The sequence below is a fragment of the Cupressus sempervirens genome, chromosome 7 (genome assembly GCF_028749045.1).
Source record: "Cupressus sempervirens isolate cs-2001-9-10 chromosome 7, ASM2874904v1, whole genome shotgun sequence".
Taxonomy (NCBI): domain Eukaryota; kingdom Viridiplantae; phylum Streptophyta; class Pinopsida; order Cupressales; family Cupressaceae; genus Cupressus; species Cupressus sempervirens.
The window spans coordinates 307,826,541-307,898,629 of NC_143124.1; positions in this window are offsets into that span (position 1 = coordinate 307,826,541).

Below are 72,089 nucleotides of genomic sequence, written 5' to 3' on the forward strand. Positions count from 1 at the left end.
TCCAAACTATTGACCCCATCAATCTTGGGTATGAGAGCCGAGAAGGTAGCATTGGAAGACTTGAGCATTTGTTTGTTCTTATGGGATTCCTAGACCACTTTAAAAAGTTCAAATTTAATAATCTCATAGAATTCTTGGAAAAATTCAATGGGAAAACCATCTGAGCACAGGGCTTTTCCTTTCTTCATACCGAATACCTTTCTCCAATTCACCTAATGAAATATTTTAGAAGAAATTCCTATTCATTTCATTGGAAACAAGCTGGCGAGTGTAGTCTAAGATGGTCCTTTCCTCAAATATTGGAATTGGTTTCTCCCTAGAGAAAAGTTGGGAAAAGTATCTGATGGCCTCTAGAGAAATATTCTCTTTGGAAGAGAGTTCTACTCCATTAACAGAGACAAGAGAAGATATAGAATTACTAGACCTATGGGCTTTAACTATATTATGGAAGAAAGCATTGTTCCTATCTCCCTCTTGAATCCAATCCATCCAAGACTTTTTCCTCCAAATAATTTCCTCCCGAAGCTCCCATTCCTCTAACACCTTCAATGTTGATGACTTAATGGTAATGAAATCCATAGTCATTCCTTGGCCCCTAATCTAGCAACTAGCAATGTAGATCCTAGAGTGAGTTGCTAGCTTTTGGTCTTGTAGATTCCTAAAACATTGTTTGTTCCACCTTTTTAGCCTAAATTTGTTATGTTGAAGCCTCCTCTCAAAAGAGAGCATGGTTGTACATGGGAAGAGCTATCGTCATGCCATCTTACTATCATAAGATCTTGTAAAAAATAAAATTTAACTGCATTAGCTGAAATTTGAAATAAGGATTTTTAGTAGGCTTGAAGAGAGTGACAAAAAGCTTCATAGGCCAATGATTAGAGCTTTTCCAATAAAGAACTTATGATCTAGTAGACCATCTAACATCCATCCAATAGCAAGAAACTAAGAACTTATCCATCCTTTTAGAAATAGCCTCAGTCCCACTCTTATTATTCTAGGTGAAAGTACCACTGCCAGGTTTAATATCAATGAGATTCAAGAAACTGATATTATCTCTAAGCATATTTGAAGAAGGACCCAATCAAGCTACCCCACTTCTCTTCTCATATAAACTAGTAACAAAATTTAAATCCTTAGCCATAATCCAAGGATGGAAAGGATATAAGGAATGAACAAAGGTGATGTGTGACCACATAAGAGATTTAGCCACCAAATAATTGGGAGCATAAATATTAGAAAATGTGCATCTTTCTCCAGTCTCAAAGTGAGAAGCAACCAAAGAGATAGAGTAGCTACTCAAAATCTACCATAAAGGTGTCACATTCCTTGCATTCTAGAGATAGCCAATTCCACCAGAGCTACCTTGGGGCCACAACTTTGGTCTATAGCTCTATCCAAACCATCAACTGTAAGCTTAGCTTCCTCAATTAAAAAAAATATGGAGAATGAGACTCTATCAATCTATCAACATCATTTTTTCTAGGGATTTATTTCAAATCCTTCACATTACAAGATAAAATAATCATTTAGAAGGTTGAGAGAAGTGGGAATTAATGTGCTTCACAAATCCTTACTCAACTAATGTCTCCTACATCATCTTAACCTTCTCTTGGTTAGTCTTACATCTTCGATGACTTCTCTGAGGACCTTTTTTTAAAAGGCTTCTATTATAACCTTGAAGTGGCTTTAGGTTTGGTACCTTTTATATAATTTGGCATCCCCTTCTAGGAAAGGTGAGTAGAAGAAGTGTTATTTGAATTTCCCCTAGGTTGTGTCCCCCCCCCACCCACCCCTGAGGACACAATAATCCTTGTCCTAAGATGGCTTATCCAAAAGAACTTGAACTAACCTTGTTTCTCTTCTAGTAACTGGGCTAGATTCCTTACCTCCTCCTCCTCTTTGGTCCTGTATTGAGATCCACCTCCCCTAGATAAGATCAAATGGTATGCCTTTCTCCTAAACCAAATTATCTAGAACATTAACCTTGTTAAAAGTACCATCATTCTTTCTGTCCATCCAAGTTCTCTTCTTCCCTTTTCCTTTATGACGAGGCTTAACTAGGAAAAATCCTCCTTGTATATAGATCTATTAGGTATTGGGGCCTTACCATATCATCCTTAGGGGCTGATGCAATAGAAACCAATGGTTGAGAGAACTTATTTCAAGGGAACTTACACTGTAATCACCCATACTCATGACACATCCTTAATCTAAAAGGTAGGGTTTCATAGTATAATTGGTGAACCCATGAGATAGGGCCCAGGAAAATTTCCATAGATTCTAGAAGTTGATTAGTAAGATCAACCTCAACAAAAATTCATGCATAATAGATTACCTTACAATCTTGATTTTGTGTAGCTGAACCTACAAGTTTCCCAAGAAATAAAGAATTAGAGTGGAGAATATCCTCTCTCCAAACTTTTAGAGGTAGAGGGGATCTCCTTTGTAGAATTAAATCCTATGTGGCAGGGTTTAATGAAGAGACCCACCTAATTAAAGAAATATGGACCACCTTCAAACACATTATTCATGTCTATCATATTCAAAAAAATTACTAAAGAATAGTTATTGACAGTAAAGAGAATCTCCATGTCCCCCTTAGGATTCCAAATCCAATGCACCCATGATTCCAAGATAGGAAGAGAGAGACATAGACCCAAAAACATACAAATGAGTACATGCTTGCTGAAACATTCCACATCATCCAAAATTTACTCAGGTTGAATAACTGATACTAGTCTATCACCTAATCTCTCTAGAAACTTATTTACCTTTTTTATTCAAATAATACCCTTTGAAGAAGAAGCATAAACTCTAGTTTAGAGATAATTAGCCTAGCCCTTCACACAAATTTGAATCAACATAGAGTAATCAACCATCTCCATATTAGTCGATAAAGTATGAGAAGAGGGGATCTCTAGTTGTGCCATGGAAAAAGCCCAAAGATTTCTTATAACACAAATATGAGAGCTCCTTAACTTTGGCCAACAACTATTCACACACCCCAAGCCCAACCCTATGGACCCCAAACCCTAAGCTTCCACCAATAACCCCTAACTAGCCCTCGTAGTAACACCTCACCCTCTCTCCACACATTGGCAGCAGGGATGTTGCACAACCTCACAAAAACATGTAAAGAACACCAAGGAAGTGTGGGCTAAGACATGCTCACTCTAGGTGTCATAGTTGAAGCACTCAATACCTTCATACTATATTCATAGATCTCTTCTTTGAAATTGACTTTAATCATCATATCAATTTTAATTATCTATAATTGGGTATGTGCAGGATCATGGTGTACCAAACTATGGCCTTAAGTGGCAGTGAAAAACCAGTAAATCAGGGTTATGTCAACTTGACACATAATTTTAAAGTGGTTCTAGAATTTATATAAAAAAGTTGTAAGAAAATAATCTGTAGAAAATTGAATTTATCTTCTAAAATACAATGCCTTATCTGGAGAAAAATATATTTGATTGGTCAAAAGTTTGAATTTTAATGCAGTACTACAAAAATTTCAGGGTGAAAATAAAAAGTAGGTGTATGTCTGACCACCTTACTCATAATGAAATGATAATAATTTTAAATATAATTTTAGATATAAAAAGTAGACTCATGCCTAGATGTGATGCATATTTTTTGGAATTTTTATTCCAAATAAATAATTAATTATGAATTTTCTACTATACTATTTTCAGAATTAAAAAACTCCCGTGTCTGACCACCTTAAGTAGTTCAAAAAAAATCAAAATTAAGTTTTTTTTTTTTTTCTTATACTAGTTAAAGCATAGAATGTGATGCATCTTTTGGATTTCACAAATCTTATATGGTTTGAAAGTTATAGCTATTTTTCAACCAGTATGTCAATCAACACTTTGCAACTAACTCCATTAGAAAATAAGTAATAATTACTTACTGAACTCGTAATTTGACAAACCTTACATTTATGAAAAGCTAAGAACATTCTTTATAAACCCTTTTCATTACATCAAATTTTGGTTTAAAAAAAGTCGTCAGCTACATGCTTGAAGTAAAAAACACATAAGAACATGCAAAAAAACACATTTTCCGCATGTTTTAAAGATGAACATATAAGGTTGGTATCGATAGATAAAGTAGGAGTTATAAAGGTATTAATTGTTTTCATTTAGTATCAGGATGGGTGGGAAAAAAGTTGGAATAGATTTTGAAATTCTTTGAGGCATTTCAGAACTACATATTTTTCAGATCGCCACTTTTTGGCACACCATGATCCTGCACATACCCAATTGTTTTTTTATTTTCTACAAAATATTTTTCTCTCATCTTTATTTCTACTTGTTAATGTCTCCTATTTAATAGAGTGATAATTATTTTGAAATTATTGTAACATATATTACTTTTAGGTAGCTTGGATAGTTGTTTGTCCATATGTGATTAATTAGAAAATAATTGTTAGAGTTATAACAAATATTTGTTAATTAATTGACTCCTAGAAGCCACTAGTAACCTATTGGCTAGGTTTTTTTAATTAAGAAGCAACTAGAAACTTCTTGGTTAGGAAGCATATAGAAACTCCTTGGTTAGGTTGTCTTGATCAAGGAGTAACTAGAAACCTCTCGGTTAAGTAGTATAAAAGGGGGCCAAGAGAGGCATTTGGAGAATAGAATGGAGGAACAAAACAATAAGTTGTAGAATCATTTGCTATGTTAGCAAATGAGTTCGTAGTGATAGAAAACAATCTTGTAGTATTAGCAAGGACACAATGATAGTGTTGGGGATAGTAGTTGGAATATTAGTAGGAGAAATTAGGAGATTGTTTGAATTCTACTAATGAGAGGGATGGAATTTTGTATCTCTTTGTTTGTTGAAGTTAATATATTTTCCATTTACAGAACTGGTTTACACTTAGGGGTTTTTCCAGTGACAATTTGTCCAAAAATATTGTGTTCTTTGTGTTCTGAATTTCTTTCTGTATTTTATTGGTGAAGTTGTAGTTGTGTTATTTTTTGATATTAGATATGAATTTATAAATAAACATTTATAATAGTAGATTAATAATCACTTGGAATAGATTTTCACTTGGCTCCAGTAGTGTTAATTTTCACTTGGTATCACAAAACTGTTGAGGGTAGAAGAGTTTTTCCCTAGGAAAGAAATATTGATCTCTTCAAAATTGTTATTGCTTCAATCCCTTGAGATGGCTATAGCTAGTTTGAGAGAATAGGATAGATTGGATGGTGCCTTGAATTTTTGTGTCTAGAAGGCCAAAATTTCTTTATTGTTGGAAGACCATGGCATCAAGGATTATGTTACTACTGTTGTACCTATACCACTAAATGTAACATATCTTGCAACATTTAAGAAGCATGATGCCAAGGCAAGGAGGATTATCCTTGATGTTGTTAAGGATCATATTGTTCCACATATCTCATAGCTACACATGACGAATAAGATGTGGGATGCCATTTTGAATCCATACCAAATGCTACCACTAATAAGAAGATGATTCTCAGAGAGAAGGTAAAAAATACCCAGATGAACCAGGGAGTGGACATTAGAAGTTACCTCACTAGGCTTAGATTTTTCAAGGATGAGTTAGAAGCTTTTGGAGATAGTCCTAGTGATTACAAGCTAGTGAGAGTAGCCATAAATGGGATTTCTAAATAGTGGAGTGTCTTTGTTCGATCAAGTTGTTAGTGGAAGAGATACCTTATCTACTTAGGATCAACTATGGACTGATTTTACTTAGGAGGTGTTTAGACTAAGTCCTGTCAATGGAGCCAACAAGAGTAAAAAAAGTGAGGTGAAATAGGAAAATGTTGGCCTAGGAGGGGAAGGGAAAGAAAAAAAGGGATCTAGCAAAGGATCAAACTCACAAAGTGACAAGAAGAAGAAGGACCTTTCTAAGTTCAAGTGCTTTGGTTCTCACAAGTATGGTCACTATGTTAGTGTTTTCCCAAAAAGGAAGAAAGCAAAGAAGTAGGTGGAAGCTTTAGCAAGTGTAGAAGAAATCTCCAATAGACTGGAAGACAAGTTTGCACTTATAGCTGGTATGGTGAGCTCAACTTCACAAACTATCTAGTATATAGATAGTGAGGAATTATTTCATATGATAGGAGTTAGAGAGTACTTCTTCATTTATAAGGAGTAGAACACCAATATCTAGATTTATATGGGAAACTTGCCCAAACTCAACCTAGTTGGGAAAGGGACTATTCAGGTTCAGAGGGAGAATGAAAAGATAATTCTAGTTTATCATGTGTTGTATGTTCCAAGGTTAGGTATGAATCTGATTTCCATATCTATTCTTCAAGATAGAGGGTATAATGTACTCTTTAGATAGACACATGTGTTGATTAAGGACAAGGATTGGAAATCACCCATAACTATTGGAGTTAGGAGTGGTCACATTTACAAGTTGCAGTTTGATACTTCTAAGGCCATCATGAAAATCACTAATCCTAGAGATCTTGGAGAGATATGGCATAGGAGGATGGGCCATATTCATCATGGAACACTCAAATTTCTTCATTAGATAGTGATAGGTGCTCTAGAGGTGAGCATAGAGCATGATGATGTATGTAAGGGATGCATGTTGGGGAAGTTTGTGAAAGCATCTTTTCCAAGGAGTGACATCAAATCTGAAGGTGTTGTTTATCTAGTACATTCAAATGTTTGTGGACCAATGTCAACAATGTCTATCAAAGGATATGATTACTATGTTACTTTTATTGATGATTTCTCTAGGAAGACCCGTATATACTTTTTGAAGACCAAGGATGAGGTTTTCAGTCAATTTTAAGAGTTCAAGGCTATAAGAATTTACCTTAGGGAAAAATAACACCAACTTCAAGAAGCTCAAACACTAGTATAATATGGGCCAATAATGGATGATTATAATAACATTAATGAGAATATCATATGTATACATACACACTAGAAGTGCCTATATATAAAGGCATCTAGAATGACTAGGAGTCAGCAAGGTGATAAGACTCACAACTAAACACATGTCCACCAAGAGTGGATTAACCTTCGTTGAGCATAGAAGTTAGTGCAATGATGAGAGGATAAGCTTACATAGTTGTATCTCATAAAGAGATGTTGTAGACACCGTGCGCTTAATTAGAGTGTGAACAACTATGTTGTCTAGATTACAACTCATATGAATATGCAAACTCCTATGTTGTCAACAAGACAACTCATATAACTATGCATACTCCTAGGTTTCTATATTACAAACAATAAAATAATGCATTTAACCTATGTAAACTTAAGTAAAGTGTAATAATAATTAATTTTTTACAATAACACCACTGCTTAAGTGAAACTTAGGGAAATGCACTTAAGCTCACAAAATCTATGATAAAAATGCATGATGGGTCTTGGCTATTGGGCCATGTTAGGTACCCATGTAAAAATGCAATTCTCTACAAAAAATGCTTATTCAGTACAATGTAATCTCTCTAAAAACTGAGAAAGAGGGAAAACCTCATGGGAAAAAACCTCTCCCAAAAAGAGGGATAAGTACAATAAAGAAGTATGAGAAAGACAAAACCTCATAAGAGGAAAAGGTTACCCCCCTTAAGAGAGAAGCAATAGAAGAAGAAAGGAGAAGGTATTCCCCCTGCAATACAGAATGCTCATTAGTTATAGCTACTCCAAGATGAATGTATAAGTTGATCCATGACTCCTAAATAATATTCCTCCTCTTAGGAAGAAACAATTTCATAGGTAAATATGAGATGCTTCCCCAATGTGTGGAAAGAATTCTAAAGATGAATGGTGTCTCTAAAGAATGCTCAACTGTCCTTGTGTCAATACTGATGGTCACCCATTCTAACATTGTTGAAAAAAACAATTTTTGATATAGCAAGGATGGATATAGAACATATCCCAAAGAACCAACTACCTCCTCGAATGATAAAGAGACCTCCTACAACTATTGTACATAAGGATCCACAATCATATCAACCTTGAAAGACTGATCATGTAGAGAATGGACAAGAGCTTCAGAGTGTTCCCTCACAACAACTGAAGAAGGATCATCTTCATCATATCATCAATACTATCTACAAGATCTGCAATGTAGGAATCTACAAACAAACTTGAAATATCTATCAAGTAGTCATCCCATGATGCTAGAACTAGAAGACAAGGTGTACCCAAATGTACTAAATTACATGGATCTATCACTATAGCAATGTATGCATGTGGAATTTTCTAATGTCTTGACTATGTCCTCCTAGTAGCTCAAGGATACCCCACCAATGAACCTATTGAATCAAGTGGCTTTTGTGCCCAACAAGGTCTAGTGGAAGAATAATAAGGAATATCCTCAACTATTTGTGGACCCTGTGAAGGTGGATTCCTACGAGGTAAAGTTGAAGGAATATCATCTTCCATGTCACTGTCATCAGTTTCCATGAAGCAGGAAGGAGGATTTGAAGGAGCCAAACTTAAACAAGTCTCTTCAAAGTGAACACTCCTCTTAAAGAATATTTTATGTGTCTCTAGATCCATGAGTTTGTATGCCTTAATGTGGTTAGGATATCCAAAAAATATAAATAGTTTTTTTTGAGGTTCCAATGCCTTTTGTCTTTGAGGAGGTATCCTTGCCCATGCTAGAAAACTAAAAATTTAAAGTGTTTTACACTTGGTTTTCTACCACACCAAGCCTCAAAAGGTTTAATTCCATCTAAGGCTTTATGGGGACTTCTATTTTGGATGTAATTGGCACAACACATGGCTTCTACCCAAGAAACTTTATCTAGAGACTTATGTTGTAGCATACAAGTGGTCATCTCCTTAAGGGTTCTATTCTTCTATTCAAAAACACCATTTTGTTGTGGAGTGTATGCAACGAAATGTTGAAGATCAATATCCTCATGAGTTCAAAAGTCGATAAGCCTTGAGTCCACATATTCCCTTGCATTATATGTTTGAAGAATCTTGATGAATTTCCCTGATTGCTTCTCAAATTGAGCTTTGAAGGTGATAAGCCTATCAAAAACTTCACTCTTATGAGCTAGAAAGAAGACCCAAGTGTGGTGTGAAAAGTGATCAATGAAGGTGAGAACCTAGTGAGCCTTTCCAAATGATGGCACTAGAAATAGGCTAGCCATATCACTATAAATTAATTCAAGAACAAAAATAGCTCTCCAAGACTTCCCCTTGTCAAACTTCTCTTTGGGATGCTTTCCTACTTCACAACTTGTACATACACACTCTAAATACTTGACTTGAGGTAGATCAATGACCATATCATTGTTTCCAAGTTGTTGAAGGTAGCGGTAATTGAGATGTCCAAACCTCTCATGCCATAGTTTACTTTGTGAATTTGAGTGGGTCAACAATTCAGGGAAGTCAACTTAGGCACAAAATGACAAAAAGAATAAAGTCTTGTCTCATGATTACCATTTCCAATTGCCGCCATAGAATCATCCTTTAGATTTTTCACCCAAAAAAAATTAGGAAGGAACTCCATTTTTTTGCCACATCCATAGTCAGTTTTTAGGTAGATTGAAAGAAGGTTGGTGCTAAGGTTGGGAATAAGAAGAACATCCTCCAGAACTCCATTGTCCAACTCAACATTCCCTTTTCCTTTGAATTCAACTTGTGTTTCATTTCCCACATAGATTTAAGGTGCAGGTGATGTTTTCAAAGAGGAAAAATGCACCCTTGAGGCACCCATATAATGTGTAACTCCTAAATCAAGAACACATTCCTAAGAATTGATTGTTCTTCCTACCAAAGCTTGTCTAGTACCTTTTGAAGTGGATGAAGAACCCTTATCCTTACAGAAATTTGGTACATCACTTTTATGTTTCCTCATTATGTTTAGCAACTCATCAATCTTCTTATTGTAATACTCATGTTCATCATGACCATTCTTCTTGCAATAGGTACTAGTTTTCTCCCTTTTGTTGAAGTTTTTTCCCTTCTTCTATTTTTTGGAAAAAGACTTTCCTTGGTGTGAGAAATATTTTTGTGTGGAGGAAGATTGATGCATAGAGGAAGATTGTTCTATGTCATCTTGTGGCTTAGCCTTCCACTACTTTTACTTCTTGTTGGAATTTTTACCACCTAGATTCTCTTGATTAAATACCAAGGCTTTGGTCTTGGAAGACTAGAGAATTCCCATAGTCACTAACTTTTCATGTTCTAAGACCAAGATTCCTAAATATGACTCAAATGAAGGCTTAGTGAAGGTACTACCCATTGTTAATTTGTGAGTATTTTAACTGGAAACAAAAGCTAAATATTCAAGAGGAAGATGAGTCATCACATGTTTGACCAAATTTACATCCTTAATGGGTTTACAGCAATCCTTAAATTGTGCCCTATACATGTCTACTTGGGTAAGATAATCTTTAATGGTGTCAAAATTCCTAGGATCCAATTTGAGAAGATTGTCCATAATGGTGTAGGTCATATCTTCATCTACAATTTCATATAATGCTTCAAGTTTATCCCACACTTGTATTAGATTTTTAAGGTTCCTAATGTGATATTTGACAAGATCTGAGATATTCTTTAACAAGGTTCCTAGGCCCATTTCTTTTTTTAATGCCAATTCTTCTTTATGAGACTCATTGGAATCATCATTAGGTTTCTTTACTACACCAATTACATAACGTAGTAAAATATTTTCAACTAATGGTTCCTTTATCTTTTTATTCCAAGTAGCATAATTATGTGGAGTTAACTTAGAAAAAGAACTCATAATGCAAAAGAAAGAGAAAACTATCAAAGAGATACAAGAACATAAGGCACAATGTTTCTCTTAGATTAGTTTTGACATTTGAGTGTCAACACACTTAAGAAAATTCTAAGGTTGATGGCAATTTATTCAAGTGTCGAGCAAGTTTCAAGTGCTAAGTAAAAATTGATGTTGAGTGATAATAGATGCCAAGCCAGTATAGGTGCCAAGTAAGACAAAGTTACTATAGGAGATGATTAAGATAAAAATCCTATATGTGTCGAGCATCAGTAATTAGTAAGTGTTGAGTAACATAGAATTAGCATATGAGTTTGTGCCTTAACAAACATAGATGTAAACTATTTTTGAGCTGACTCAAGATGAATCTTGAAGGATCTAAAAGATAAGATCGAATCTATTACATTCCTTATGTAATCAACATTCAACCAATCAAAAAAATGGAGAAAGCATGCAACTAATAGGAAAACTGTAAAGAATTGAGTGAGAAAGATGGATGAATATTGATAGTAGATTTATACCTAGACATAAGGTTCAAAGCCTTTATAAGGAGGTCAAAACTCCATAATTTAGTATTGAGTGGAAGTGAGTAAGAGGTCGTGTGGGAATGCATGAAAGAATGCTAGCAAAGTTTTGAAGGAATAAAAAGGGGTGTAAGGACTTAGAGGAAGAGAAACACTAGAAAATCAAGTTGGTTAGAATAGAGTAATACACTACAATAGAGTTATATTAGATCAAGAAGGATTAGATCAGATTGAGGAAAACAAGGATCTAGAATCAACAATTGAAGATTGTTAGTCATCAAGTCAAGACATTCTACTATACTTTCTAACCATTGTATTAGGAGAATGAAAATCCTATGATGATAGGTTGGATAAGTAGTCATATTGTAAATTATTAACAGGGTTGTAAAAATTTAACATGGTAACATTCCAAGTGAGTGTTTATAAATCCTTTAACCAAGTAATTGTTAACAAGGTGTAAAGCCTTTAACAGGGTAGGCCTTTGATTATAGGGCAGACCATTGATGGTGGTCAAACTTTGTAATCTTAACTAATTGCATATTGTTGTAGTGATATGTTTTGGGTTTCATCCCCACCCTAGTTTTACCTTCTCATTTTAGAGGGTTTCTAGGTGAGCAAATATTGTGTTATCTATTTCCATGCATATCTTTACTTTCATGTTAATTAGATATGTTAGATGCATGTGATTGATCTTAGTAAAAAGTTTTAGAGGTCAAAGTTGATACTTCTGATTCAACCCCCCTCTTAGAAGTAAATCTTCCCACTTATAAATTCCAACAATTAGTATCAGAGCTAAGTTCTCACAAGGAGAATCCTTACAAATTGGAAAAAAAATCTAGAAATGGAAGTCTAAAAACTTGGAAAAATCATAGAGAACCAGGAAATTGAGATACACTGCATTCTACATTCTTTGGAAGAAGCCATGGAAGAATTGAGGAAATCCTTAAAGAGAAGAAGTGAGATTGCCATAACTGAGAATGATACACAATACAAGGAGATTGACACCTCAAAAGTATTTGCAAATGGAGATTCTAAAGAGTTTGATGCAGAAATAGTAGACCTGATGGAAAACAATAGAGCTCAAGCAGAAGAGATCAGAACTTTTAAGATTGAATAAGAATCTCAAGCCATGATGTTTTGTGAAGTGACTAAAAAGAAGAAAAGAGCCATTGAAGATAAGGCTATGAGAGAAGATGACAAGAGAAAGCTTTCCAATAGATTGGAGGAAAAGTCAATTGAGCTTGCAAGAATTTTCAACATGTAGCTAGACACCCTAAGCTAGATGATGAATGCACATCATGAACTAAATGTCAAGGACATTGAGATCACCACACTGAAGATGAAAAATGGACACCTACAAAATCACCTAAAAATAGAGAAGGAGATTGTAGAGAGCTTAAAAAAACTCAATGAAGCTATTAATTACTTTGAAAAACTACTAAAATCACCAATAGCCAGCAATGATACTTCAGGACTACAATACACCATCACTAAAAAAGGAAAGTCATTCAAGATTGCAGAAGAAAGAAGTGATAAATGTAAGAACACTAAACCTACTTGTCATTTTTTGGTAAAAAAGGAAATACCTCTAATGTGTGTAGGAGCAAGAATGCTAATCAACATGACAAACCTAAAAACATGGGTCAATGTCACAAGTGCAACAAGCAAAGACATCATGCACATGATTGTAGGACTATAACCATTAGATAACCAAGATTTGAAGGTCACTACTACAATTGCAAGAAGTATGGATATAGAGCTTTTGAGTGTAAATCAAAGCTTATGTGGACACCAAACCAATCAATAAAGATAACAAATCATGGATATCACTATAATTGGGACAGTAACACTAGGCATAGATGTCACTACTATCAAGAATATGGACACATCCCTGAAAATTTCATAAGAACACATTTTAATGGAAACTACATTAGATGTTTGAGTCAAACTACATGCTTCAATTGTTTGAAGACTGGTCATATTAGAAAGAACTGCCCAACAAGGTCAAAGGCATCCAACTTAGAGTTCAACAAAGGAAAAGGAAAGGTAGATGTTGAACACATCAAAGAAGAGATGAATAAAACATGGAAGAAGAAAGATGGAAGTAGCACATCCAATAGAGGAATCACTTCACCTACATGGTCAAGTGGTCACACTTCATCCAACTAAGCAAAAGAAGGTATGTGGGATAGATATTTAAATTTTTATCATACATCAGTTTCTAGACAAGTAAGTACTCAAAAGGAAAGATCAACATGAATAGAGATGCAAAAGTTTAAATTCCAAGTGTTGTTGAGTTGCTTTCAGATGCTGAGTAAAATCCTAGTGCATGCCAAGTTATTTGCCAAAGTTAGTAGAAGCTGAGTGATTAGTTGTAGCTAAGTTAGTAGAGGATGTTGAGAAAAGGGAAACTCTAATTGAAGCTTAGTAAAGGAAACTCCAATATATGTTGAGTTTTTGAAAACCAATGGAAGCTGAGTAAAGCATAATTGCTTAAAGAGCCGAGTGGATAGTTATAAATGCACTAAGCATTCAGTGATATGAAACAAGGGTATATGTTTGTATTTTGAATCATTTTTCACCATCACAAGCAAAGAGAAAAAGATGAGAAGAGAGCTGAACAATTTCCAAGTAGTGTTCAAAGCATTTGAGCATATTTCTACATAGATTCAACACAATTTTATCAATTTCAAGGTATTTATACTTGTGTCGAGCTACGAAGTTTCAAAATTTCTTCATGTTTAAACCCTAGATTGTATAAATGGCATCTAGTTCTAGAAAACCCTAGGAGAAAGAACCATTTAAAGTTTAGTTAGTGTCAAATAAAGTTAGGCAACTTGATTTTTTACCTATCCTTGAAGTTTCCTATAATAACAACCCAGCCAAAGCCCTATTCATAATTAATCCTAAGCTAGTAATGGTGCAAGATGTTAGGAGATGCTGTAACTACAAAATAGGTGCCATTGGAGACATGGAAATTAGGGAGGCATATGATATATTGTGTGAGAATGGAGTCTTGAAGGAAAAATTTCAAATCATTGAGAAGAAGGGCTTAACCCGTGCCCTAGAGTTCCCTACTATTTTTAAAATTGGATGGATTGAAATTGTGTTGAGTAGGATTCATGATGGTAGTTTGTGGTTAGAAGATGGACCACTTAAGATTTTAAAAAGGATTGTTCATAGGGTAATAGGGTATCCAACCCTAGATCGACCTAAAACCTTAAGGAGTGATGCCAATGAAGCTATTGAGAATACTACTAGAGCCAAATCGAACAAGAGAGGTATTATCATAGATACCATTAATGATCCTCTTGTTGATTTTTTTGTTTCCCACAAGTTTTACCAATATAGCATACTCAATAGTGTTCCATGCATTGCAGTAGATGTTGGCTACAAACTTGTTAAAAAGGATTGTACTTATGATCTAGCAAAACTATAGCTACAACAGATCAATGAAAATCTAGGAGCTACAAGAAGAAAAAAGGGAGCCCAATGTAAATTTGGAGCAATTTTGATATCTATATTCTTCTATGTATAGAATGAATTCCAATCTTTTGGAAAGGCTAGTTGGAAAATAAACAGGTCCATAATAGCCCAGGTGAATGAATACATTGAATAAATGGGGGAAAATTTTGAGACATTAATGACTAGCTATTTTGAAGATTTCAAGCATTCAATGAAACAGAGACTTAGGATTCCAGTCTCACTAGTGAAGCAGTACATAAATGATTTATGTTTTGCTTTTTATATTGACTACACTTACATTCAAGAAGCCATAACAAGGGTAAGATGGCTTAGACCACTTGGGTATGAGATAAATATTGATGAGGCATCTACAACAATAATAGCACTGCTTGCAAAGGAAGTAGATAAAGATGCCCAACATTTTGCCACATATAATGCAGTGGATCCAAGGTGGATATGGAGCTAAATACTACTTTTACACTAAAGAAAAAGGATAAACTAGTACAGAATCTCAAAGTAAAATTTGGAGAAGGCACAGTAAAGGTAAAAGAAGAAGAAGATGAAGAAGAACAAGAAGAGGAACAGGGGCAAGGACCACTAGCACTAACCCAAGGCATGGGTGAAGATGTTGAAGTAGAAGAAGGTGTTGAGAAAGAAGAAGAACCACCTAAGGTAGAAGAAAAAAAGAAGAAAGCACAAAATTAGTTTGTTGCATAGCCTAAAGGCAAGAAGAAAACAACCAATCCAAGCCTAGCAAAACCCATCATAAGGGTAGATACAAGGGATACAAAAAAGGTAGCTAAGGAACAAGAAATGAAGAGAGCTACAGAGTAGGGAGGGCCAATAGAGAAAAAGAGGATAAAATATGTGGCACCTCTAGAATTAGATGAGGAGAGGATAGCATCTAATGATAATGAACAATTTAGAGTGGTAAGTCACACCACTAAATCAGATTTGGAAAATAGTTGTGACAATATTAGGGATAATGCAAACTTGTATGGGCTTAAAGGCATTGATTTTATTAAGCTAACAAGAGAAGAGAAAAACATAGTGGAAGAGTCAATTTACACTATGATGGCCAAGTTCAAAAACACTCCACTTGAACTGGATAATACTATGCCTAAGGAGCTATACTCCATTGTTGAGAATAAATGGTATTACTGCCTAAATGTGGAGAAAGAAATAAGAGAGCCAACATTGGCTTGTGTAATGCCTAACCTCACAAAAGATCAAATAAGAAAACCAAGTAAGAAATATGGGAGCAAATTCACTCTCAAATACAAAGCATTCAACATATTGCAAAGTAAAATAGAGGATGTTATGAAAATGTCCACACAAATGTGGAAATTGATTTATGGGCTAACTATAGTGAAAGAAGGACAAGAAGATCCCTTTGAGGGAAGGAATAATGATGAGGAAGAAGAGGAAAATGAAAAGGAGGAAGAAGGAGAGAAAGAAAAGGAAGAAGTTGGAGTGGAGAAGGAAACACAAAAAGGTGATATGGCAACAACTGAAGAGCAACAATAGAAATAGAGTGTGCAAGACACACAACTACCACCACCTAGTCCTCTGCATACAAAACCTACACCTATAGAGACAATAATTGTGAAGGATGTTCTTGACACCTCTGGTTAGAACATCAACCCATTGAATACAAATGATCTCAAAAAGATCCTTCACCAGACTACTTTGCAAGCACAATTATGTATCAATCCAGTCTTGGTGAGTGTAGTGGAATTATAGGAGGCAGTACCTTAGATAATAAAGAAGAAGGTGAATCCACAAGAACCACCTTCACAAACTCCAATAGCTATACATGGACAACAACAAGAGCAACTAGCACAATATGCATTTGCTAAGGTTGATTCCACAATCACAGTAACTTGAACTTTCGAGGAGCAAGAAAAGGAGAAAGCAGGATAGAAGGATACCTCTACTCCTACAGCACAAAGTCAAGGTGCACCTCCTCTGATCACTATAATCGATCAAGGAAAAATCAAAGAAGAAAAGGAAGAGGAGAAGACCTCTAGGGAGAAAGAACAAGAGGCAATACAAAAATTGCTTAATTTTCCTACTATAGGGATTCCCACTAGAACAACATAGTAGCTGAGCACTAATGTAGTACCATTGAAAATATCAACACTAGGCTCGAGCTCTATCAAGGTAGCAAGGGTACTTCACTATGGAGACCTTGCACTTGATGAGGAGATAGTCATACCAAGCTATGACTATAAAACAATGAACATAGAATAGATCAATAAAGTGCAAGAGGCACCAGAGAAGAAGAAAAAGTAACAAATACTCAGGAATGAGTATAGGAAAAGGCAAGAATTCATTGAAATCAAAGACATCTTTCTTTATGCATTCAGCTTTCAAGTAGCTAATGAGACAAAGCCCATCATGGAGCAATTATCCAACATAGTGGAGTAGGTATAGAATGAGACCTAGATACCAATGCTAAATAGCTTGAATGGTCTCCAAATTGTGTGATTCCTCATGCTTCACACAAGAAGTAAGCCAGAGAATATTGAGCTTGGAAATAAACTACAAGGTATCTAGCACATAGCTAGCAAAGGATCTAGCTCAAAGTGAGAAGCATTTTGCTATAACACTTCACACACAAAAGGAATTAGCTATACTCATAGTAGATAAGGCTAAAACCAAGGTCAAGTTGATATAGATACAGTCTACCATAACCCATCACATGGAAGTTTTGCACAAAGAGATGGCCTATGCAGAGAATGTCTTGAAGAAAGTTTTCAATCTTTCTACATTAGAAGGTTTGTACACCTTGCATTGGAGACAACCATCTAGCTTAAAGTAGTAGAAATTGCATTAGACAATTGGGATGCTGCTCTAAAGATCATTATGGAGGTAAATAAATATTTTTTGGCTAAATATTCAATTCATTCATAGAATCCTTTGACATAAGTGTAAAAAGAGGGGAGATTTAATAAATTGGGGTAGAAAATAATAATAAATGAGACCCAAAGGGGGAGATACCCAAAAAAGGGGGAGATACCAAAAGGGGGAGATAATAAAATTTCAAGTTTTGAGGAGAGATAAGGAGATAAAGCCAAAAGTATACAAAAAATGCAAGGGAATATGCATAAAAAGGGGAGTAAAAATAGAGTAGACATAAACATAATAGAGCAGAACACTTAGGCAAAGCATGGAAATAACATGAGACAAATCTTGCATAAGGGATTTTGGATATAGAAAAGGCACATCAACTCAACAACAGTTACAAGTTTTTGAGGTATATAGTCTTCTACAAATTTTTTCGACAAGTTTTTGAAGTTTTATACATATGTTGAACAAGGTGTATATTGTAGTCATAGAGATCAAATTCATAATGCTTCGTTAAGTGTTTTTAACACTCATGTCAAAGGGGGAGATTGTTGGTCTTAGATTGGTTTTGACATTTGAGTATCAACACACTTCAAAAAATTCTAAGGTTGATGCCAAGTATAATATAGATGTTGAGCTATAGTATGTGTCAAGGTAGAAGTTCAATAGGTGCCGAGTTATTCAAGTGTCGAGCAAGTTTCAAGTGCCGAGTAACAATTGATCCCAAGTGATAATAGATGTTGAGCCAATATAGGTGCTAAGGAAGAAAAAGTTACTATAGGAGCTAAGTAAGAAAAAAATCCTATATGTGCTAAGCATTAGTAATTAGTAAGTGTTGAGTAACACAAAATCAACATATGAGTTTGTGCCTTCAAAACTTAGATGTAAACCATTTTTGAGCCAACTCAAGATGAATCTCAAAGGATCTAAAAGATAAGATCGAATCTATTACATTCCCTATGTAATTAGCATGTGGCCAATCAAAAAAATGAAGAAATCATGCAACCAATAAGAAAAGTGTAAAGAATTGAGTGAGAAAGATGGATGAATCTCGATCATAGATTCATACCTAACCCTAAGTCTTGAAGCCTTTATAAGGAGGTCAAAACCCCATAATTTAGTATTTAGTGGAAGTGAGTAAGAGGTCATGTGGGAATGCATGAAAGAATGCTAAAAAAGTTTTGAAGGAAGCAAAAGGATGTAAGGACTTAGAGGAAGAACAATACTACAGAATCAGGTTGACTAGAATACAATATCAACACTACAAAAAAAGTTATATCAGATCAAGAAGGATCAAATCAGATTGAGAAAAACAAGGATTTGGAATCAATAGTTGAAGATTGTAAGTCATCACGTCAAGACATTCTACTATACCTTATAACCATTGTATTAGGAGAATGAAAATGCTATGATGATAGGGTGGTTTAGCAGCCATATTGTAAATTCTTAATAGGGTTGTAAATCCTTTAACCAGGTCACTTTTAATAGGGTGTCAAGCCTTTAATAGGGCATGCCTTTCATAGGGAAAACCATTGATGGTGGTCAAACTTTTTAACTGTAACTAGTTGCATATTGCTACAGTGATAAGTTGTGGGTGTCATCCCCACCCCAGTTTTACCTTCTCATTTTGGAGGGTTTTTGGGTGACCAAATCTTGTGTTGTCTATTTTGATGCATGTCTTTACTTTCATGTTAATTACATATGTTAGATGCATGTGATTGATCTCAGTTAGAAGTTTTAAAGGTCAAAGTTATTACTTCTAATTCAACCCCCCCCCCCCCCCCCCAACCCCTTCAAAAGTAAATATTACCACTTGTAAATTCCAACAGCACACCCTCCTTTTCACTCAATAAAAGAACACCCCTACCTCCCCAAATGAATTCTTTAGGCACTCTATATGTAGTGCATTTACAATAGGCCAGTTATCAAAATGGACAAAAGTGGAATTCCAACTTTTTTGTTTACAACCTCCTCTTGGAGTTCAAATATGGTACTTAGCAATGTAGCTCAAATATACAATAATTTTAAAGTTTTATCAAAGCAAGATAATACAAAAAAAGACCTATTTTTGAAAGTGGTATTTTCTGTCCACACAAGCCTATAATCTGATTGTAGATCTAGAAAGTAGACAATAAATTATGCACTTTGAACAAAAATGGCACCTAAAAATGTGTTCAAATGATCTTGTACAGAGTATTTGAATTTGGAAAATGTAGGATTGGATAGGTACATTCATCAAAAAATGTTTTTTTTTGACAAATCTATGCAACAAAACTATAAATTAATAGCACTAGTGAAAAGTTCAAGAAATTGTAGTCTAAATTAAAAAAATAGACTTGATTTGGAGTTTGGATGATTGAAATATGGCCTCTCAAAATTGGACTTTCAAATCAAAAGTTCATATGGAGAGGGGTCTACTTAGGAAATTGTGAGGTTAAATTTGACATGCAAATGGCCATGATAGTAGTGTAATTTAGCCTACTGGTCATGGTCAAATAATGATAAAATTTATGATAGTGAAATGGTGATGTCAACAAAAAAGGCTAGCTAGGTTGACTATGTAGTGCATACTGTATAGACTGCTACTGTGGCAATCAATGTTGCAAAGTAGATGTGGCGATTACATAACCACCAACATGGCAAGGGGCATTGACGTGTTGGCTAACAATGATCCATGTTGGTGTTGCCGATGTGGCAGATGACATGTCACTAATGTGGCTGGGAGATCCATGTTGGTGATGCATGGAGAACACGCGGAAACTTGAGAGTGGTAGTCATGGCAAATCATGTGGCACTAACTTGGCAACTATAGTGGCTAGTGGAGGTTGGCAAGGGGTTTGAAGAAGTAGTGGTGAAAGAGGGGTAGCACTACTAGGGAGCTCACCAAAGCTGACTCATCGATGCAAGGTTATAGTTGTAGACATGGAGCAAGCTAGTAGTGGGAGTGGGACTTTTGTTCCACATTCACCAAAAAAAAGGGTGCCATACTATTTTAGAAAAATAAGCTGCAAACTTTTAAGCAACTTGGATCCCACTGGGTTATTGATCCATTGTTTTCTAAATGTTGTTGTTGGTTGTGTGACATATGATCCAGTTATGATGTAAACATCAGCTATGGTTGTGCTAGCCTGGTGAAGAAGAAGCCGCTAGATTGTACAATGCAAAGTATAACATGAAGTCTATCGACCATGGGCTATCAGGATTTGACAACATAATATGCCTTCAAAAAACTTCTCCTATTGATGGCAAACTTTTTTTTGGAAATACAAAATTGATAAAATTCCAGAGAAATTATAGATCCAAAAAAATACAAAGACGCAAATTACAATATGCAGATCTAAAAATCAAATTGCACAGAACTAAAAGATCATACCAAACTTATAAATCATACCTTAAGGTTTTGGTTTGGAAAAATAAATTGCCATAATTTTGACTATGGCCTAGGCTAGGAAAATTTATAGTCAAAATTCACTGAATCAATGCTCTAGACACAATGGTTAGATCTACTTTGATTCTAGATGCTCCCAATAAATGCAAATACTCTAGATCTAAATCATGGTCCTTTGAGAGGTGAGGCAAAAATAGTCTCCAATGGCTATGTGAAGAGAACTCCTATTGCTCTAATACCATGTAAGAATTTTCCTTAGGGTAAAATAACACCAACATCAAGAAGCTCAAACACTAGCACAATATGGATCAACAATGGATGATTGGAATAACAATAATGAGAATATCATATGAGTACATACACACTAGAAGTGCCTATATATAAAGGCATCTACAATGACTAGGAGTCAACAAAGTGATAAGACTCACAACTAAGAACATGTCCAACAAGAGTGGATTATTCTCCATTGAGCACATAAGTTATTTTAATGATGAGAGGATAAGCTTACATAGGTGTATCTCATAAAGAGATGGTGTAGACACCATGTTCTTAATTAGAGTTTGAACAACTATGTTGTCTACATGACAACTTAGATGAACATGTAAACTCCTATGTTCTCAACAAGACAACTCATATAACTATGCATACTCCTAGGTGTCTATATGATAAATAATAAAATAATGCATTTAACATAAGTAAACTTAAGTAAAGTGTAATAATAATTAATTATTTACACTAAAAAAGGCTCTAGTGTAGAACTCAACAAGAAAGAAGATAAAGGTTCTTTGGTCAAACAATGTAGGGGAGTATAAATGAAATAACTTCTAGAATTTCTATAGTATGGAAGGAATCAAGAGAGAGTGGATTGTTCCTTAAAATTAAAAATATAATTGAGTTGCTGAGAGGAAGAACAATTCTATATCATAGGTTGGAAGATCTATGCTACATGACTAGAATATGCACTACTACTTATGGGTACAAGCATGTAGTAAAATAGTCTACATTTAGAATAGGGTTCCACACAAAATACTAGGGAGGATGACACTAGAGGAAGCTTTCGTAGGAAAGAATCCTAATGTTAGAAATTTTAGAATACTTGGGAGTTTGGCATATTTTCATATTCCAGGTGATACACATATCAAGTTAGATTGGATTACATAGAGGGGTTACTTTGTTGAGTATAGTGAAACCTCAAAGGCATATAGGATTTTTATCCTTGGGACTAGAAGAATTATTTTCAAAATTGATGTTAGTTTCATGGAGGACAAGGAATCTAGAAGCTATAGAGATTTGGTATATTATTAGAGTGAGAAGTTAGTAGAAGTTCCAAGGCCTAGTTAAGGGCAGCAAAGCACAAGTATAGTTACTAGTATAAGTGTACCCTCAGGTGAAGAAAATTTACAAATCATGGAGCAATAGGTGCAATAGGAAATGCATCTATAAAAATTAGAGGTTGATATCACATCCTCTATAGTTGGCAACAAGAATCACAAGGTTCAAGAGACACTAAGGGATACTCAAGACATTGCGGGAGCTCCTAGGAACAGTACTAGATAGTGGAGACAACCAACCAAGTTCAATGACTATTTGGCATTAGTTAGTTAGTTGGTGGATAGTGAGCCTTCAAGCTATGAAGAGGCTGCAGAGCATAAGGTATGGCAGGATGCTATGGTTGAGGAGTATAACTCAATGATGTAGAATGATGTGTGGGAGGTAGTACCTAGACCAATAGATAGGGAAATTGTTGGATCATGTTGGATCTATAAGATAAAGCAAAGTACAGATGGTAGCATTAAGAAATAAAAGGAAAGGTTCATGGATAAGGGTTTCTCTCAGAATGAGGGAATCGACTATGATGAGACACTTTCTCTAGTGGCCAAGTATACTTTTATACAAGTTGTGATCTTATTTGTATCACAGGTGGGATGGAGGATCCATCAAATGGATGTCAAGACAACATTCCTTAATGATGATTAAAGGAGGAGTTATGCATAGAGCAAGTAGAAGGCTTTGTAGCACACAACAATGAGACCCACATGTGAAAATTGAAGAGAGCATTGTATAGACTCAAGAAGGGTCCTAGAGCATGGGATGAATGCATTCACACCTACTTGCAAGAAATGGGCTTTTTGAAGAGTGAAGTGGATGCTAACCTCTACTACTTGGTGGTTGGTGGTGAGATTCTCATTATTGTTCTTTATGTGGGTGTCTTGTTTCTTATAGATTCACTAGGGCTCGTAGAATACTACAAGAGGGACCTTGCAAAAGAGTTTGAGATAAATAACTTAGGACATATGTAATACCTTATAGGTATGGAGTTGTGGTAGACAAATGGAGAGATTTTCCCTGGTCAAGGTAAATATTGCATTGAAATCTTGAAGAGATTCGAGATGGAGGATTGTAAAGCCATGTCTACACCCATGATCACAAATTAGAGGAAGGCAGATACATTTAAGGAGAAGGATGTAGATCCCACCTTATATAGATATAACATTGGTTTTCTTATGTATTTGGTCAACACTAGGCTAGATATAGCATTTCTAGTAAACTCTCTTAGTCAATTAATGGTTAAACCAAAGGAAACGCATCAGATAGTGGCCAAGAATGTATTGTGTTACTTGCATGGTACAATTGTGTATGGGATTAGATATGTCTAAAGTGAGGGTATCAAGTTGATGGGCTATACTGATGTAGATTGGGCAAGAAGTACAATGGACAAAAGGACCACTTCGAGGTGTTGTTTCAGTTTGGGATCAAGAGTTGTATCTTGGTTCAGCAAGAAATAGAAATTTGTGGCTCTTAGTTCAACAAAAGAAAAATACATAGAAGAAATCATGGTGTCATGTCAAACTATATGGCTTCAAAATTCATTAGTAGCCTTGTTTGGTTAGGAGTTTGAGAATACTATGATACACTACAATAATTAGAGTTGCATCAAGTTATCTAAGAATTCAGTATTTCATGATAGGTCTAAACATATAGACATCATATATCACTTCATCAAATATTGTGTACAATAAGGGATTTTTCAGCTATAGTACATGTAGGTATAGAGAAGTAGGTAGAAAACATTCTACCTAAGGCATTGGGGAAGGTGAAATTCATCTTCTTCAAAGATAAGTTAGTTGTCATGTAGAACAATTTCCTCACTAAGATGGAGTGTTAGTTTTAGGTATGTGGGATAGCAATTTGTTTATATGCTATTAATTGGAAAATAATTGTTAGAGTTATGACAAATATTTGTTAATTAATTGACTCATAGAAGCCACTAGTAACCTATTGGTTAGGTTGTTTTAATCAAGCAACAATTAGAAAATTCACGGTTAGGAAGCAACTAGAAACTTCTTGGTTAGGTTGTATCGATCAAGTAGCAACTATAAAGCTCTTAGTTAAGTAGTATAAAAGGGGGTCAATGCAGGAATTTGGACAACAAAATAGAGGAACACAACAATAAGTTGTAGAGTCATTTGAAGTGTAAGAAAATGAGTTTGTAGTGATAGTGAACAGTTTTGCAGTATTACTAAGGGCACAATGATAGCATTGGGGATAGCAATGGGAATACTAGTAGGAAAAATTAGGAGGTTGTTTGAATTTTTCCAATGAGAGGCAAAGAATTTTGTATCTCTTGACTTGTCGAGGTTAATATATTTTCCATTTGCAGAACTGGTTTTCCCTTAAGGGTTTTTCTAGGGACAATTTGTCTAAAAATATTGTGTTCTTTATGTTTTGAATTTCTTTCCATATTTTAGTAGTGAAGTTGCAGTTGTGTTATTTTTTGATATTAGCTATGAATTTATTATTTATAGTTTAATAATCATTTATGATAGGAGATTAATAATCAATGGCTACAATAGTGTTAATTTTCACAACATAGACTGTTTGTTGTGAGAATCAGATTCCACTACAACATCCTTTAATAATTGGTCTTTCCAAACTTGTAGGTTTCTACTAAGAGTATCTAATAAACCTTTTTTTAAGCATGAGTTTTGATTTGCATAGTTCGTGACATATTCCTTGCGAACTATTTTCTCATTGTTTTTTTTACTTTTTATTCTATGTTAATATGTGCATTCTTTGTCATTGCAACTACTACATCCTTATTTCTAAGGCACTGCTATTTTTTTAAACTTTTTTGGTTTTCAATAGGGTTTCTTTAAATAGTTACTATAATCAAATTTTGTCATTTTGTAATGTAATTTTTATATTTTATATTTAAATTAATCAAACCAATTTTTCCCTAAAAAATTTCCCTATTCATTTCAAATATCACTTTTTTCTCCTTTGATTGTATGCATCCATTTAGGTAGGTATATTTTATAGTCTTCTTAATTTTAACGTTTAATAAAAGAGGTCACATGGGTTTTAAATTTTGTTAAGTATGCTATGTCTTATTTATCTTTCTATTTTAACCTTTTCATATATATATTTGTTTTCAAAAGATTGTTTAAAGAAAGTTTATTAACTTATTAAGTTTTTTGTTAGAATTCAATTTCAAATATTTATATATAAATTTATTTTAAAGTTTTAGGTGATTTCAAGGTTTATTGTTTTAAATATTTAAATAAATGGATCTATTAAAATTTAATATAGAATTATTATTTTTCAAAACTCTTCATGGTGTTTGAATTTTGTTGAAGGTTGAATATGTCTCATTCTTTGTCATTTGTATGTTTTCTAATCATAAGTTCTAAAATATGTATACATATTTATTCTTTTATTAGAATATTGAAACTTGTAATTTGAATTTTGTCTTTTAAATGTTTTTCATTTACATAATAATATAACATAATAACTATAATAGGTAAATCCTACAACGCAATGGTAACTTGTGAGCCTCTCATGTGGGAAGTCTTGGGTTCAAATCTACCTTTTCTTAATATATAATATTAATTAATTCTAAAAAATAATAATAATTAATCTAGACTTTGCCATTTACCAATCAAAAAGTAAATAAATATAATAACTATAGCATCTTTATTGATTATTTTGAAATACCAAATAGACCGCCTCATAAGAATTTTAAATTGATTATTTCAAGATAAGAGCTCAATTTCCTTTTTTTAAAAATAAATTAAATTGGTTATTTTCGAACAACATTCATACTTATTTTAAATTTGAGAATTTTTATATGAGTTTCCATAAAAAAAGTTCAATTCCATATTACATTTTTTTTCTTTAAAAAAGAAACATTTGTATAAATCTAAAAATTGCTACTAAAGAAATATGATGGCCATAAGTTATTTTTTTACAAATATTTCTTAATTTAGTAAGTCTTATAAAACCTTTAGTCTTATGGTTTAGAAAAGTTAGTTTTACAAATAGAATATCTCATAATAGTTATGAATTTATGTATAGGCTTATAATTTTTTGATCTATCATTTGGAAATATAAAAGGATTGAATTTATGATTTAGATTTTGTATTATAAAGTTACTAGAATTTTTTTATTATATTTGTATCTTGGGCCTATTTTTAGGGATAGCTTAAAAGATAATTCATGTTCTTTACCTAGATTTTTAATTATTATTTGATGATAATACTAAAATGCTTTATTTCTCTCTAAGGTAGTTAAAATTAAAGAATTCCTTTGTATATAATTTTATTATAGGGTACGCATCTGCTCTTTCATTAGGGGCAACTTTACATGTCCAATTCTTACAAGCTATATAGAGGATATCTTTATGATTTTTATATAAGTTTTTCTCAAGTGAAGCCTATTTATTTTGTCCCTATATGTCTGACATGTTTCCAATCAAAATTTTGATAAGCACAAGTATGTGGAAAATAGATGGGAGGTCATTTCTAGCTCCTTAATTCATGATTTTATGTTTTGATTCTATTGAGATTATATCTTTGTCAAGCTCCAAGGTAATTGTGTGACTTATAAAATGATATTTTAGGTATACTTATCCAAGTATCTATGGGTGTGCACATATATACCTAGATAAATATACAAGTATTATGACTATGATGATTAGTAGACTCTCGATATATCCTTGTGTCAAATGAATATATTTAATACTTCAAATCATAACATTATCTAAGTACCCTTGTTTACCCTCAAAGGAGTTTTCTACTTGATATCTATATACTTATATTGATCATCAGTCTTCAAATTTTTCTCTACATATTCTTTGGAATTATGATTTATCATACACTATTGCCTTCATTTTACTATGATCTATTAATTTTCACCTGTTGAAAAGAGATTGTTTTGAAGTGAAAAACCTATAATGGAACAATCATTATATTGTCAATGATGTCAAACCTACTACCTGGTGGTGAGACAATTTCTTTTTGGTCTAAAAGCTATCATTTAGTTGATTGATGAAGAGGATTTGAAAAGAGGAGATAACAAGAGAATGTAGCAAAAGGTTGAGATATTTGGTGTACAAAAGGAGCACTAAGACCAAGTAAGACATTGATACTATAGTGCATTATTTATCTACTTAAAGTCTAAAATGAAAGATTACACAAGCAAATACTGAAACAAGATCAAGTATGAAAAGTGTCTTCCAAGCCTTGCCCATTAGTGAGTACAAGCTAAGTAGAAATTAGTAGATGCTTAGTGAAAATATATAGGTTCTAAGAAAAGAAGAAAAATAGTGCAAACTAGTTGAATGTTAGTATATGAAAAGAAAAGTTTAGTTGGTGCTGAGCGTTAGTAAAATTTAGTCTTTGTCTAGTGAACTAGTGTTGGTTGAGTGACAGAATATAATAGATCCTGTGTGACAACAAACAATGTTAAATCAAAGATTTTATTAGTCTGTATTGAATAATTTGATTTCTTGAATTATGTGAAGCATATGGAAGATAAATATGATGAGATAGTGGCAAAAAATTCAAGGTAAACCAGTTTTAGGTGAATCCAAGGAAGATCACAAGGGAAGTTATTACAGGAACCAAATGGAAAAGTGGATAGATTCATTGAATCCTACATAATCCTAAAATGGATGATTATGATTAAGTGGAAAAGGATCTAAATTCTCCATTTAAAGAGTTTTGTGGTGAGAAGAAAATGTTTTCATGTGTGAGAATCTAAGGAAGATAACTTGGAGTCTAGGGTAAAGCTTCAACTAGTGGCTGAACAGAGGAGAATGCAGTTGGTATACAAAGTAAGAACTCTTAAGGGGATGAATCTTTGAAGGGTGAACAAACTATCAGAGCTAAAGAATATGAATGGTAAGAAGAATTGATGACTTGAAATAGAGATTTGTAATTTGCAAGTGAGTTGTAAGTTTTTATCAAATAAAGTCTGATTGTTACTTTCTAATAACTATACCAGTGTGGATAAAATCTTTTGGATTAAGGTTGACATAACAGTCATTTGTAAATCCTTTAACTGGGTGACATTATAATGGGATGGTATAAATTTCTCTAACAAAGCTCACTCCTAATAGGGTGATTGATATCCTTTAACTAAGTCACATTTGATAGTGTGTATCATAACCTTTAACAGGGTTGCCCTTTAATAGGGCGTCACTTTAGAAGACTGAGAATTTGTAGCATGTTACCTAGTTTTTCTTCAAATTGGGTTTCTACATACAATCCTTGTTTCAAATTCTATTAATGTGCTTATGGTATTTCATGTTTAAATTTTTGCAAAGTTCTTCTAACCTAGGATAGTAATCTACCGAGTTAAGAGATTTTATTATCTCATGAATGCATGCATCTTAAGTTTTTATGGATATGGACCTAATTAGCATTGAAAAGTTATTTTTGTACATTTGGACCTTGGATAAATGATTCACACCCCCCCCCCCCCCCCTCGCCACCCCAATTATTCTAAAGAATTCCAGTAAATTGTATCAGAACACCAATGCTTGAGAGGAATAGTTTGAAGGTACAAAGAGCCAAAGATGAAAATGTATAAAAAGGAGGTGACAAAACTAAACAAGGAAAACTTTCCTGCATGGAATATTTTGATGAAACTACATCTAGGAGGTCTTGGAGACCATGCATAATCTACCATCACCACTAAGCTTGTTGATCCAATTGGAGCCGTAATTGATGTTGATGCAAATTAAAAATAAAGAATTTAATTAGGCAATGTTAAAGATTTTTTCTTTCCTAAGTTACTCGAAGTTTTCTAACATCAAATATTGTAACATTACAAAGAAGATGTGGGATGCTATAAAAATAATTTATGGAGGAGATAAAAAATAAATTTGAGAGCCAAATCTGAAATTCTAAGAAGGAAGCTCGATGATATGAGAATGCAAGAAGTTGAGAACATTGCTCAACATTGAAATACAATAAAAGTGTTGGAATACTTTAGAATAACTAAGAGGGGGGTGGGGAGGGTGTGAATTAGTTATCCAAGGTCTAGATGTATAAATAAAACTTTTCATAGCTTAGTGAACCCATAAAATATTCATACCCATGCATGCATCCCAATGGATTATCCAATCACTAAAACTTGTATGTTACTATCAAATCAACTTGTACAAATCTAAAGCATAAAACATAACAGATTCATCAACACACTTGAGACAATGATTTATGTAAAAACCCAATTTGGGAAAAACCACCAGTAACATGCTTTTCCTATTCACTCTTCTAAAGTGATGCCTTGTGAAAGGCCAACCTTGTCAAAGGTTACAATACATTAAATGTGACCTAGTTAAGGGATTTCAATCACCCTATTAGAAATGAGTGTTGTTAGAGGACTTTAGACCATTCACTTAGAATGCCACCTAGTTAAAGGATTTACAAATGACTATCAGGTCAATGTTAATCCAAAGGATTTACCCTAGATTGATACAATTGTTAGAGAGTAACATTAGAGCTTTGATCTTATACAACTTACAACTTCTTTTGTAGATTATAGATCTCTATTTTTTCCTTCATTCTACTTGGCCTTCATAATTTGTAGCTTTGATAGCTTGTTTACCCTTCAAGCATTCATCTCCTTAAGTCTTCTTTCTTAACATTTCATTATAAACTCTTCTCTTAGGTTACTCTATGAAGTAAAATCCTTAAGTCCTTCTATTCCTTAGGTTCTTGAACATGACAACTTTGCTTCATGACCATGCATTCCTATAAATAGGAAATTAGGATAATTTCCTAACCATTCTCTATTGTCCAATTTAGAGTTTGGATGAATTAAGTAGGATACAATGTATCTACCTCATATCTTGTATCACTTTTAGAAACTCCTCTAGGATCTATTTGGATTCATATAAAGATGGTTTACATCATCAACCTTATCTTCCTCCTACTTTACAAGTTTCAAGAAAACAAATTTGTCAACTTATGTTTGGTGAATCTTCAATCTTTAATATAATGTAGTAGCTTGACATTATCAACCTTCTAATGCTCGACACATGTTGCATTGCTCGACATACTCTATAAAATCACTTGGCATCAACTAAAGTTTATTGATGCTCAAAATCAAGTAAAATTTTCTCGGCATGAACTGTCTTTTTCGACATCCACTAGAATTTTCTTTTACTCAACTTCAACTGACTTTTTGCTCGACTTGCATTGAATTTTCTTGGCACCTACTATCCACTCAGTCAAGCTTGGTAGAAAAACTTTGTGTAACTTGTTCTTCTAAACTCTCTAAGTGTAGCCAAAACTTGTAACCTTAAGTATATTATCAATACATCATCTCATCACTTTCTTAATTAATCCTAGTACTTTTCTTACATTTTATTGATCAAATCCTCTTCATCAATCAACTAAGTGATAGTACTTAAATCTTATAAGTAGTTATGTTACCAAAAAAAGCAAGTTTGACATTATCGACAAAGTAATAATTGAAACACATAGTCTTCTTCAACAATCTTCTTCTTTGAATAATCTTTCTTCAACAATGACCTTTTCAATTAGATCTCAATAATCTCCCTCTTTGGCATTAATGGCAAACCAAACTAATCAACCATGTCAATAAAATGATGAACATCTTGTTCAACCAACTAGCTAGGTTAAAATAATAAGACAATACCAAAAGGAAAAATTGTATCAAAATTTCTTCCTCTATGAACAACTTTCATCTTCTAATTAGGTTACAAAACTCTTTCTTGTAACTCCCTCTGAGTTCCTTCTTGTATCTCCCTCTTACTAGGTAGATTAGGCTTTCTCCTCTTTCTTACATTCTTCTCTATCTTCCTCATGTATCCTCTTCTAATTAGCAACATTAGCAATTATCTGATCTCCCTCTAAGATCAGTAACACTTTTTAGCTTTTTGAGAAAAAAAATTTCATATCTCCCTCTGATATACTCTCTCCCTTTGATGATTATTAGTTTTTAATGTACTTTCTCCCTCTTTGATAGCAATGCCAAAGACATATCCAAAAACTTGTCATCTTGAAACATGTAGATATAAGCTTTTGCAGTTTCTTCTATTTCTACCTCTATCACCTTGCTTGTGACTGATTTGAAGTTTCAGCTCTATGATTACTTTAGGCAGCTCTTAAAGTAAGATCCTCAGCATCAATGTGTAACATGTGAATATCAGCTTATTTGATGTAGGGCACTCCTCTTGTTACTTAGATAGCCTTTGATAGGGGTATGACCCATAGTTTACCTCTTAGATACTCATGAGCATCCTTAGGTAATGGTTTTCTGAAGATATCAACAATTTGCTCCTTTGTGTTGACATATTCCATCTTCATCTCTTTATCTTGAACTAACTCTCTCAAGTAATGTTTCTATGTGCATCACTAGATTCTTTGAAATATTGATAGCCCTTATATTATTACAATAAAGTATCACCAGTTTTGTGATTTCTTCCTCCATTCCTTTAAGTGACTATTTAATCCATACAAGGTTTATGTAATTTACAACAACAAAAACATATTCGGCTTCAATAGTATATTGTAAAATACAACTTTGTTTCTTGTTAGTCCATGTAACTATTCTCTTGCCTAAGAAAAATGCTCCTCCACTAGTGCTCTTTTTGTCATCAATGTTTCCAGCCCAATCAACACTAGTGTATGCTCTCAATTCAAAATTTTCATTCTTCTTGTAATATAGACAAAATTGTTCTATTCCTTTTGGATATCTCATTATTTTCTTCACATCAATTAGATGATTCTCCCTAGGATTAGTAGAGAATCTTGCAACTATCCCTACAAATAATACAACATTAGGTCTTTTATGTATAACATATTGCAATTGTCCAATCATAGAACTATATAATGTTTGGTTCACCTAAAAAAAATCTTCATTTTTTGGCAACTTTTATGTCCTATCACCATAGGGTACTTATAGGTTTGGAATCATCTAATTCAAAAGTATTCAATATTTCTTTAACATACTTTGACTAAGTGATGTATATACCATACTTCATCTGATAGATTTGCATAGCCACAAAAAAATTGATCTCTACAAATATAGACATTTGAAATTCTTGCTTCATCTAATTTGCAAAATCCTTGCACAAAGCATTTGTCCTCCAAATATGATATCATCAAGAGATATTCCAGAGAACAAAATACCTTTGCCTTTCTCTGTCTTAATGTATAGATTGTTGTTATCATCACTCCTTTCAAATCTAATCTTCACAAGATATCTATGAAGTCTCTCATATCATGCTCTTGGTGCTTGTTTCAAGTGATATAGAGCTTTGTGTAGTCTACATACCATGTTCTTATTGTTATCATTAACAAAACTTTCTGGTTGTTCTATGTAAACTTCTTCCCCTAATATGCCATTTAGAAACATAGATTTAACATTCATCTGATAAGCTTTGAAACCTTTGTATTAAGCATAAGAAAGTAGAGTACTTACTCCTTCCATTCTAGCAACTAGGGAAAATGTCTCCCCATAGTCAATTCCTTCTTCTTGTCCATATCCCTTGCAAACTAATCTTGCTTTGTTTCTTGTGACTTCACCATTCTCATCTAGCTTGTTTCCTAATACCCACTTGGTACTAATCACATTCTTGTCTTTTGGTCTAGGAACTAGACTCCATCTTTCATTTTTCTCTATTTATTCAATCTCTTCTTCCATGGCTTTGTACTAGTCAACATCTTCTAATGCATCTTTCACTATTTTGGCTTCCTTCATGCTCAAAAAACATGATTCACTTCTCAATCTATTTTTCATCATTGTTTTTGCATCTTTCTATCCAATGTTTTGATCAGTAGCATGATGTCTCTTGACATATTTTGACAATTTTGGCTCAACTCTTGTTTCTTCATTTTGTCTTTCAGATTCAGAATCCCTATGTACATCTCTATTAGGTATTTTAGCATCTCTTTCATGTGTACTAATCTCAAAATCAAAATGTACATCCACTTCATTCTATAGCTCGATATTTGAATGCATCTCAGTTTCTAAATGCAACTTAGCATTCATAGGATGTGACTTGACAGTCATTGACACTTGCTATTAGTTTTCAGCTTGATTCACAACATCTTCTTCAATAGGCATACCTTCATAAAAAAATACAAATGATTTTTATTTTTTTGGCTTTTTCATAGATTCAACCTCAAATACTTCTATATATTCATCAAAATTCACATTTACACTTTCCACAATTTTGTTAGTGTTAGTATTCAAACACTTATAAGCTTTACTTCTCGTGGAGTATCTTAGGAATATACCTTCTTCACATTTTTTATCCAGCTTTCCATTCCTAACATCTTTAAGAATGTAACACTTACTTCTACCTTTATTGACTTGCACATGGTTCAAGGTATATACAATAGTAAACTTCTCTCTAGTATTTCAAAGAAACATGCTTCTCCATCATGAGTTTTCTAGCATATTCTATTATAGATTTGTTTCTCCTTTTAGCTATTCCATTTTGTAGAGGGGTTCTAGGGGTAGATGTCTATCTGTTGATTCCTCTATTATTATAGAACATCTCAAATTCATTTGATGTGAATTCTCCTCCTCTATTAGATCTCAAACATTTTAGACTTTTACCTATTTATTTTTCAACTCTTTCCAAGTACCATTTAAACATTTGAAAAGCATTAGATTTTTGTTTCAGAAACATAATTATCATCATTCTAGAGTAATCATCAACAAATAGTATTATGTACTTATATCCCTTGTAGCTTTGCACTTCAATTGGTCCACACAAGTCAGTATAAAAAGTCTCTAGTATTTCTTTAGAGGTATAAGCTTTATTCATGAAGCTTGACTTTGTCATTTTTCCTAGCTGACATTGTTTGCACACTACATTGTAAGGTTTCTTCAACTTAGGCAAACCTCTAACTTTCTTCACATTACTGATACTAACCAAGTTATCAAAATTAACATGACATAACCTCTTGTGTAAAAGCCATACATCATGAAATTTTATAACAAGGCAAGTAGCATCCTCTATATCAAGATAGAATATATTGCTTCTAGTTTGATCACATTTTCCAATCAGTTTCCCATTTGTGTCATATATCTTAACAAATCTGTTTTAAAATTTAACCTTCCATTGAAAATTATTCAATTGTGACACACTCAACAAGTTATAGTTTATTCCTTCAAGATAGTAAGCATTTACACATGAGATCTTATCTATGAGTTTGATAGAGTTGTTTCCTTTTATCAAACATGGTGCATCATTACCAAATCTTACACTATCTAAATCATAACAATTTAAGGTAATGAACTTACTTTTGTCTCCAATCATGTCATGTGAGCATCTACTATCAATGATCCATCTATAATTTTTGTTCACACAAGTCACAAGTGCAATTTCCTCATCTTCATTAGATTATTCCTTCATTGCAACATACACTACTTCATCATCATGTTCATCAGAATCATCCCTTGTTTCCTCTTCAGCAATATAGCATGTCTTCTTGCCTTTATCTTTGTAATCTTTGTTGTCATCTTCTCTTCTAATCTTGTACTTGTCACCACCTCTGTAGTTCTTCTTCTATGTACATCTTGTAGCAATATGACCAACCTCATTGCAATTGAAACAAATGATGGGTAACTTACCTTTGAACTTGGCTTTACCTTTCTGGAATATTTTTTCCAGTTGTGGCCAATATAATGGATTACAACATTAGATATAAAAGTTACAAATATTGGGATTTTATTCAACCTCAAAACTTCCAATCTCCTAAAACATTATGATAACCCCTTCCTAAATATAATCCATGCTCTTATATATCTAGCAAGACCATAAGTTAGCATGTAAACAATTTAATGAAAAAATACGTCCTTCCTTAGAGTGGAGAACAAAAATACTACCTAAAGATCAAAATAGAATTATTTCTCTTAAGGATATGTCCACATAAGATCCAAGAGATGTCCTTTGACATTGAAATATGCCACATCATCATTATAAAGTATATAGAATTAAATTTAATAGTATTCCAAGTTAAAACAAGAAGGCAAAGAAAGAGGCACAAAACTCCAAGCACAATGAACATTAGATTATGTACACTTAGGATAAGGATCGACAATGCGTCTATAATAAGATGTCAATTGTGCACAAATTGAAACCATGAGTAGAAACAAATAATCTTAAAAGAGAAATCTAGAGGAGGATTTTTTTTCTTATTGATACAAGATTTATCATTGACCCAAGATGCTCATACATCATTAAGTACCTTTTTATTACTTTCATGATGGTTCTTTGCATTCATATCAACAAATCTATTTTATAGATAATTCATCAATGGTTGTAGATAAAGAATAATTTGGTGAGGTTTATGATGAGAGAATTTTGTAATGCTTACTTGAAGGTATATTTAGGAACCTATCCAAATACTATATCTATGTTCCTAGAAAGATTTATGAAGATTTGTGAGAGTTAGATTTTTTTGTGGATAATATTCTAAGAGAGAGTTTTTTGTCGATTATTTAAGGAAATTATATTGTATCTTTTTAGTGAGGGTAAGAATCATTCAATAGGCTTAAAATATGGTAGAAGACAAGTTAAAGATGGTATGGTTAATCATGTGAAATTAGATGTTTATTCTGTGAGGTTTTGTGAAGACAATTCAACATATTTTTTTGTAGGAAACCAATGTTTGTTAATATCATTTTGAGAAGTGTAATTTGTAATGTAACACGTAATGAAATATTTTAATGTGGTTTCATACTATTAATTTTAATTTATGAAAGCCTTAAGGAAAAATTAATTCTTTCTTAAGACTTTGTTTAAAGGAGTTTGTTTCCTTGTGGTAAGATGTCCATGTGATCTAGTGTGGATGGTTATTATTTATGTCATCTTAGGATGGAATTATGTTTAATAATGGTAGAGTTTTATCATTGAGAATTTAAGATGAGATTCAAAGAAAGTACATTATAAAATAGTTTTTTTTAATCATTCCATGAATTAGGATATATTATCCTAGACATTATTTAGTAAAGAAAGTTAGAGGCTATTTGAAATGTGGATTCAGTTGTCCTCCTTTCAACTTCTACTAGAGTTGGCACAACTCCTAATATGGATTGAACTTAATTATAGTAATTCAAAGTCTACTAACAAGGATTCATATGTACTAATTCTATTTTATTTGACTCTTAATAGGGTCACATCCATTGAAGGAAATATACTAAAAAAGAAAACACACTTATTTTATCTAATGAAGAAAATGGGCCCTACATGATAGCATTGTTTACCATAAAGAAAATATTGTATTATAAGTTAGTGAAAAATACTTATTCATTTTCAAGATAGAGTTGGCTAAACATCACTACAATTCAGATACTCTATAAATGCTAAACTATGCAAAGATGACGTATATGTTAAGTTTGTTCCAAGCAGTAGTTAGTGCCTAAAAAAACCAAGTGTCACCAAGTACTCTAATGGTTGCAAAGTTTTTTAGAAGGAAACATATGAGATGGGTGATAAATAGGTAAAAAATTTAGTGGAAGATCAACATAGTTGAAGCCAAGGGACAACATAAAGAATTAGCACACAACAACCATTAGGAAGCTAATAGTGTTTACTAACAAAGTTTTGTATAAATCTTTGGAATGGCACACATATTGATGTAAATCATTTTTGATGAGCTAGAAGAGTTTTTAAAGATTGATGAGTTACTCAAGGAGCTAATTACACATATAATTAAGGATCATCAATCCCTTTGTGAGGAGATCAACTAGTTAAAAAACTAGAAGGACTAGGCAAAAAAAGTATGAATCCAGAACATTGATCATGATCTAAAAGCTTCATTGAAAATTTATTTAAAGAGGGTTTTAGACCTAGGTCTTTCTAGCTATGAGTTATATTTTTGAATGTGAAGCTAAATGTAAATTTAGTTGAATTAAGTGTTGAGAAATACGAAGGTGACTGAGTAGTACAGAGAAAAGATATTGAAGATCTATCATAGAGAGGTGATATCAGATTGTATAGAGAATATTTGTCATCAGCATCCAAAAAGCATACCAAAAGATTGAGGCACTAATACATTTTAATAGGTGTTTCAGGGTAAATCTTGTAATAGAATTATCTTAACAAGCCTACATAAATCTCCTAGCAAAGTGTTCACTTAATTATGTAATACTATAATCAAGGTAGACTTAATAGTCTTCTAAGATCTTAACAAGAAAAACCTTTTGTAGGGTAGATCATCAAAAGTGATACAAATTTGTAGCCTTAACAGACACATCTTGTTTCTGTATCAGTGAAGATTTTGTGGGTCATTCCCACCATAATTTTAGCTTCAGCTTGGAGGGTTTCTACATTACCAAATAATTATTTTATATGTTTTTTTATTTCTTACATATTTCATTCATGTTATTAAATGTTAGATGTGGTATTACATATTGATATATGATGTTGCATACAAAATTTTAGAATAAGGTAGAGATATGTGTGGTTAATTATGTATGAAAATTTTTTATGTTTGAAGTGGTAAAATTATTATAGATCCTAATTCAATGTCCCCCATCCCCCACCCCTCCTCTCACAATCCTACTTTCCCAATTATATTTCTGAAAATTGGTATCAAATATCTATTCTCTAAGGTTGAAGTCAAAACATTTGAGATTCGAAGATCTTGGAGATGGAAGGCTACAAGTTGGGAAATGTTATTGCAAATCAAAAGGTTGATTAGCAGATTGCATTTGAGAAAGTCAAGGATACAATGGAGGAATTGAAGAAATCCAAAAATAGAAGGAAGGATATGAAAATTCTACATATTGATACACAATACAAAGAAGAAAGGATTGAGAACATATATGATGAAGGTAGATCAAGTAAAGTTTATTCAATAATAGTAGATCTACTAGAGAAGAACAACATACTAAATGAAGATGTAAGGGAACTTTAAAAAGAACATGAAAAAGAACTAGCAAGGTTATGCAAAGTGATTGAACAAAATAAAAAAGATGAAGAATACAAGATAATGGACAAGGAAGACAAAAGGAAGAGGGCTACAAGTCCTGATGAGAGAATCATTATTGTACAAAGGTTGACTCATAATCAATTTGACATGGCCAATCAATTACTAAGTGCCAATAATGAGATTTATAGGAAGGTGTAAGAGATTGAAAATCTAATATCCAAGAACAGTCCACTAAAAGCTGAATTAATAATTGAGAAAGAAATCATGGGAAAAATAAATAGATATAGAGAGGCTATGAGAAAAATTGGTGGAAAATTAATAGAACAAAGGAGACCTCATGAAACTAATGGATTAAGTTATATTGAGTTCATATCTTCAACCAAGCAAGGAGAGTCATCAAAGCATGGAGAATAAAGGAATAGAAAGAACAAGAAGCCTATATGCTAGAACTAGGGAAAAATAAGTCATACGACAAATGTTTGCATGAGAAAAAATAGTAAGTAAAATCCTAAACCAAAACTCAATGGTAATTGTTTAAAATATTAAAAGTATTGATATAAAGCACATAAATTTAGATAAAAGACTAGAAAAACACAATCTACATTTGGGTATGTGTAGGATCCTGGTGTACCAAAAAGGGGTGATCTAAAAAATATGTAGTTTTGAAATGCCTCAAAGAATTTTGAAATATATTCTGACAATTTTCCCACCCATCCTAACATCAAACCAAAATATTAATACCTTTAGAAGGCCTAGTACTGATTTGGATACGAACCCTACATGGTCAACTTAAAAATGTCCCAAAAACATATTTTTGGCCTGTTCTCATGTATTTTTTACTTGAAACATGTGTCTGATGACTTATTTTCTCCCAAATTTTATGAAATGAAAATAGTTTATTAAGATTGTTCTTATCTTTCCATAAATGTATTGTCTCTCAAATTATGAGTTAAATAAGTAATTATTACTCATTTTCTAATGGAGTTACGCATAAAATGTAGATTGACACACTGAATGAAAAATAATATAACTTTCAAAGTGTATAACATTTTTGAAATCCATAAGATGTGTCACATTATATACTTCTTCTACTATAAGAAAAATAAAATGAAAATTGGATTATGTAAAGTTTTGAATTATTTAGGGTGGTAAAACATGGGAGATATTTTATTCTGGAAATACTATTGTAGAAAATTCATAATTATTTATTTATTTGGAATAAGAATACCCATAAATATGTGTTGCATCTAGGCATGAGTCTACTTCTTATATCTAGAATATTATAAAAGAATATTAACATTTGAATTTCTTACAAATTCTTTTGTCACAACTTTTTCATTGAAAGTCCATAACAAGTTTAAAATTGCCCATCAAGTTGACATAACCCTGATTTGTTGATTTTTCATTCCCACTGAAGGACATAGTTTGGTTAACCATGATCTTGCACATACCCATTTATATTTGAAGGATATTGTCACACATGTTAGAACTATGGTGATAAGGCACAAGATTGTAGATCTAAAGAAAATAATAATTGGACACCTAACATCAGGGAAAAGTACCTAGGTAAGGTAATGCCATAAATTGGGATTGTAATACTTGGTTTAGTTGTCAATTTTGTAGAAAGAATGGACACATTGAAGTATATTGTACAAGGATGCATCTTAGAAGAAGATCATGAAACTAGAGGAATTTTGGAGGTCAGTATGTTTTAACTATTGGAAGGCTAGTTAGCAAAGAAGTGATTGTATAAACTGAGCACCAACACCTAATGTTGAAGAGAATAATATCAAAGAAAAGTTCAATATTGAAGATGTGAGAATCCAAACATGAGTTAGACCTAAAGAAAGAAAACCAAAGAAAGAAATAGTTCAAATGGTGCAGTTGTGATCACTTAATCCAATAGATATGGTGATTCACCCACCTCAAACTAAGAAAAGAGGTGTGTATGGAATTATATTTTAAATTCCTAAATCATACGCTTGTTCTTAAGATCATATGCATGAAAGTAAAAAGAAACATGTTAATAAAGGTACAGGGAAAGTTCTGAGATTTGAATTTGGTAATGTATTTTTATATTGAGTTAAAAATATGGTGATGATCAAGTGTTAGCCTTTTAGTCCTAAAGAGATCAAGCCAAAATGTCAGTTATGATTGAGATGAGCCATTAAATGAGTAAATGGAAGTTTTGAAGTATGTTTGCCAAGTTTTACATTGATCTTCAAGATAACTTTAATTCACCCACTATATGTATAGAGTGTTGATGACTCCCTAAATTTAAATTTCTACACAATGTAATGAATCTTATGAGTTCTTTTGATCACAGAGCATTCAAGATTTCAAGAATAGAAGAGTCCAAGAGAATCCAAGGTAGTTTGAGAAAGCTTGTAAAGCATCTAAAGGTATTCCATCAACATTTGAAGTGACTTGTGAGCTGATTGTAAAGGCCAAGCTATGTAGAATTTTGTGTTCAAACCCTAGATCAATAAAATGGAAGAAGTTTATCCACAACTAAGAAGAAGATGGAATTACAAGTTAGTAACACTCAATTAGTTAGGAATGATGCATGTCCCCCACTTAAATTTAAATCTTATCATAAAATTGCAATGAACGGTGATTCTTTGGGTGCCCTATCATCTATTCCACCAAGGGTAATCATGATTCACAAAACAAGATCATGTTATATGCACAAGATAAGTTATGTGGGAGATTTTGAGTTGAGATATGTGCATGATAAGTTGTATGAGAATGAACAACTAGAGAAAGAGCATAAGATTTTTTCCAAGAAAGGGTAGACTTAGGCTCTAAATTTCTTAAGAAATTTCAAGATTAAAGTCATTTTGAGTCATGTGCATGACATGATGTTATCGTTTGGGAATGGACTAGTGAAAATAAAAAATAATATTATTCACTATGTTACAAGATAGCCTATTACAAATATGGTTAAGACCATTCATTGCCAAGGAAGAGATGAAATTAAAGAAAATACACTAGATAAATGTAACAATAGAGGAGTGAAAATATCTACCATTCAAGATGTAGCGATATAATTTTGTTTCAAAGTCATTGCACAAAAAACTTATTAGTAAAGCTACCCATATAGCATGTCATGTGTTGCAATGGATGTGGGATGGAAAATTGTTAAGAAAGATCACAATTATGACCTTCCAGACCTCTAACTTACATAATTAGCAAAGAATTTGGAAAATGTAAGGAAACCAAAGAATAATTTATGTATGTTTAAATGTCAGATAGTTTGTATTTTATTTTATGTACAAAACATGTTTACCATCATTGGTGATATTGTCTATGATAAGACAAGACCTATTACACAATAGATCAATAAATTTATAGGTTAGGTGGGTGACAACTTTGAATTTATTATGGATGCATATTTTGAACACTTTAGGTAGAAAATGAAGAATAGGTCTAGGATACCACAATCTCTAGTTGATAAATATTATGATGATATATTTATTTTTTAGAAAAATATTTTACATATGCACAAGCAATTCTATCTAGAGTTGCATGGTTGACACCTCTACCTTATGAGGTTAATATTGATGAAGGAAATACAACTATCACGAGCCTATTAATTGAGGTAGAAAACAAGGATGTTTGGCCGTTTTAAAGGTATGAGACAAAAAAGGTGATGATCACTATTCAAATCAGTGCACCTAAGATGAATAAGAAGAGAAAAGCTATTATTGAGAACCTTGAGAAAGTCTTGGGAGGAGGAGTCTAAAGTGATGTCTTTGTAGATTAGTGAAGACAAAAGAGAGGGTAAAATAAGAAATGATGATGGAAAGGGAAAGTAGATAGTGGTTGTTGAGCCATGGGCTAGAAGAGGCAAGAAAATTATCATTGTTGAGCTTAATGTAAAGAAGAGCCTTAAGAAGGTTGTAAAATATTCTACACCTACATCATAAAGGGTAGTTTTTGAGTGTTAGAAGAAAGGTATTATGAAGATAATCAAACTTATTCAAATAAATATCTCAATAAAGAGAAATACTATCACTAATGAAGTTGAGTTGAGTAAACATGAAAAGACACCAAGGAGAAAGTTCATTGTGCATAAAGATGATTACGAGAATTAAGAAGAGAAGATTGAGTCCAATGAATTAAGTCAGAGTCACTACAAAATAAAGCTCCAAAAAATCAATGAGGCATGTGAGAATCATAGAAGCACCATTGTGTTACCTTGTTTTTAATTGATAAAATATGATAAATTAAGGAAGATAAGTTTAAAGTAGAAGAGGTTGTAATTGGTATGATGATAAATTTGATGTATATACCTATAGAGATAGGAAAAATTATTCATAAATAATTATATAATAAGACTGATGGAAAGTTGAAATTTACACTATCCATGGAAAGGAAAATAAGAGAAATTAAACTAGCTTAAGTTATGACATAATTAGATGAGAGTTAGATTTTTTTAGCTTTTAGAGATTATTTTAATAGATTCGTACCAAAGAGGAGAGAATTCATGATTTTGAAAAAACAAAAATAGAAAATGTTTTTGAAGAGACCAAGATAACATGGAGAAATATTTATGGTGTAATGCTTGAGGATGAACAAAACAATGAGGAAGAGAAGGATGAGAAAGAAAATGTAGTTCACTAGAAAACACATAAGACATTGATGATAGACAAGATAATCTTGTTGATACTTTAAACTAGTTGGCCTAGCTAAATGAGGGGAAGAAAAATACTATCATTATGGATGATGAACCTAAAACTAGTCCTATTAAGAATTTCTTGACTAATCTAGTGTGGAAAAATGTAGGTCTAGTTCAGATCAAGTCAATGCAATTTCCATCTTATGCAATGTTGATGGACCCTAACCCTAAATTGTGCAAGTAAAGAATTAACCAAAGATTAAAACATAGGTGGCTACTCAATTGGTGGAAATTTCATCTACTCCTATTAATAGATTAAGTTAAGTTGATAGCTAAGGTAATGTACAAGTTTCTGATTCCTAGCAATAGAGTGTGTTGCTCAATATAGGGGGAATTACACAAGTGCCTACATAGACAAATGAAACCCTTGAGGGAAAAGATAAAATTTAGAAAGAATATAAGAGTCACAGTAGTATAGTATATCAAGATTCTATATGTGTAAGACCAAGCGCTCAAGACCTCAGATTGAAGGAATAAAATAAGAAAGACAACTAAGCTCCACTGATGAGCTCCAAAAGGATAAAGGAGAGAAAATATTAGTTGAACCTATATAGCAGATGGGTACACTTGTGTGAATAGAAGAGAAGAAGTGAGGTGATAAGCCAAAGAAAGAAGAGGTGACTATTGAGTCACATAAATTGAATCTAGGATTACAAATTCAAGGTTTGCAACTGGTTTTTGTCGAGCTCTGCCACACCAAATTCCAAGAGTGAGAAGTTAAAAAAGAAGGTAAAATATTCACCTCAAGCCATAGCAAATAAACATGTCACTCTAGATGAATAAATTTCTATCCTTGATTGGGATAAATCTAATTTGAGTGTGGAGTAGATGATAATACTAAGTTAACTATTTACAAGAAAGGCCAAGAAAGTTGAGCTAAGAAGAGAACATTAAAGGTGGCATGTATTATATGATATCAAAGACATTTTTCTTTATATGGTTATTATAGATGATTTCCACCTAATGAAAATTCTTTAATTATTGAGAAATTTATTAAAATTATTTAAAAATTCAATGAATTTGATATTGATATTCAAGAGAGGTTTATGCAAATAGAAGAGAGGAAGTATGAAAATAAAGTGATGGAAAAAGTATCTAGTGAGATAGCAATGAAGAAAGTTCTTATTTCCAATATTGTCAATGAGCTAGAACAATTAACCACAAATGAAAATACATTTTTTTCAAATTTGTACGATGATATTCCCTCTTATTTTAAATCTATAAGGGGAAAAATGGATAAAATAGATGCAAAATTATAGAAAAATAGAAAAGAGTTGAGCATAGATTCTAGCACCACCTTAGTTTACTATTAACAAATAAAATTCTTACAAGAGAAGAAAACAAAACTTTTACAAGAAGAGTGCTATATAAGAAATTAGGTGGATGAAATTCAAGAAAGGTTTTTACCTCATATGGAATTCATGCAAAGGTGCATACAAACTACTAAGGATATTGTGAAGGGCCATCACTTATCCATTGCAGATAATATTATGAATCTAGCAACAAAAATTGAAAGAGAAAAAACAAGTACTGCACATTTTGAAGTCCAATTGAGACAACACAACGTCAATGATTATTAGATTGCACCATCTATTTGTTAAGGCATGTGGAATCCTCTCAAAACCCAAATTAAAACCTATTTGAAGTCATAAGTGAAAAAAATAAGGGTTCCAAAAATGTGATTGTGCATGATCAAGTAAGAAAATATATGTGTATATAAAAAATTCAAATCATGTATGTATTTTATCAAAATTTAATTTGAAACTTTAGTGTATGTTTTTTGAGTAATAAGGAATTAGTTAGTCTAATGCTCAGTATGTAAAAATAAATAGTTTTGTATAAGATTGTGAACATACGAGTACAAGAGTATGCATAAATATATCAAACTATAGGTATGGACTACATTCTATGCACGGGGATAGATACTTTGAAGATATGGAATGTCAAGTTTTGATCACAATAAAGTTTTTTTCGAATAAAGAAAAAGGGGAATATTTTTTACACTAAAGACAGTCTAGTATAGTCAATTAGTGAAAAACACTTAGTCATTCAAAACGAAGAGGTGGTTTTTCATCACTATAATAGAGATACTCTAAATAGGCTAAACTATGTAATGAAGATGTATATAATCATGTGTTGCCGAGTAGTAGTTATTGCCAAGAAAACCAAATTTCACCAAGTAATAAAGTGTTGTCAAGTTGTTCAGGAGGAATCAAATGAGCCGAGTGCGTTAGTAAGAATGTTGATGATATTTCTATGGGAGATTATTCTAGCATTCTTGGGGCATTAAAGATATTGATATAATTACTATGTGTTGCATTCATGACTATTTTTTTCATTGATGTCAACATACTAAGAAGATTGACATGGTAGAAGATAGAGATTGAGGTCATACGAATTGAGTATTGAAGATGAAGACAAGCATAGTTGACTAAATGTTTTCCCATGTGCCACAATGACTTGGCTAAGAGTGGGTGCAAAATGTTAAAGACTACTATAAATGGATTGTGACTCATAGAAAATAGTTTGCAAATAGAGTACCTGAGAAGTGGTTTATGGTGTCCAGATTATATCTACTAACAAGGATAGAATCTAGACAAGAAAAGCTAGATAGAGACAAAAGACAACCTCACAATGACATTAGAATGTTCTCAAAGACTGAGGTTGCATGTACAAGAAGTTGTGAATATTGTGAGCCGATAGTAATTTTTAATTTTGAAAAAGGTGTATTGTAGTGTGCTATCTTGATGACGTCCTATTGTTATTAATTGGAAAATCTTCAACGCTGACTCAATGATTTTTTTCAGAACTTGGTCTAAAGGAAAGTCACTTTCCTTGTGATGTAATGTTTATAGAGCTTAGGGAGTAAATGATATGAAAATTTAGTAAATGTGAGTAAGTTATCAAATGGATCATTGTGATACAAATTTTAAGATATAGTTTTAAGAACTGGGAATATTTTTTGGTGTATTATTTGCATGATAAGAGGATAGAGCAAGAGTTTGAGTTGTTGACATCAGATGTAATTCTATTATTCTAAGAGGAATATTATAGTTATTATTTATAAATTTATTGTGGTGATCTTTCCCCTGAATTTGTTTTGATAGTGGGTCCTTCTTCCTTTTACAATTCCTAACAAGGTTGGAACAACTCCTAACAAGGTTAGAGTCTCCTTAGAGGGATTCAAAGTCTAGTAATAGGGACTGATATGTGTTGAATGTATTTCAATGGTTCCTAACTAATTCTATCCTCTTGCAACAAAATTTTATATTAATACAATATTTTGTTGGTACCATCCCCTCTGGGGGTTTTCCATCTTATCAAGGGTTTCCCTAGTTAATATATTTGATGTTATTGTATATGTGTATCTTCATATGGTTGATGTCTATATACATTACATGCTCAAGGTTAAATAAGGTTGATAAAAGTTTCATTAATTAGATAATTAATTCACCCCTCCCCATCACCCCCCCCGACCCCTCTCATTTATTTTGGTGGACTTTTCTTTGTAGTAATTGGTATCAGAGCATCACATTCTTGAAGGAGAAGCATAACAACTTATGGAGATCAATGGGGGGTCATTTCAAAAATGAAAGTTCTAAGTTTTATGAAGTTAATTTTTATATTCAAAATATGGAGTTCATCGATGAGTTATCTGAATTATCTATAGAATAGAACATTGTGTTTCTTGATTTAGAATCTTTTTATTGCAGACATAATGGAAGCGCTTTTTTTTTAAGACCACAAGAACCTATGGAGAATATGCTAGTAGTAGTAGATCTATATTTGAAGAAGACAAAAAGATCGAAGAAGAAATTTCCATGCTTGTAAAGAGAGAACCAAAAGGTAAGAAAATATTACGTTGGACTTGTAATGATTATTGTTAATTTTCATCAAAATTTCTCAAGAGAGTAAAGAATTAGAAGAATAATTTCAAGTCTAGAAGGCTTTGAGAATGTATGTATTAAAATGATGATAATGAATCTGAGGAAAAGAATGAGAGTGATGATGAGTTATTCTTTGTAGCTATAAAAGAAGAAAATGCTTAAAAATAAGTTAGAGATGAGAAAGCCCTAGTGTCATAAATTGAGAAGAAAGATGATTGGATCATAGATAACTTCATTGTTCACATCATATTATTGGTGATATGAGAAAAAAGGTTAAGTTCAAAAACCATGATGGAGGAATTAGAAGAGTTGGTAATAATGGAGCTTTCCATATCAATGGAATAAGATCTACTACTCTTGATTTGAACACTAACATAGATGATGTTTTCTTTGTTGATGGATTAAACCATAACCTATTAATTGTTGGATAGTTGGTAAGATCCAAAGGAATTGTGTATCAGCTAAATCATATAGAGATGACGTGTTTGGTTGCTAAAGTTGATAACAATTATTTGTGGCATAGAAGGTTTTTTCATATAAATTTGGACACTATTGTGAAAGAAAGTGTTGGATTAACTACCATCCTTCCCTTTCAAGATTCATGACATGGTTTAGCCACCTCCTATGCTATATAAGTCTAGTGTTTGAATAGGGCATTAACAGGTCAATCTTTTGGTGCAATGACAACTCTGACTTGTAACAAGTGGTATCAGAGCTTGGTCATAGGTTCGAATCTCCTTGGGTAACATTGAGGGGGGAATTTTTGGTTTAACTGCCAGCCTTTCCCTTTAGGATTTTTGACATGATCTAACTGCCTCATATGCTCTATAAGCCTAGTGGTTGTATCAAGCATTAATATTTCAATCTTTTGGTGCAACAAAAACTCTATCTTGTAATAGAAACTATTACCTTTTTTGTTAGGGATTTATGAAAATTTGTGAAATCTACTAATGATGTGTGCAAGAAATGTGTTATGGCTAAGAAAAATAAATGTTCTTTTCCTAGAAAGATGTTTTTTACAACAACAGAATTGGATATAGTTCACATAGATCTGAGTGGTCCCACAAAGATAAGAGGATTTTATAATGAAAATTGCTTCATGATTATTGTTGATGACTTTACTAGGATGACATGGCTAGCTATCCTTAGAGAAAAGTCTAAAGAATTTGAGAAATTCAAGTTGTTGAATAGTAGAGTTGAGAATGGGTTTGGATTGAAGATTAAATTTTTGAGATCTTATAGAGGTGGAAATTTTACTTTGAATGAGCTTAATACTTTTTGTCTAGTGAACATGGTATTAAGAGACAACTATAAACCCCTACAACTCCTTAGTGGAATAGTATTGTTGAGAGAAGAAATGGGTTTGTAACCAACACAACAAGAGCTATGATGTTTGACAATTACATATCAATGAGATTTTGGAGAGAAGTAACTAATACAAAAAGTATTTCCAATGAACATAGTGTAGATCAAACAAGGTATAAACCATAAACCATATGAATTATGGTTTGGACATGCACCATCAGTGAAATATTTTAGAATTTTTGGAAGTAAATTTTATATCAAGAGAGATGGTGGCATTGGTATGTTTAATGCAAGAAGTGATGAAAGTACATGTTCATTGGCTATTCATTGAAAATAAAAGCTTATATGCATTTTAATTAGAGATTAGAACTATTCTTGAGATAGCCAATTTAAAGTGGTTGAAAAGTTTGGAGATCACGAGAGAATGCTTGATTAGAATTTTGACAATGAAGCTAATCCTAAGCCTATCAAATAAAATTTTGATATTTTTTTAGACAAAAAATTATTTTCATAATGATATTCTAGTTGTAGAATAGATAGAGGAACCAAGATCTAAACCTAGACTAAAGTAATAGTTTAGGTAGTGACACCAATACCAAAAATGAATTTGACAAAGAATTTCCATGTTGATTAGATTATATGAAGGAAAGATAGAGGAGTTATCAAAATAAATTGAGTACATGAAGAATTATGTTTTATTTCTCAAGTTGAACCTAAAAGTAAACATGAATCTTGTAAGGATGATCATTAGATTCAAACAATAAAGGAATAACTAGATCAGATTATGAAGAATGAGAGATGGGAATTGACCCCTAAACCAAAGGAAAAATAGTTATAGGAACTAAGTAGGCTTTTAGAAATAAGATGAATGAACAAGGTGAGGTTGGGAGGAATAAATCTAGACTTATATGCAAAGGATATTCATAGAAAGAAGGTATAGAATATAAAGAAACATTTGCACCTATTGCTAGAATTGAAGCAGTGAGAATGTTCTTGGCTTATGTAGAAAAGAAGAAGTTTACAATGTATTAGATGGATGTTAAGTCAACATTGACAAGCATGAAGGATTTCTTTTGACAGAAGAATGAGCTGTGGTATACAAGTTAAAGAAATCATAGTAAGGACTAAAGAAAGCATCTAGAACCTAGTATGAGAGGTTGGATAAGTATTTGGAAAAATTAGGTTTTTCTATAGGTACTCCAGACAGTAATTTATATTTGAAAGAAACTAAGAGTGGTTTGTTGATTATTGTGATATTTTGGATGATATAATTATTTTAGGAAATTATAAAGCAAGTGATAATTTTTTTGATGAAATGATGAATGAAATTTAGATGAACATGATTGGTGAGATGAAATATTTTTCTGGTTTACCAATTGCACAAAATAATGATGGTATTTTACTATCATGGACTAGGTCTTTGAAATACTTGTTCAAGAGATTTGAGTTGGAAATTTGTAAGCCTGTTGGTACACTTAGGATAACTAGTCACAAGGTATCTTGCAAAGAAGAAACACCTATAGTTGAGAAGAAGTATGCATCCATGATTAGAGGTTTGCAATGTCTGACTCCACAAGACTAGATATAGACAATGCATTTGGTATAATATAAATATTTCAAGTTTATCCTAAAGAATCACATTATGTAGCAATAAAGAGGATATTGATATATTTGAATGGTAAACCTAATTTTGGGTTATGGTATGATAGATCAAATGAATTTACTCTATGTGCTTATACTAATGTGCACTTGGTAGACAATATGGACGAAAGAAAGAGTACAAGTGGTAGAACATTTTTCCTCATTGAAGGAATGTTTTCTTGGCTAAGAAAGAAACAAGATTGTATTTCAAAAAGTACAATAGAAGAAGAGTATTTAGTAGCAACAGACAATTGTAATCAAATGTTGTGGATTAAATAGATGTTGAAGGATATCAAAATAGAGTTTTCAAAAGCTATTATCATACATTATGAAACATAGGTACATTAAGTATGTCTAAAGGTAATGTGTTAAATTTCTAGAAAAAGGATGTATAGATTAATTATCATATTTTGAGAGACAAGGTAGTAGAAAAAGAGACCAGATTAGAGTATGTTAATAAAGATGAGCTAATTGTAGATATTTTTACAAACCCTTTTCCTAAGTGGACATTTGGTTATTTACAAGGTATACTTGGGGTTATGGCCTCACCTAATTTAGAGTAGACAATGCAAAAACTGCATCTTTCCCTTCATATAAAGCACTATTTTTAATCTAATTTTAATACTGATACTTCCTCTATAAAGGAGTATCTATGATTGAGTAAAGTCATGAAGGACTCTTGCTAGATGGTAATCAAAAGTTTCTTTGAAAACTTAAGATGTTTAGGACATTGACTAGATGATTGACATAATGATTCCTTTCTCATTGATGTCAATGGGGGAGAAGTAATGCATGAAAAATATATCATATGAATAGGGAAGAGTTATGAATAAAATATTGATATAAATAGGAGAGAAAGATAATTATCTAGAATGAGGTTGAAGTAACTACTGCATTTGGGCCTAAATTGCAATTGCAAGCCAGTGCAATTATGATGACCACCCATTGCACGAGCGATAGTAATAGAAATTGGTCCTCATCGAATGAGTGTCAGACTTTTGTTGTCATAAATTATGATGGTCGAGATGTTTGCAACAATGATAACAAAAAAAAACCATCACAATTTGGAAAAATATGGCTGAAGACTTCCTCTTCATGCAGCTGTATGTTCAAAAATTTACACTCACGACTAAAATGCCCTACATTTTCAAATAGTCATCGCAGTTTTGGCTACATTGTTGTAGGCCTGATAGGCATCTAATGGAAGGGATGGTGCAATGATGAGGGTGTCTAATCGAAACACCATTGGAGTGATGATCATTCATTGATAGTTTCTATCATAATTACAACGACATGTGACAACAATGTCATTCAAATAATGGTTTCCCGTCAGACAAGCCCTCACAATTGCAATAGGTTGCTACATTATCAAAAAAAGTATAATTTAAGATGGTCTTATATGTTGAAGTAAATTTCAATAGACACATAGGGTATGAATGTGTATATTAAGCGGATCAAGTAGGAACAAACATATACATATATAAAGTAAATTGAAAGTAGAAATAGCCAATCAAAGTGGAATAGGAAGTAATAAAATGAGATATTATATAAGCAAGATTAAATAGTGAGTAGTAGAATGAGTTATCTAAAACTTAAGATAACTTTCATATGTCTAGGATAGCATTAGGCATTACAATAATGAAGTCATTAGGGATTGAATCTAACAAGAATAAAGAGAACTTATGTGAGACAAAGAAAATTAGAAATTTAACTCAATAAAAGAAAAAAATAAATCGTAATGAGATTGAATAAGTAATGAAACCAATAACCTACTTATGGAATATCATGCCACTAAAATTAGAATTAAATATAGATAACTTTTGATTGGAAATGTTACAATATATTAGATAAAACCTAATCTTATTGTGCCAATATTATACATCCATATCTAAGATGACAACTATGATGACAACATTTGGTTTTCAAAGAATAAATTAGTGTAATTAATGTGTATAGTTGAAAAATAATTGGACATGTTTTACTTAATGTTTATATCTGCACATATTGTTTGAAAAGAAAGATCTGATGTATTTATACCTCTTCATTTTGATTTTATTCAAGGGAATCCCATCAATGGTAATAAAAAACAAGAATGCATTTTATAGGAGTTTATAATTGTTCAACAAAATTATTTTTTTACAAGAAAATAAACCTTGTGATTTGTGTTGCAACTTCTTCTTGCATTACATTTGTTTTTCTTTATTCAAAATTCTTTTTAGATATTTTTTTCACTTTTTATTATCTTATTATGGATTATCAAATATGATATAGAATGCTTTATTGTCTCTTTTAGCTCTATATTGTCATGATAATTAACAATGAAATGTAATGATAGATTCCCATCATGATTAGTAATATGTTTTTCTTTTCTCATTAATTGTGAATCAAAACCTTTTTCCTTTCCTTCAACTCATTGAACAAATATATAAGATCTCTCCATATTTCTTATATAATTATTTGTGATGTAGCTTGTGTTGCAACTTATACATGGGAATGAGCCTCATGATTATGGTATTTACTTAGAAGCAAAACTTGCTTCTTCAAATTTGCACTGAAGTTATTCTTCCAGCAATGATAATAGCCACTACAAATTCCTAGGGTCCAAGGGAGCTTGAAACTATGATACATTTTCTAGAAACGTAGGAGAAGTAACTATAGGATTCATTACTTCATAACATTCTAGATCATATAAGATGCCAAAATTAATAGCAACAATAGATACTTGGGATCCTCGTAGGGAGAGTGTGCCAATACATGCATGGTTACATTCTTGGCTTCCACTATTGGGCTAGTGTATAGAGCCTTTATATCCAAATATTCATTATAATTTGGGGAATGCACTTCATGCCTAACATGCAAGTGATGCATCTGTATATGCAATTTTATCACTTTGAAAAACTATATTTCATCCAGCAACTTGGAAACAACTAGTTGTTCATTTTATTGTACCTAATCTAATGACAATACTATAGGAATTTTTTTATCAACCTAGATAATTAGAAACTAGACCAATTTAGCTATGTTGTGGCTTGTTTCTTTCTAAAAATATCTTCTATGATATGTTTTTGTAAAAAAAATTGTGAGCTTTACCCATTTTTTGTGGTTTGCATTATTTTTGTGCAGGACCTTGAGCTAAGTCACTTAGTATAGGATAAGTGATTTTTATTGTTTTACTATATGGATTCTAGAATATGTACATGCAAATGCAAAAAAAATTCTATTAAGCTAATATGTAATAAGAACCTTGAAAAGTATCTCTATCTATATATAAATACTACAAGTTGTGCAATTTCGCATGCATTGCATCAACATTTACTTTACAATTTCTTATAAGAGTGTTTCAAGGTTGCAAACCACTTCAAGATCCTCTGCATGGTTTATAGGAAATTTCATTGTGGAAAAGGCTTCTGAAAGGGAATAAGCCTCATGATTATGGTATTTGCATAGAAGTAGAACTTGCTTCTTTAACTCCTTTCTCTCAGCTCTTCAATGAAGTTATTCTTCCAGCAATGAGAATAGCTTCTACAAATTCCTTGGAGCCAAGGGGTCCTAAACCTATGTTATATTTTTTGGAGACATGGGAGAAATTACTACTAGATTCAATACTACATAACATTCTAGATCATATACGATGCCCAACTTAGAAACAATAATAGATACTAGGGATCCTCATAGGGAGAGTGTGCCAATACATGCATGGTTACATCCTTGGCTTCCATTATTGGGCTAATGTATGGAGCCTTTATATCCAACCATTCGTTATAAGTTGGGGAATAAACTTCATGACTAGCATGCAAGTGTTGCATCTACATATGCAATTTTACCACCTCGAGAAACTATATTTAATCCTACTAGTTATGAATAACCAATTGTTCATTTTATTGTACCCAATCTGATGACAATTCTATAGGAATTCGTAATCAACCCAGCTAATCAAAAACTAGATAAATTTAACTAGGTTATGGCTTATTTATTTCTAAAAATATGTTCTATGAAATATTTTGTAAAATTTCTTGCGAACTCTGCCCAATTTTTGTGGTCTACATTATTTTTGTCTAGGATTTTTGGGGTAAGTCACTTCGCATGAGTTTAGTGAGTTTTATTTTTTTATTATTTGAATTTTGGAATATGTATGCAACTAGGTTAATCTATTTGTTGTATTAATATTTAATAAGAACCTTTAAAAAGATCTCTCTCTATATATATGTATGTATGTATGTATGTATATACAAACAAAGACTAGTTGATAGCTTGTTTCTTTCTAAAAATATCTACTATGATCTGTTTTTGTAAAATATTTTGTGAACTCTACCTATTTTTCATGGTCTGCATAATTTTTTTGTAGGATCTTGAGGCAATTCATTTAGCATGGCTTAAGTGAGTTTTATTTATTCATTTATGTATGCAATTGGCTCAATTTTTCTATTGTGATCTAATATGTAATAAGGACCTTAAGAAAGATCTCTTTAACTATATAAAGAGGTACATGTTTAGAAGGAAATATAAAGACATACATGTTTACAAAGAAAATAAAATAACATTTACATAAGTAACTCTTCCTAACCTGGAAGAAAATTTTAGAGAAAGGGCACATAGATTAGAAGGGAACATCATGACAATGAAATTATAGAGTTGCAAGGGCATGACAATGAAATGTAGAGATCACAAGGGCACAACAAAAAAATGCATTGATCACAAGGGCATGATAGCATTCACAGCTGTCCACCCTTGTTTGGAGCTCTCCACCACTTTCACACATAGTTCTCAATAATTAAAATAAATGGGGAATGATTTGTGTCATACAAGGGCATGACATGACAATGAAATCACAGAGCTACAAGACCATGAAAACAAAATGAAGAGATCACAAGGATACAACAATGAAATGCACCAATCATAAAGGTATGGCAATGTTGATACCTCTCTAGCCTCATTTAGAGCTCTACACCTCTTTCACGCACAACTCTCCACAATCAAAATAAATGAGGAATGATTTATGTTGTATTTTTTTTTCTTTGTTTATGCTCATGCAGGCATCACAATTATGATTTCAACATCATTATTGTGGTGATGTCAGGGATAATTGAAAAAAAAAAAAATGAAAATGAGAACAAATTACACCGTTGTCAAAAATTGTCATCACAATTTGACCTCAAATGCTATAGTGTGTATATCAAATGGGGGAGAAAAATTATTCATAAGAGTTTAAGATTTGATTGATGAAGAGGATTTTGAAATATGAGATCAGCAATAGAAAAGTAGAAGAGTTGAATTTAGTATTTTTGGAACTTAGATGTTTTCATATATCTTTCCATCAATTCCAAAGGGAAAGATTGTAATCATGATTTCTAATGATATTCAAGGGTACATGCAGGATCACAGTGTGTCAAAAAGTGGCGATCTAAAAATATGTATTTCTGAAATGCCTTAAAGCATTTCAAAATATATTACAATTTTTTCCCACCAACCCCAATAATAAATGGAAAAAAATGATATATTTATAAGTTCTACTATATCTTTTGATACCAACCCTATATGGTCAACTTTAAAAACATCCTAAAAATGTGTTTTTGGCCTATTTTTATATGATTTTTACTTCAAATATTTAGCTGACGACTTTTGTTTCACCAAAATTTGATGTAATGAAAAGGGTTTCTTAAGAATTTTCTTATCTTTCCATAAATTTAAGGTTTGTCAAATTATGAGTTTAGTAAGTAATTATTATTTATTTTCTAATGGAGTTATGTATAAAGTGTTGATTGACAAACTACTTGAAAAACAACGATAACTTTCAAATTATACAAAAATTTTGAAATCCAAAAGATGCATCACATTCTATGTTTCTTCCACTATAAGGGAAAAAAAAGGAAAAATTAAATTTTACGAAGTTTTCAATTAGTTAAGGTAATCAGACATGAGAGTTTTTAATTCCAAAAATACTAAAGCCAAAAATTAATTATTAATTATTTACTTAGAATAAAAATACCCAAAAATATGTGTCACATCTAGGCATGAGTTTGCTACTTATATCTAGAATATTATTAAAAAATATTATCATTTGATTTTGATTAAGGTGGTTAGACATATGTCTACTTCTTATTTCTATTTTGAATTCTATGTAATATTGCATTAAAAATCAAAATTTTGACCAATCATTTTTTTTTTTTTTTAGATAAGCCCTAGTATTTTAGAAACTAGATTCAATTTCCTAGAGATTCTCTTCTCTCAACTTTTTAATATAAAGTTAATAACAAGTAGAAAGTTGCACGTCAAGTTGACATAACCCTGATTTTTTGATTTTTTATTGCCACTTAAGAGCATTGTTTGTTTGACCATGATCCTGCACATACCTTGGGGTGGTATTCTAGCATTGTTAGAGGATTGAAGACAATGACACCATGATTGTGTCCTCCATTCATGACTATGTTTGTCATTGATGTCAACATATTGAGAAGATTGGCAGAGTAGTAGACATAGATTGAGGTTGTATAGATTAAGTATTGAAGACAAAGTTAAGTTTAGTTGAGGACATATTCTGTAGTGTACCATAATCATTGGGATAAAAGTGGATATAGAAAGTCAAAGACTGGTAGCAATTATTTATGATTTATAGATGATATATTTTTGACATAGTTAGAAATGCTTTAGAATAACTAAGAAGGGGTGGTGAACCAATTATTCAAGGTCCAAATGTCCTATTCAAACTTTTCTCTAATTGTAGTGAACCCATTCAACCATTCAAGCTTTAACTTATCTAATCAACAAGTTACTATAAATCAACATGCAAGCATAACACATAAGATATCGACACATGACACAATTATTTATGTGGAAACCCAATTTAGAAAAAATCACCAGTAGCATGCTACTTAATTTTCACCCTTTTGAAGTGATGCCCTATGAAAGGCCTGCCCTGTTAAAGGCTTACAACACACTATTAAATGTGACCTTGTTAGAGGATTTACCCACCCTATTAGAAGTGGGCCTACTTAAAGGACTTTAGAACATTCATATGGAATGCCACCCTGTTAAAGGATTTACAAATGGCTATTAGGCCAACCTAAGTCCATAGGATTTTTAGATCTAATACAATTGCTAAAGAGTATTAGAAAATCTTGACCTGACTACAACATACAATTTATTTTGTAGATCTCAGATCACTTCTCAGCTCATACCCTTGCCTTGCCTTCAATCTCTACAAATCTTGATAGCTTGTCCTCCTTCAAAGCTTTGTCTCTTTGAGTCTCCACACTCAATGTACCAATGCAATCATCTCTTCATGATCACTTGTAGAACCAAAGCCTCTGTGCTCTTCCTTTACCTAGATATCTCCTCCTTGACACCCTTCTGACCACTTTGTAGATTTGGCTCTTTAGTAGCAATAGTATACATAGCTCTCTACTTCTTGGTCTATGACTTCTTAAATAGAAACCTTGTAGTACCTTTTCCCGCTTGATTTTTCCATTTTTCAATTTTAATTCGCTAGGATTAAGTACGATTCATTGCATCTACCCCATATTTTGTTTCCTCTAAAAATTTCATGAATAATCCTTTAGAATTAACCCAAAAATAGCTTAGATAGGATTTTTTGACTACAACTCATCATCCTTATCTTCCAAATCATTCACAAAATTCAATGTAACCACTATGTCAGCTTAGATTTGGTGAATCTTCATCTTTTGAAATAATGCAGCAGCTCGGCACATACTGTGTTACTCAACATCAAGTGTGTTTTTCCTAATGCTCAGCACTTGAAGATCACTCGACACCAACTAATTTTTTTCTAATGCTTGGCACTTGATCTTCACTCGGCACATGAAGATCAATCGGCATGCACTAGGAATTTCTCTTACTTAGCTTCTACTGAGAATTTGCTCAACTTCAACTAACTTGCTCAGCACCCACTAAAGATCTTAGTTTAAGCTTTGCAATCAACCTTGTTATAACTTCTTCCTTCAATATTTCTAATTGTGACCACCCTCTGTATCTTTGAGTATGCCATCAATACATTACTTAACCATTGTCTTAACTAATCCTTGCACTTCATTACAATATCCTAACTCAACCTTTCCCTTAGGTGCTCTTGTTACATCTTGTTGATCAAATTCTCTTCATCAATCAACTAAGTGATAGTACTTGGATCTTATAAGAAAATATCATACCTACAAATAGGAGGTTTGACATCAATGACAAACCAATAATTGAAAACATTCTTTTACAAAAATCTCCATCTTTCATCTTCATAAACAATGAGTTTTTTCAATTAGATTTCCATCAGACATAATTCCTGAGAAATGATTTATTGTGTTTTTATTAAATCTCCTAATAGGGCTACAATCTAGATAATAGAATTTAGATAGAGACAAAAGACAACCTATTTATTACATCTTCAAATGCATGAAGTCTGAGGTTGCATGTATAAGAAGTAGTGAAGACTATGAGCCAACAATATTTTGTAATTCTAAAAAAGATATATTGTAGTTTTCTATCTTAATGAGTTCCTATTGTAATTAATTGGAAAAGCCTTAAGGCTGAATGAATTAATTTTTTTGAGGACTTCATATAAAGGAAATTTATTTTCCTTGTGATGTCATGTCTATAGAATGTAACAAGTAAATGATATGTGAATTTGGTAAATGTCTCTAAGCAATAAGAGAGATCATTGTGGTGCAAAGTTAGAGATCTAGTATTAAGAATTGAGAATTGTTTTTGGTGTGGTATTTGCATGGTAAGAGGACATACAAATATTTTGAGTTGCTAAGATTAATTACATTTCTATTATTTTGAAAGGAATATTATAGAGAGTAGGTGGATAGTGAGTTTAGTGGTATTTTTTAGGATTAACCATGTATAGAAATAGTTATTACATTCAAATATAACCAATATCAAAAAATAATAAATCATACAAAAGAGAACACAAGACACCAAGATTTAACATGGTTCACCCAATCACTAGGTTACATTCACCAAACAACAAGTCTAATATTATTATTATCCAGTGATGACAACCATCTTTTCCTTTGAGCTAATATATTCCATCTTTACTTGTTTTTCTTATACTAGCTCTCTTACATAGTGATACTTGATTGCAATATGCTTGGTTTTAGTATGCATTACTAGATTCTTTGATATGTTAATAAAACTTGTATTATCACAATAAAGTATCATAGTCTCAATTACCTCTTGCTTCATACCTTGCAACAAATGTTTGGTCCATATAATATTGGTGCAGTTTATAGTAGCTGCCATAGATTCAGCTTCTGCAGTAGACTGTGAGGTGTAACTTTTCTTTTTGCTGGTCCATGTAATCAACCTCTTTCCTAAGACAAGTTCTTCTCCACTGGTGCTTTTTCTATCATCAATGTTACCTCCCCAATCTTCATTAGTGTAAGCTTTCAATTCAAATTTTTCACTCCTCTTGTAATACAAACCAAAGTCATCAGTTCCTTTTAGGTATCTCAATATTCGCTTCACTACCATTAAGTAATTTTCTCGTGGATTTGTTGGAAATCTTTCTACTATTCCAACAGCTAATGAAATTTTTGGTCTACTATGTACAACATATTGTAGCTTTCCAATCATAGACATATAGAATGTTTGATTTACTTCAGCAGACTCATCATTCTTGGATAGCTTATGGCCTGTTGCCATTGGTCTGCTGACTAGTTTTAAGTTTTCTAGTCTAAATTTTTGAGTACTTCCTTGATGTATTTGGTTTGGGTTACAAATATGCCATGTTTTAACTGATGTACTTGTAATCAAACAAAGAATTTGATTTCTCCAAACATTAACATCTCAAATTCATGCTTCATTTGATTAGCAAAATTTATGCATAAAACATCTTTTTGTCCAAATATTATATCATCAAAAAAGATTTCTGATATCAATATGTCTTTACCTTCTTTAGCTTTGATGTACAAGTTGCTATTGTCATCTATTCTTTCAAATCCTATCTTCACATGATATTTTTGCAACATCTCATACCATGCTCTAGGTTCTTGCTTCAATCCATAAAGTTCTTTGTGTAGCTTGTAGACCATGTCCTTGTTCTTCTCATCAACAAATCCCTCTAGTTGTTCTATGTAAACTTCCTCTTCCATTATACGATTCAAAAAAGTAGACTTCACATCAATCTGGTAGACTTTGAAACCTTTATATGTAGCATATGCAAGTAATGTTCTTACTCCTTCCATTCTTGCAATAGGAGAAAATTTCTCTCCATAATCCAATCCTTCTTCTTGTGCATAGCCTTTCCATACTAGTTTGGCTTTGTTTCTTGTTATCTCACCATTCTCATCAAGTTTTTTTCTGAACACCCATTTTGTACCAATCACATTCTTATCAGCTGGTCTAGGAACTAGAGACCATATTTTGTGTTTCTCAATCTAATCTATCTCTTCTTTCATGGTTTCATATCACTCATCATTTTGTAGTGCATCCTTCACTATTTTAGGTTCAACCTTTCTTAGTAGACATAATTCATTTCTAAGTCTATTTCTTGTCATTGGTATTGCACCCTTGTCACCAATGATTTGATATATAAGGTAATGTATTCTTACATACATGGCTAATCTAGGTTCAGTCCTTCTTTCCATGTTTGATCCTTTAGCTTAAGAGTTATTTTATTCTTCTTCATCTGGCATTTCCTCATTCCTTTCTTGCATACTATTTTGAGAATCAGAATGTGCATTTTCTGCATTTTGTAGCTCAACTTTTGAATGTAGCTCGGCATTCATAGGCTATGACTCAGTAGATACTGAAGTTTGTTGTTGATTCCAACTTGATTTGTAGAATTTTCTTCAACTATGATTCCTTCATAGAAGTATATAAAGGATCTATAATCCTCTGTTTGCTTTGACTCATCAACCTAAACTTCTACATTCTCATCAAAATTTACATTTGCACTCTCCACAACTTTTTTATTGTTAACATTCAAAAACTTATATGCCTTACTTCTAGTGGAGTATCCAAGAAATATGCCTTCATCACTTTTTGCATCAAACTTTCCATTTCTAGTATCTTTTAGAATATAACATTTACAACCAAATACTTTGAAATGTTTAACATTAGGTGAATGACCATACCATAATTCAAAAGGTGTTGCATTTTTACCTTTCTTGACTTGAACTCTATTCAATGTGTAGACTGCAGTACTTACAGCTTCTCTCCAATACTTTAGTAAAAAAATTTTCTCCATCATCAAGGTTCTAGCACAATCAATCACTAGCCTATTCCTCCTTTCATAAATACCATTTTGTGGTGGAGTTCTTGGTGTTGATGTTTTTCTTTTGATATCTTTGTCATTGCAGAATGATTCAAACTCTCTTGATGTGAACTCACCTCCTTTGTCTGACCTTAGGCATTTCACGTTCTTTCCTATTTCCTTCTCAACTCTAGTCAAATACCACTTCAACATTTGGAATACATCTAACTTTTGTTTTAAAAATAAAGTAGTCATCATCCTAGAGTAGTCATTTACAAATAGCATTATGTATCTATCTCCTAGGTAGCTTTACACTTCTATTAGGCCATGTAAGTCTGTATGGACTAACTCTAGTGCTTCTCTAGAAGTGCTTGTTTTACTTTTGAAACTAGACTTAGTCATCTTCCATAGTTTACATTGTTTACACATTGTGCTTTCAAGTTTCTTCAACTTGGGTAATCCTTTGACTTTCTTTTTCTTGTTGATGTTAATTAGATTATCAAATTTAACATGACACGGCCTTTTATGCCACAACCACACATCATCAAGTCTAACAACAAGACATGTTGCATCTTCCATATCTAGGTAAAATAGATTATTTCTAGTTTGTTCACCCTTTCCTATCAAATTTCCATGAGTATCATAGATCTTGGTAGTTTTGTTTCCAAATTCAACTTTGCAACCTACATTGTTGTTAGGAATAAGGTGTCTCAACCTTGTATAATTCATATTATTATTATTTAGTTTGTAAAATGTATTTCTTGCAAATAATGTTGATGTGTCAACATCTTGAATTGTGTGTAAGGAGATCATGGCTAAAACAGTTATGACATATTCCTATGACATGTAAGAGCTATGTTAGGAAGATTTAATGATAGGTGAAGACATGTGGCAACTAAGATATTTGAGTACTATACACTCTAACCCAATAGTGGGTTTCCCCAAAAAAAAATTTTAGGGTTCCTATTTTCTTGGAGAATGGTAAAACCCTAATATGGTTTACCTTTGGGAGTAGCCCTAAATTGAAGCGCATGTTATAAGCATTTTTAGGGTTGTGAAGAGAGATGATGTGAAAAAGGTGTATTGTTGGTATTGCAAATTGCTATCAAAGTCTTCTATTGTCAATGTTGAACTTGCATTGCAAGTGTATTGTAACCTTGTGTTGAATATAATACATTGTGTATGTTCTGAAGGGGTGGGGTTGTTTTACCGAAAGGTTTTTCCCTACCAATAAATTTTTGTGTTATGTGTTTTCTTTCTTTGTCTATTTTTTGTATGCATGGTTGGTTGCAATATTGTTGTTTACATGATATTGAATCTATAAGTGTAGAAGATTTTTAATAGGATTTGCATCATACTTTCTCTATGAGATTTGTATCAGAGCTTGATCAACTTTTGATCCTAGTTGTTGTGTAGGGTTTTCTGAGCTAATCTCAAGTTGAGTGGGAGTCTTGTGTAGAGCATCTTGAATCTTATTTGTAGATTGAGATGGCAAGTTCATCATATGGAAGAATGGAGGTGGAGAAATTTAATGGCACTAATTTCAATTTGTGGAAACTCAAGATGGAAGACATGTTGGAAGATCATTACCTATGGGAACTGACTATAAGTGCTACAAGACCAGCAATTGTAGCTCAAGCAGATTGGGATATCAAAGACTATAAAGCTAAGGGTCTCATAAGACTATGTTTAACCAATGCAATTCTTCTGAATGTTCAAGATGAGATAATCGCATATAGTTTGTGGGAAAGACTTGGAGCCATGTATTGGGCCAAATCTTTGGTGAACAAGTTGTTCCTGAGGAAGAAGTTGTATTCTCTACGAATGGAGGAAGGTGGATCCTTAACGAATCATTTAAATGCATTTAATTTGCTCGCTACACAGTTAACATCAGCTAGTGTCAAGCTAGAGGAGGAGGATCCTTGCTACACACTTTTGTGTTCTTTACCAGATTCATGGGACCATCTTGTGATGGCTCTCAGAAGCAAATTAGTCACCATCAAAATGGATGATGTGGTGTCTTCGTTGCTATCAGAGGAGATTCAGAGAAAGTCTTCTATTTTGAAAAAAGAAGCCCTTGCTATTCATGGGAGATCTATGGAAAGAGGGAAGAAAAATGACAATAAGTTTGACAATAAGGGTAGATCCAAATCCCATGGGAAGTCAAAGACTTCCATAAGTCCAAGGCAAAATGTTGGAACTATAATAAGATTGGGCACTTTCGTAAAGACTGTAAAGAGCCTAAGAAGAAGAAGAAAGCCTCAGATTCTGGTTTTGAAAAATCTCAAGAGGATGGCGATGCATTAATCATAGCTTTGGGAGCCCATGCATCTAAAAATGTGTGGTTGGTTGACTCGGGTGCATGTTTTCACATGACCTCTCATCGAAACTGGTTCTCAATATATGAAGAGTTCGATGGTGGAAAGGTGTACTTAGGTGATGATTCTCACCTAAAGATAGTTGGACATGGAATGGTCACTATCAAATTTCCTAATGGACAAGTAAAGGGAATCAATGGAGTTATGCACATTCCAAGTTAGCCACAAAACCTATTATCTATAAGTATGCTAAACGATGTAGGTGTGCAAGTTGTTTTTTCGAAAGAAGGATGCAAGATGATGAGAGAATCAATAGTGCTCACAAGGGGTACTAGGATAGGTACCTTATTTCAGCTAGATGCATGTATTCCTCTATGTAATAGTTTTTCATCCTCACCATCTAAATGAATAGTGAAGAATACTATGGTTATTAGTTCTGATGGCAATGCAAACACTTTGGAAGGTAAGCTTCCTGCAGAAAAGACAATGTTATGGCATTTGAGATTTGGTCAAATTGGTGAAAAGGGTCTTAAAACCCTGAAAAATAAAAATCTTGTTCACGGGTTAAATGATTGCAATCTCAAGTTTGACTTCTTTGAACACTGTGTCTATAGTAAACAAAATCGTGTTCAGTTTTACTCTAGTTCTCACAAATCTTCTAATGTTTTGGATCTTATTCATTCTGATGTATTTGGTCCTATAAAAGCTTCTTCAATCTCTAAGTTTGTATTTTTTGTATCTTTCATAGATGATTACAGTAGAAGGACATTTATTTATTTCCTTAAAAGTAAGACACAAGTCTTTAGTCAATTCAAGGAATTTAAAGCCCTTGTAGAGAATCAAACTAGTAAGAAGATTAAGTGTGTGAGAACTAACAATGGTGGTGAGTTTTTCTCAGCAGATTTTGAACATTTCTATAAAGAACAAGGTATCGAGAGGCATAAGAAAACTCCTTATACCCCAGAGAAAAATGGAAGTGCAGAGAGAATGAACAAGACACTGATGGACAAGGCTAGGAGTATGCTTAGTGGAGCTAGTTTAGAACAACGGTTCTGGGCCAAAGCTGTGGCCACTGCTTGCTATCTGGTTAACCAATCTCCTACATCAGCCCTTGTTGGTAAGACACCCATGGAAGTGTGGTATGGTAAGAAGCCTTCAATTAGACATCTTCATGTTTTTGGTTGTGAAGCTTATGCACATGTTCCAAAGGAGAAAAGATCTAATTTGGAAAACAAAGCTGTTAAATGTATTTTCATCGAATATAGTGTTGGTCTGAAAGGATACAAGCTTTGGGATCCTGTGACTAGTAAGGTGTTGTATAGAAGAAATGTTATTTTTAGAGAGCTAGCATCTTCTCCTATTGTGCTACAACCAGATGAAAAGAAAAGTAAAAAGATGTTGTTCAGTTGCCTCCTACCCCTAAGAAGACTGAATAGAGAGACCATGTTGGGTCAATGATGAGGAGGGCTCTAGTAGCCCTAACAGTTTAGAAGAAGAGGAAGAACAACCTCAACCTCAGCCCTTGAGGAGATCCACAAGAGAAAGAAAGCAACCAAAAAGGTTTTATTATTCTATGTTAGATTCTAATTGTGCTTTTGCTTTGATTACTAACACTGATGAGCCTAGATCTATGAAAGAGGCTTTAGGCATGGAAGATGCAAGTTCCTGGATTGAGGCTATGGATGATGAGATGGCTTCATTAGAGAAAAAAAAATGGGACCTTGTACCTTTGCCTAAAGGGAGAAAATTTGTTGGCTATAAATGGGTGTTCAAGAAGAAATTTTGTGCAGATGGCAGTGTTGAAAGGTACAAAGCTAGATTGGTTGCAAAGGGGTATTCACGGGTAGAGGAATAGATTGTGGTGAAATATTCTCTTCTATTGCAAAGTTCACATCCATTAGATTTATGTTATCTCTTGCTACATCATATGATTTAGAGATAGAACAGATGGATTTGAAGATAGCTTTCCTTCATGGTGATTTGGAGGAAGAGATTTATATGTCATAGCCTGAGCACTACATTGTTAAAGGTAAAGAATCCTTAGTTTGTAGATTAAATAAATCTCTATATGGTTTGAAGCAATCTCATAGGATGTGGTACCTTAAGTTTGATGCCTTTTGGTTGTCAATTAGATTTGTAAGATCGAAATCAGATCATTGTGTTTATTTCAGAGTTGGAAATGATCGCCTTCTTATTGTTGCATTATATGTTGAAGATATGTTGCTATTTTGGAAGGGTAAGGGTATGATTTCTGATTTTAAATCTTAGTTGTCAGCATAGTTTGAGATGAAAGATCTTGGGGCAGCTAGGTACATCTTCGGTATGGAAATCAGTAGACATAGGTCTAACAGAAAACTTTGGTTGAGTCAAAGTATGTGAAGTCTATGTTGGATAGGTTTAGCATGGTAGATTGTAGACCACTATGTGTTCCTATTCCTGTGGGAAATAAGTTATCTGTAGATGATTGTCCAAAATCTCCTAGTGAGGTGGAGGATATGAGTAGAGTACCTTATGCTAGTGCAGTTGGCAGTCTTATGTATGCTATGGTCTATACTAGACCAAACATTGTCCAAGCAGTGGGAGTCTTGAGTCGTTTAATGGCTAACCCTAGATGGGTACATTGGGATGTAGTTAAGCGAGTATTCATATATTTGAGGGGTACATTAGATTACTCCATATGTTATCATGGTAACTCTTCTAGATTTCCACATTTAGTTTATATTCATGGGTTTTTGGATTCAGATTTGGTAGGTGATATTAACCACAGGAGATCCACCAGTGGTTATGTGTTCACTATGTTTCGTGGTGCCATCAGTTGGATGAGCATGCTTTGTCCACTACAGAAGCTAAGTACATGGCTGCTACTCATGCTTTTAAGGAATCCATTTGGCTTAAGAGATTAGGTTTAGATGTTGGTGTTGATGAATAAAAGATTACTATTTTGTGTAATAGTTAGAGCGCTATTTGTCTTGCGAAGAATCCAACTTTCCATGCTAGAACGAAGAACATTGATGTGCAGTTTCACTTTGTGAGAGATATGGTGGAAGAGGGAAAGGTAAATTTGGAGAAGGTGGATACTGTGAAGAATGTTGCAGATGCATTAACAAAATTGTGGGCACTGAGAAGTTCAGATGGTGTTCCGAGTCTATGGGACTTTCGGCCTATAGCAGTTAGTTCCTGTTATGTTCTTGTTTCTCTTACAGGGTGTTTGAAAAGTGGGAGAATGTTAGGAATAAGGTGTATCAACCTTGTATAATTCCTATTCTTATTATTTGGTTTGTAAAATGTATTTCTTGCAAATAATGTTGATGTGTCAACATCTTGAATTGTGTGTAAGGAGATCATGGCTAAAATGGTTATGACGGATTCCTTTGACACGTAAGAGCTATGTTAGGAAAATTCAATGACAAGTGAAGACATGTAGCAACTAAGATATTTGAGTAGCGTACACTCTAACCCAATAGTGGGGTTCCCCGAAATTTTTTTTTGGGGTTCTTATTTTCTCAAAGAATGGTAAAACCCTAATACAATTTACCTTTGGGAGTAGCCCTAAGGTGAAGTGCATGTTATAAGCATTTTTAGGGTTGCGAAGAGAGATGATGCAAAAAAGGTGTATTGTTGGTACTACGAGTTGCTACTAGAGTCTTCTGTTGTCGATGTTGAACTTGGATTGCAAGTGTATTGTAACCTTGTGTTGAAGATAATACATTGTGCAGGTTCTGAAGGGGTGGGGTTGTTTTACAGAAAGGTTTTTCCCCACAAGAAAATCTTTGTATTATGTGTTTTCTTTCTTTGTCTATTTTCTGTATGCATGGTTGGCTTCAATATTGTTGTTTACATGATATTTAATCTATAAGTGTAGAAGATTTTTAATAGGAATTGCATCATACTTTCCTTATGAGATTAGTGTAGGAAGTTGTTTCTGCACCTGAGTTTCCTTACAATTGCCTAACTATGATACACTCAACAAGTTGTAGTTTAATCCTTCAACATAGTATGCATTATCACATGAAATTTTCTCTATAAGTTTGATAGAGCCTTTTCATTTGATTTGACATGGGGAATTAGTACAAAATCTAAAACTATTTCCATCATATTGAGTAAAGGTAATGAACTTACTTTTGTCTCCTATCATGTGATGTGAGCATCCATTGTCTATGATCCACTTGTCATTCTTTTTCACACAGGGAACCGATGTTGTTGCTTCATCTTCATCTTTTTTTTATTCATCCTTCATGGCTACATAGACTACTTCATCATCAATTTCATCAATTTCTTCTTCAATAGTGTAGCATCTCTTACTTTTCTCCTTGTAATCTTTGTTGTCATCTTCTCTTTTGTTCCCGAACTCATTTCCTTCTTTATAGTTCTTCTGCTATGGACATATTGCATCTATATAACCTAATTCATTACAATTGAAACATATGATAGGGAGCTTACTTTTGAATTTACCTTTACCTCTATGGAATCTCCTAGGTAGCGAGGCTTCTAACTTTTCCACATCTTCCTCATCTATGCTACTATCACTAGATGGATGTTTTCCTTTTTCTTTTTTTCTTGCTTGATGTGTCCTCCTCAGTATCTTTCATTGTCATCTTGGCCTTGAAAGAAAATTCAAGGTTCTCAGGTATGTAGTTGTCAAAATTGGATGGCTCAAATGTAGTAAGTCTTTCCACTATTCCTTCAAAGGTTAGTGTGTTCCCTTATACACACCTCAGCTCTTGGATGGCTAAAACGCTAATAGCACAGATAGGAAGAAAATTTCTTAAGTACTTTTTAAAAGTTGCTTCTTCTTCCAATTGTCCACCTACACTTCTTATTGCACTCACCATGCTTCTTTCATTCTTGTAGTGTACTAAGAAGCTTTTTCACCTTCTTCCATCTTCATGTCATCAAACTTTCCTCTTAGACTTGCTCTATTTTCTCTCTAGACATTCTAATCTCCTCCATAGATTTTTTATAAGGTTTCCCACATCTTAAATGTAGTGTCATAGTCTTTAATCTCATTATATTTTGCATAGCTGAGTGTAGAGGCAATCTCCATCATTTCTTGGTTATGCTTCTTTTTATTAAAATCATTTGTAGTAAGAGGTCCTAATAGAGTTACATGTTCTATTCCAATTGAGGTTTGTGCATAGTCACCTATTAATCCAAGGTACAAATTCATCATACTCTACCATGCAGAAAAGTTGTCTTTGTTGAGCTTGGGAACTTATCCCTTGGACATCTTAATCTACTTGTTTCTAGTACCTTGAAACTAAATCAGCAGAAGGCTTTGCTACCAATTGTTAGAAATGCTTTAGAATAACTTAAAGGGGGATTGAATCAATTATTTAGGGTCCAGATGTCATATTCAAACTTTTCTCTAAGTGTAGTGAACACATTCAACCATTCAAGATTTAACTTATCTAATTAGCAAGTTACTGTAAATCAATATGCAAGCATAAAACACAAGAAATCAACACATGACACAATGATGCACATGGAAACCCAATTTGGGAAAAACCACCAATAACATGCTACTCAATTCTCACTCTTCTAAAGTGATGCCCTATGAAAGGCCTGCCCTATTAAAGGCTTACAAAACACTGTTAAATGTGACCTTGTTAGAGGATTTAACCACCCTATTAGAAGTGGGCTTGGTTAAAGGACTTTAGAACATTCACTTTGAGTGTCACCCTATTAAAGGATTTACAAATGGCTGTTAGGCCAACCTAAGTCCATAGGACTTTTAGATCTAATACAATTTCTAGAGAGTATTAGAAAATCTTGACCTAACTACAACTTACAACTTATCTTGCAGATCTCATATCACTTCTTAGCTCATACCCTTGTGTGGCCGTCAATCTCTGCAACTCCTTATAGCTTGTCCTCCTTTCAAGCTATCTCTCCTTGAGTCTCCACACTCAATGTACCAGTGCAATCATCTCTTCATGATCACTTGTAGAAGCAAAGTCTTTGTGCTCTTCCTTCTCGTAGATGTCTCCTCCTTGACACCCTTCTAACCACTTTGTAGATTTGGCTCTTCAATAGCAACATTATAATTAGCTCTCTACTTCTTAGTCTATGACTTCTTAAATAGAAACCTTCGGAGTACCTTTTCCTAGTTGATTCTTACATTTTTTAATTTCAATTCACATGGATTATGTAGGATTCATTACATCTAACCCATATTTTGTTTCCTCCAGAAACTTCATGAATAATCCTTTAGAATTTTCCCAAAAAATGGCTTACATAAGATTTTGTGCCTGGAACTCATCATCCTTATCTTCCAACTCATTCAAAAAATTCAATGTAACCACTATGTCAACTTAGATTTGGTGAATCTTTATCTTTTGAAATAATGAAGCAACTTGACACTATTGAAATATTGGTGCTTGACACATACTATGTTACTCAACATCAACTGTGCTTTTCATTATGCTTCACACCTAAAGATTACTCAGCACCAACTAAAAATTTTTTGATGCTCACCACCTAATTTCCACTTAGCACATGAAGATCACTCAATACACACTAGGAATTTCTGTTACTCAGTTTCTACTGAGAATTTTCCCAGCTTCAACTAACTTGCTCAACGCCCACTAAAGATCTTAGTTTAAGCTTTGTAATCAACATTGTTACAACTTCTTTCTTTAATGTTTCTAAGTGTGACCACCCTTTGTATCCTTGAGTATTTCATCAATACATTACTTAACCATTGTCTTAACTGATCCTTGCACTTCATCTTAGGTGTTCTTGTTACATCTTGTTGATCAAATTCTCTTCATCAATCAACTAAGTCATAGTACTTGGATCTTATAATCAACTATCATCCCTACAAATAGCAGGTTTGACATCAATGACAAAAAAATGATTGAAAACATTCTTTTACAAAAATCTCCCTCTTTGATCTTGAACAACAATGAGCTTTTACAATCAGATTTCCATCAGACATAATTCCTATGAAATTATTTATTGTGTTTGAACTAAATCTCCTAATAGAGCTACAATCTAGATAAGAGAGTTTAGATAGAGACAAAAGACAACCTAGTGATGACATCTTCAAATGCATGAAGTCTAAGGTTTCATGTATAAGAAGTAATGAAGACTATGAGCCAACAATATTTTGTAATTCTAAAAAAGAAATATTGTAGTGTTCTAACTTAATGAGTTCCTATTGTAATTAATTGGGAAATCCTTAAGGCTGAGTTGATTAATTTTTTTGACTACTTCATATAAAGAAAAGCTATTTTCCTTGTGATGTAATGTCTATAGAATGTAATGAGTAAATAATATGTGAATTTGGTAAATGTGGATAAGTGACAAGAGAGGTCATTGTGGTGCAAAGTTAAAGATCTAATATTAAGATTTTAGAATTGTTTTTGGTGTGGTATTGGCATGGTAAGAAGACATAGAAAAAAATTTAGTTGCTAAGATCAATTACATTTCTATTATTTTGAAAGGAATATTATAGAGAGCAGGTGGATAGTGAGTTTGGTGCTACTTTTTAGGATTAAATACATATAGAAATAGTTATTACATGCAAATATAACCAATATAAAAAAATAATAAATCATACAAAAGAGAACACAAGACACATGGATTTAACGTGGTTCACCCAATCGCTGGGTTACATCCACCAAACAACAAGTCTAATATTATTACTATCCAATGATGACAACTTGATTACAAGTTGTAACCCCTTAGAACTCAGTGTTGCTAGAAGAAGTAATTCTTCCATCACAACTTATGCAAAATCCCTAACCCTATGCCATTTTATATAAGTATTTTTTCTGCTTTAGGGTTAAAATTAGTTCCAACATTTTAGCCAAAAAATGCTAAGAAATTATGTAGTATGTAACATACTTCCCTAATCATTCACCACAAACTAACAATCTCCCTCTTAGGAATTGATCATCCTCCATACTATACAACAACTTCCCACTTGGAGACTGATCCTATAGCACTGTTTCTACTCCATGAAGGTCCCACTAGATCAAATGACCATGGAATCTACTATTCTTTTATTTTATTCAATAGAGAAGATCAACCAAAGTTGAAGAGGATTTTAAATTATCCCTTGTCATTGTCAACATATTTTTTGGATTGTTATCTATACACATTTTATCTATCTTTAACTTTCCATTGTCAAGAACTAATCGAATGAAATAATACTACAACTGTATGTTTTTTGCCTTTGAATGTAGCACATAATTCTTTGCAAAATGAATGTCACTCTAATTATCTATAAACAAAAAATTATCCTTCCTTCATTGTCCCAATTCTTCCAAGAAGAACTGAAGTCATATCATCTCCTTAGTTGCCTCTATAGCAACAACATAGTCTACATCTGTACTAGATAAAGCATTCACCTTCTGTAACCTAGAAACCCAACTCACTACTACCCTACCAATAGGAAAATCATAACCTATAGTACTTCTCCTGGTATCAATATCCCCTACCTAATCTAAGTGAACATATCCCTATAAGGTATTAGCATAGCCCTCAAAGTGTAAACACTTACTAGATGTTCCTCTCAAATATTTGAGAATTTATTTGACTACATTCCAATGCTCAATTCTTGGATGACTTATATACCTGCTAATAACTCTCACGACATGTGCAATATCTAGCCTCATACATACCATAGAATATATCAAGCTTCCTATAGATGAATCATAAGGTACCTTGGACATCTTGTCCTCCTCTTCTTGTGTCCTTGGACACATCTCCTTAGTCAACCTAAAATGACTAGGTAAAGGTGTGTTGAAACCTGTAGCATTCTCCCTAGAGAAATGTTACCACACCTTCACAATATAATCAGCCTAAGATAATGTCAATTTTTAGTTCTTCCCATCTCTACAAATTTTTATACCAATGATTTTTTTCACTGCCCCAAAATCCTTCATAGAAACTAATTATGCTAATTTTATTTTAAA